General features: G+C 40.2%; 3 protein-coding genes across 4 annotated transcripts; 1 reads left to right on the top strand and 2 right to left on the bottom strand.

Moving 5' to 3' along the window:
• Positions 1-13,602: 13,602 nt before the first annotated feature.
• LOC131248452 (uncharacterized) lies at positions 13,603-15,215 on the bottom strand. Its single transcript, XM_058248730.1, has 2 exons — positions 14,132-15,215; positions 13,603-13,991 (listed from the first exon to the last, which is right to left on the bottom strand). Exons 1-2 carry the CDS (start codon positions 15,213-15,215, stop codon positions 13,603-13,605), a joined length of 1,473 nt encoding a protein of 490 aa, XP_058104713.1.
• Positions 15,216-27,890: 12,675 nt separating this feature from the next.
• On the bottom strand, positions 27,891-53,901 carry LOC131254710 (protein FAR1-RELATED SEQUENCE 5-like). The gene is made up of 5 exons (XM_058255413.1): positions 53,791-53,901; positions 31,401-33,553; positions 31,221-31,299; positions 31,035-31,099; positions 27,891-28,163 (listed from the first exon to the last, which is right to left on the bottom strand). Exons 2-4 carry the CDS (start codon positions 33,533-33,535, stop codon positions 31,052-31,054), a joined length of 2,262 nt encoding a protein of 753 aa, XP_058111396.1. The 5' UTR covers positions 33,536-33,553; positions 53,791-53,901; the 3' UTR covers positions 27,891-28,163; positions 31,035-31,051.
• On the top strand, positions 42,608-44,649 carry LOC131254713 (uncharacterized). Of its 2 annotated transcripts, none has more exons than XR_009175819.1 (3): positions 42,608-43,909; positions 44,049-44,179; positions 44,302-44,491. XR_009175819.1 is itself a non-coding variant. In XM_058255428.1 (3 exons), exons 1-3 carry the CDS (start codon positions 43,897-43,899, stop codon positions 44,632-44,634), a joined length of 477 nt encoding a protein of 158 aa, XP_058111411.1. In that variant the 5' UTR covers positions 43,649-43,896; the 3' UTR covers positions 44,635-44,649. The 2 variants fall into 2 exon arrangements, 1 of the variants encoding a protein (XP_058111411.1); XM_058255428.1 differs by having other exon boundaries at positions 43,649-43,909; positions 44,302-44,649.
• Positions 53,902-72,089: the final 18,188 nt, after the last annotated feature.

Below are 72,089 nucleotides of genomic sequence, written 5' to 3'. Positions count from 1 at the left end.
GATGAAGATATGATGCGAGGCAGAGATAAGAGAAGAGGACAATGAGCTACACGTTTGAAGATTGAAGACATGGTGGAGATTGTTGTATTTGATGTTTTAAATCTAATGAGATTCTATGCAAATTTTTCTCGCAACTGCGAAAGTGCGGAATTTGTTTCCGATTTCATTTATGATTCTTTCCGATTTTATTTGAGATTCTTTCTAAAACTATATATATGGGTGTAAACAGGATTGGGAGAAATTATTCTTAGGCTTTCTAAAGAGATTCCAAGGGTTTTTTAAAGGGTTTTAGAGTTTGTAAAGGGTATAGCAAGGGTGAGATTCGATGTTGTTCGAATCGGATAAATCCTTTCTCTTTATAATTTCTATTTTCATAGTAAAGATCTGTGGGTTTGTGCCGTGGTTTTTTTTCAAAAGAGTTTTCCACATTAAATTTGTGTTCTTTTGTGTTTACTTGGTTGGTGCTCTTGGATTGCTATCTTAGATCCATTTACATGTGATTCTACAGTCCAAAACCTAACAAGCCCCACACAGATCTCACCATTCATGGCTAGAGACGGCAGGGATTGCGTCCTATAAATTAATTCGGCCTAAAGAACCAAGAGCCCGTTTAGTCACACCCTCCCTCGCCAATCGCCATAGATGGAAACGGCGACCTCAGTGGTGATGAGTTGACATCACCAAGTTCTGTGGGCCCGACCATGATGTATTTAATATATCCAAACTGTCTGTCCATTTAGAGAGATCGATGTAGTCCATGACCCCAAAAATAAGGCAGATCCAAAGCTTAAGTGAACCACACGTGGGGAATGAACGTCTGCCATGGAAAGCTTCTCAGGGGCCACAGAAGTTTTCGATCAAGCTGATTTTCCTTCCCCTTTTATCCAGGTGTGTGTGACCTCATGAACAGGTCGGATGGGAAATAAACATCATGGTAGCCCCGGGAAGTTTTCAACAGTGCGCATCAGTCTTTGTCCCCACTGCTTTTGTGGTGTGGTCCATTTGAGCTTTGGATCTGCCTCATTTTTTGACTTATTCCTTAAAATGATATCTACAAATGGATGGACGGTGCTGATATAACACGTAGATCATATTGGGGTCCACAGCTGTAGATAAACGGACGTGGAATGGGTACTATCGGGCAGCGGTTCTGATCATTTTAGGATATTGCCCTAAAACTGAGATAGATCCAAGTCACAAGTGGACCACACAATGGAGATTAAAATCCCAAAACTAAGATAGATCCAAATCACAAGCGGACCACACAAATCTCACTGTTGAAAACTTCTTTGGGGCTACAGAAGTTTTGAATTGAGCAGAAATTTACCTTCTCCTTTCATCCCGGTCTACGTGACTTTATGAACAGGTTGAATGGCAAATAAACACAAGTGAACCCTAAGAAAGTTTCAACGGTGGACGTCTTTATCATGATACTTTCCTGTGGTGTGGTCTGCTTGAGCCTTAGATCTGCCTCAATTTTGGTCCTACATCGTAAATTGCTATGGCTAAATGAATGGACAGCATGGATAGAAACGCATTAATCACGGTGGCCACTCAGATCCCCTTGGCCTTCCGAGCTCAGGAAGAAATCGGATTGAATGTATGTGGGTTATCCACGCCGTCCATCCTTTTTTCCAGCTCATTTTAGTGGTTGAATCCAACATAGAAGTATGCCTAAATCTCAAGTGGACCACACCAAAGGAAACAGTGGGAATAACGACTTCCACCGTTGAAACCTTGCTACGGCCCACAGTGATGTTTCTTTGTCATCCAACCTGTTCAAAAGATCACACAGACATGGATAAAGGGAAAACACAAATATCACCTTGATCCAAAATTTCTCTAGGCCCCAAGAAATTTTCAACGGTAGAATTTCAATTCACAATGTTTCCCGTGGTGAGGTCCACTTGAGATTTGGATATACTTTATTTTTGGGCTTAAGCCCTCAAATTCTCTATTAAAATGGACGGACAGAGTAGATAAAATATGTAAATCACGGTGGACCCCACAGTTTACTCAGTACGTTTAGCACGCCCACCCAATAATCCTACGCTAGATGAAACCAAGGGAACTGAAGAAGGGGCATCCATGTTACGTCATTTCTACTCTCGTTCCACGTAAACTAAATAACCATTTGGCTTCATTTGGCACCCTGGATTAGAAATCTCATTGATTTGTAATACCCTGAATTTGGAATCCACCCGTTGTGTTTTCAGAATCATCCTTAATGTTTGACACAATAACTGTAATAAGCACATTGAAATAAATACTTTGGCTGAAAATGATGAAATTCTAAGCTCCGGATGGGTCACAAGATTAAGATTACAGCTGAGTTACTAACCAACCAACTATTTTTAACCGTTAATTTATATGGACAATATTTGGACTGCTCGTATCATTCTATTGAAGTAATCTTAGTGATGCAGTTTATAATCTGATTGTTTTAGGATATCATCAGTGGGCTATGTGTCGAATAGATTAATAGCCTATGACACATGGAACTCTCTTAAAAATCCAAGCAGAAGGGAGGGATCTCTCTCTCTCTCTCTCTCTCTCTCTCTCTCTCTCTAGCTTGGTAGTTTGCCACCGCCTGTCCAAGATTGAGCCCTGGGTTTTGATGGCGGACTTGAAATTCCAGCCTTCCTCCGTTCAGGGCCTATCCCAAAGAGAATCCAGTACCTCATGGTCGTAAATATCTGAATAAGACAAATTGGCCAGCAAATCATTTTTTCGCTCTCCCGCTGCACTTTCCAAGCCCAAACCTTTGTTTTCACCATTCTACTCGATGAACAAGTTGGCCCAAAAAACAGGCTCGAAACCCCCTTTTGTACAAGTGCATCCAAACGGGCCTCAAGACAAACAAACAAACAAAATCCTATATTTTGCAGCCAGTTTCGAGCAGCCGTCCTACACAACTCAAGAGGTCCCACCAAACACCCTCCATGGCCCAAATTAAGGACGAGATTATCATAGGATGTGACAATCTGTAGAATTGTGTACATCTCGCTACAGAATCTTAAAACAGCAATTGTAAACCACCTTCAACAATTCAACCGAAAAATTGACACTTCCCATCTTTGTAACAGAACTTATAAGCAGCGTAAATGTAGCTGATTTAGAGTCCCACACAGAAATCTGAGAGTAATAAAATGACAGAGAGCAAATTGAAATTATTCAGCGTGTGCCAAGAAAACTAGAATATTTGATGAGTTATAGGGCTCGAAAGTAGCCGAGAGGAAGGCCTAAATGGACTTTGATACAGGTGTTGAGAAGGGATACAATGACCTTTTCACTTACCCAAGATAGGGCCTTGGTGATTTTCCATGGAACAGGATTCTAAAGACGGCCCAAATATCAGAGACACGCCGATGACAACAACAATCCATTATCCCGAAATTGTAGTGTATGGACATATGAAAAAAGAACTGATCATATTATCCAACAAGTAAGAAATGAAAAGTGATCACCTACAGGGGCGATAACATGCTAACTTGTCATGCAGGCGCATCTTTTCCCGCAAACATGCCACTTGTGTAGGATATCTGTACCATGGAAACAGGAACATCACTATTCTCAAAAATCAAGCTGAACTGCTTACCATATGGGCCACACCTGTACATAGACTCGTACCACCTTGCCCATTGATTCCAATAGTGTGGCCAACCTGATGAGCGGACCTACCTGATTTATGTGACAGGTGATCGTCATAGTGGGGCATACTGTTTGCACAGCGTGGATGCATGCGGGTGGGAAAGGTAGGCCTGCATGACAAATTAGCATGCTGTAGCCTATGCACGATCAGTTCTCATAAGAGATTAGCGAACTGAAACATACCTAGCCAATAAACCAAGGAAGAAAGGCTGCTCCTAGCAAACAAACAGAGCTCATTTCAAACTGCATCCTCAAAGTCAAACACAAACCAAGTGAATTGAAAAAACAGGCAACTTAGATTCATACACTGAGTTCGAGTGTTATAATTTAAACATAAGACTCTCAGTTAGAATTTTCTCCATTTCTGCACTTTTTTTTTCCTTTTGATGACGACATGGTGTCCCCGCCTCATTTTGGGGCAAGACTATTCCCTGTGGATGCAGGCAATCACCCGCAAACCAAGTGCATCAGGTAATCCTGGGGCGGGGAATCGAACTAGCATCTATGGGGAGCACACCCACGACGCTTGCCGTTCGCCCAAACGCCATTTCTGCATACTCTTCTTCCTGCCATGTACAAAATTATCCATGAAAGAAACAGAAATGAACTTCTGGTTTTCTTCCTACTCTTAGTTAAAGAGAGATGAAGGTTCAAGTAATGTCCGGGTGTAGTTCGGCTTCAAGTTCAAACCACTGCTTTGGATGAAGGTGACTTCAATCATCAATATGGTCTGACCATTAGATCCAGCCCCTCTTCATGGGAAACCATGAATAAATCACATTGATCGGATGACCTAGTCATTGAACTAAGGCCTTTTTTTTTCTTTTACCAAGCACCATTTTCCAACCAACAGATGGAATGGTTATAATCCTCTGATCAAAATGATTCTTTGGAGACCTTTGAAAAAAGAAAAATAAAGATTCTTGACAGAATATCAAGCCTGGGTGAGTACCAATGAAGGGATGATAGGATCTCTTCTTATCCAAACTGTCCATTTTGTAGGCATGATTGGATACAAAGGATTCTTCATTCAGCATGATTTTCAATGGTCACCCAGGAATAGCGGGCTGTACATCTAACGGACAACCACCCACATGTGCGTACTTGAACATAATTCAAACAGAAATATAATACTTTGATCTGTCTTTGTTCTTTGTGGAGGTATAGACTACTAATACATCATTTTAACTTTCTTTGTAATTTTATAGCCTATCAATATCAATACATAATTAAATGTAAAACCCATAAAAAGAAAAACAACAAACACTCAACAAAGAAATTAGAGATTATTTTTTTTCACCCAATAATAATTACTAATTGTTTTTTTTTTAAATTATAATTACAAAATGTTATCAAGACATCTCTTCCTTACTTCCCTTTCCAACTACTACTTTCGACCAGACTACTAGCACTAATGATCTGACTTCTGACCTGACAAATGGTATTTTCTACTAAACCCGTAATTGGAGCTTATATAACAATCTTCAAACTAGGAGATCCTTTTCTATCCAGGACAGAAAACTATCCATCACACCCCCATCAAACACATCGCAACATGTGCCATAACCACCAAAAACCATACATCCAGTTACAATGGGGACAGGTGCATTCCTCCAAGGCAATAAGAAAGCAAAATTTCCATCAAGCCATGTCCACCATACATGTAGCCATGTGTACTATGATATTGACTTTCCAACAAATGGTCCCTACGGCCCCTAATATGGACGAAGCATAAACGTGTCTGATGCTAAAGAATCTAATATTGTTCCTCGTCTAACAACATGGACATCATTCAGGTTTTCATCTCCTAATCTCTATAAAAGGAACAATGGCATCACAAGTTCCAAACAGAAAGAAGAGGAATGCCGAGAAAAAGAGGCATTGAGAGAAACAATTGATTCTGTTGGTACTTTTAGTGTTACAGAGATGTGAGTCTTAGCTGCTTGTTTCAGGGTGGTATCTAGTAGTGGCTAATTCCCTTCTCAGTGAAAATTTCTTAATTGTAAATAGTTTCCTGATCTAATTAAGATGTAGGGCTTCAAAAATTCTCTAGAAGAAAAAAAAAAAAAAGATTGCACCAGCACGGTGTGCAGTGAGAGTTGGTGTGAACACATCTCCCCATCAAATAATGGTGGGCAGGAATCTTGACACACATTTCAAGAAAGCGATTGAAAATACCCATCTCAAAATGCTTGCCAGATTCCTGCCAACCATCATTTAATATGGGAGATAATGTGCAAACCGACTTTTGGTGCTGATTGTGCCCATCAAAGTAGCACCCACTACTATTTTTAGTATGTGGTTATTATGATGAGGATGTGTTGATCTGAGAATAATAAATTTCATTATTTTGTGTATTTTCTTGTGAGAACTTGCAGGAGGAAACCCCTCAAGAACCCGCATAAAGAGATCTAGATCCATTGCTAACCATTCTGCATAAAGGCATGATCATTTGCAAGTCAGAATTTAAAAGAAAAGGGTAAAAAAAAAAAAAAACAGCAATAGCTACAGAAGCTTTTCTAAGCCCACAAGCATCTCTATACACCATGTGCAAAAATCCAAGCCATGCATCAAGTGGGACCCACCATGTCAATGAACTGGCCCAAAATCAGGCCGGTCATTTCATCAGGCAGAGGCATACATGTATGAACAATTGATGGTTCAAAAAGAATTTCCAACAGTAGACATCCAACTTAAATGTGTGAAGTGGACCAGCCTGATTTCTGGTCCAGGTTGTCCCACATGGTAGCCACCTGATGCACAGCCCAGATGTCCCACAAGCGTGCAAGGTTGGCCACATTAAAAAATGGGTGTGGACTTAGCAAAACTCTAGCCACAAAGGGATGTTATATCCAACATTGAGTTATTAGTCTCATTTGCACTAGTCCGATTAGAGGAGTTGCTCGAGTGGAAGTATTTATCCATTCAAGACTGTGCAGCCAATGTGACCATAGCCGTTGGACCTTGATCTATTGCCTAGGCTGTTATCTCTGACCTTAATACCCCTGGGTTACAATGCATGAAAGAAAAATGAGTAATGTACCCCTCAAAGGTCACCAAGGAAATAGGACACTAGGACTCTTGATTTATGGTTTACAAGTCATGAATTATTTGATGGTTTGATTTGTGTATGAGATTCAGTACTTTAACAGTAACTGAATGGTTCATGCCCTATCCATTAGACAGTTGCCTGAGCAACTAGTGGGGTTGGTTGCTAGCCTATTTCAGACATTTTGACTACCTTCATTCAAAACTAAGAACATAAATGGTAATTATAAAACTGGTGTTCAGATGTCAATGACTGTGGTAGAACCTGTAATGTTTTGGATACTGGGCAGCAAACCTACCATTTCGTGAGACTTCAGAAACATTGCATGGAATGGAAGTTGACATGCCTGTCTTAAAAAAGGTTTTAAGAGGCGGGCACTATGTTGCTTGGGCTGAGATCCACAATCTGCTCAGGTTTAGGTTTTTAGTTTGCACAAGTGTAACCCATGATTCTGGTGATCCACACCAGTGATATAATTGGCCCCACCATGGATGACCAATGCACTGACATTCCCCCAGTACTGGAATCCAAGCCATCAAAATTTTGATATCTTTTTGTTTGAATGTCGAGTGTTGTTTTCTTGACTATCTATTACTTGGTCACCAATTGAAGGGTTGGGATTTAACCAACTAGGAGATTTTCGGAGAACAGGCCATCTATGGTGGACCAATCATATCAATAGTATAGATCATCTGTATCATAACCCCAGTATAAACTGAAAACCTGATAAGGCTGTACATATAATCAGGCTGAGCATTATATAAAACATCTACTTCTTGTGACAGGGATGTGCAGAGACAAGAAGCTTACCATGGTGCTGGTGTCTGAGAATTGCATTATTAGAGTCGGCTCCAACATAACTAAAAAGCGATTAGCTGAGAAAGGATGATTTGTGGGAAGCAGTGTATGCTGAATAGGGAGGGAAGCAACCAAATAACCCAAGTGAGACTCTTAAGTTTTTTTTTTTTTTTTTTTTTGAAAGGCAATAGAAATTTTATTTCAGAAAGGGAGTGCAAAAGGTGCTAAAGATACAAAAAGAACCCCAGCCCAATTAAGAAATATAATCTGCCCAAATATTCAGATTGGAAGCCCACTCTTTAACATAGAACAAAGCCCTCCCTACAAATTAAGAAATTGGGGCATCTTATCTCTAAAGCAGCAGTTGTTTCTCTCAACCCAAATAGACCAAAGGATAGCCAATAAAGACAGCCCCTAAAGCTTCTATCCATCTCTTCTGGTACCACCTCTGTGTCATGCAAGAAAGAGGCCCTCAATAGTGCCCGACATCACCCAGACGGTCCTGAACACCCCAAAAAAGCTCATCCAAATGTATTTAGCAAACGGCCAATGAACAAACAAGTGTTTTACTGATTCTGCATCACTGAAACGCAAGGAGCAAGTATGGGGATGCACATCACCATCTTCTGAATATTGTCAAAAATGATCAACTGATTCCTGCTCACCAACCATGCAAAAACTGCTATCTTTGGAGGAGCGTCATAGCTCCAAACGAAGCCGGAAGGACAAACCCTCAACGCAGCATCAGAGGTGAGGAATCTATAAAAAGATTGGACAGAAAACTTGCCTGACTTCTCTAGACTCCATGCCTAGGAATCTTTCATCTTCAGCACCAAGCAAATTCCATGAAGCTTATCCACAGCCTTTGAGAATTCTTCCAACTCTTTAGAGAAATTTCTTTTACAAGTAGGAGACCTCACTGTGTTCACACCCATAATCAAGAAACATCCAACCGCATAAAACTTGACATCCAAAGATATCCGCACCAATCTAAGGATCTCGACACAAAGAGACCTGTCGGCTAGCCAAAAATCATCCCAAAAGAGCTCATTTCCCCGTTTTATACTGCAAAACACACCCCCTTCTTAAAGCTCTCCTTCACTCCTTCATTGGCCTTCCAAACATCGAAGGCTCTATCAAGAGAGGAGTCCTTTAGCCACCAACCCCCTCGCTCAAACCCATATTTAGAAGCAACCACCGTTCTCCAAAGACTCTATTCCTCCAACCCAAACCTCCATATAACCATTTACCCAAAAGCGCCTTATTGATATCCTGCAATCACCTAATCCCCGCGCCCCCTTCCCGACTCGGCCTACACAGCACATCCCACTATGAAAAGTCACTCCTTAACTTATCCAAATGCTCTACCACCGCCTTCGGGCACTTAAACAAAGACATAAAGTAGATCGGCATATTTACACAGCAACTTTAATTAAGGTAAGCCTCCCCCTAAAGATAATTATCTACTCTTGCACAAGGATAACTTGGCTTCCACTTTTTCAATAACCCTATCCCAATGATAGTTTGGCAGCTTGCCTATGTCAAGAGGAAGGCCAGGATAAGTGGCAGGGAAAGAGCCAATACCACACCCAAAAATCCCCACCAAATGCCCCACCTCCTCCTTGGCCATCCCAATCCCCAAAATTTCACTCTTCAAGAAATTGACTCTCACCCCTATGAAACCACTTCAAAATATTTAATGATCTTTCTTATGCTATCCACCATGCCCTCCTCCGCTTCACTAAAAACTATCATATCATCTGCAAGCTGCAAGTGAGAGATCCGAGGTCCTCCCTTCCCCACCTCAAAACCCTTAAAGAGACTGACTCCCTGAACCGCACCACATCCCTGCCCACCCACCCATCCACTCCCATAACTCCTGAAAGAAAGCCCTGGGAAAACCATCCGACCCAAGCACTTTATCTTGACCAAGACCAAACACCGCATCTTTAATTTCGCTTTCAAGGATCGGCCTTTCCAACACACCAACCTCGCTTGAGGATAGACAACCGAATTGCAAGTTATCTAAGCACAGTCCTGCCTAACCCCCATTGGTTAAAAAATCCTTGTAGAAGTTGACGATCGCCTCATAAGTTTGCTCCTTGCCTTCAAGATGAATATCATTCACCTTCACACTTTGTATTCGATTTGCTCTAGCACACGCATTAGCAATCTCAGGACTAAGTCTCAGGTCGACTGCCTAACCCCCATTGGTTAAAAGATCCTTGTAGAATTTGACGATCACCTCGTAAGTTTGCTCCTTGCCTTCAAAATGAATATCATTCACCTCCACACTTTGTATTCGATTTGCTCTAGCACACGCATTAGCAATCTCAGGACTAAGTCTCAGGTCGACACCCAAGCATGTCAGTCTCAGACAAGAGATTGCGGGCATATTTCCGCGGTGATAAAACAATTCCAAACTTGGATCTAACCACTTCAATACCAAGAAAGTAGCCAAGTGTACCCAAATCTTCAATAGAAAATCACGTTTGAAGAAAGGATTTGAGAGCAGTAATGCCCTTGGCATCATCACCGACTAATACGATATCATCTACATAGACCAGTAAAACCATAGTACCCACAATACGACAACAGATGAAGAGAGAGTGATCCGAATGGCTGCGAACAAAGAGGAAGTCCAACAATGCACGGCTAAACTTGTCAAACCAAGCACGAGGTGATTCCTTAAGACCATAGATAGCCTTCTTGAGGAGACAAACCAGAAGTGAGCCGCTAGTTAGGGGGAATCCTGATGGTTTATCCATATACACTTCCTCAGCAAGGTTACCATGAAGAAATGCGTTCTTCACATCTAGCTGGAATAACGGCCAAGATAGATTTGCAGCTAACGAGATGATCACACAAATTGAATTAAGCTTAGCCACAGGAGAGACACGCCATAAGTTTTAGTGTAGCCCTTGGCGACTAATCGACCTTTACACCGGTCAATTAATCCATTTGGAAGGTACTTAATAATATAAACCCATCGGCACCCAGTTGTTTGCTTACCCTTAGGGGGAACTAGCTCTCATAGATCATTCTATTCAAGAGCCCGCATTTCTTCCATCATAACTTGCTTCCAGTCAGGACTACTGAGGGCCTCCTTGAGAGTGTGAGGAATAGATGAAGATGAGATCGAGGTACCAATGGCCATGAATGTAGAAGACAAACACTAAAAGGAAACGTAATGATGGATACAATGGCGAGTACATGAGCGATTAGATTTACGTAAAGCAATAGCGAGATCATAAGAAGATGAAGGGATAGTACATGGATCTCCATTGGAAGTGGATGGAATGGTGGAAGGCTGATTGGTAGGGGATTTCAGCCATCATTGGTACACACGCAATGGCTTGACAAGTTGAGAAAGATGTGAGTCTTCATCAAGAGAGGGAACTGGAAGAGGTATAGGTGGATTTAACACAATCTCCCCCTGATTGGTAAGATGAATGTGTAATGAATGTCATTCAAATGAGAAGTAGGGAACATCCTCAAAGAAAATGACATCCGTTGACACATACTTTTTGTGAGTCAAGGGGTTACAACATTTATGCCCCTTCTAGGATCGTGAATATCCCAAAAGGAAAAAAAAATATCAGACCAAGGACTTGTCATTACTGCCATCAAGTTTATGAACAAAACACGTACAACAAAAAACTCTGGGAGACGAGAAAAGCCTTATCATGAGGATGTAGAAGTTCAAAGGAAGACTTATTATGTAAAATCCTAGAAGGAATGCGATTAATAAAAAAGATAGCAGTAAGTAGAGCATAATCCCAAAAACGTTTTGGAACATTCATACCAAGCAGGAGCGCACGAATAACTTCGAGAAGATGACGATTCTTCCTTTCAGCAACTCCATTTTGTTGAAGGGTCCTTGGACAAGAAGTCTAAGACAAAATACTATTATCTTGCAAATTTGTCAAGAAAGCTTTCGACATATATTCACCCCCATTATCAGAACAAAGAACTTTCATCAAGCATTGAATTTGATTAACAACTTCATTGTAAAAGGCCCTGAACATATTAAAAACTTTTTTTTTTAAAAGTAACGAACAATATATTAGAAAAAGAAAGAGGGTACAAATGGCCTGCTGAGATAGCAGAAACGAAACACCGGAAAGGAAATTACAAGCCTAACAGAAGAAAGTTAAAATCTCTAAGGAGAGGAGCATTAGAGGCCCAATCGATAAGGAGATGCTTCGTTCTCGATCCCACTTTAGCGGTTGAAGCTTGCACATTGTTGAAACACTTATCATTCCTCTCCATCCAAACTGCCCACCAGATAGCCATGATAGCCATTTTCCAAATCTTAGAAGTGATTCTACCCAGCTTAAAACCGTGTCAGTAAGTGAGAAAAGAGGAGGCAGATGTTGGCACGCAACCGACAACATCAAAACGAGAGAGAAAATCATTGCGGATCTGGGAGACAAACGGGCAGTGGACAAGCAGGTGGTCCACCGATTCATCGCTGGCCATGCAACAAAGACATGTTGGAGAGCTGCATTCCTTTTTTCATAAGATTGTCTACGGTAAGGATCCAGTTTCTAGAAGCAAGCCAAGCAAAGTAAATGAATTTAGGGGGGGATAGGGTATTTCCAGATAAACGGAGAGATGGAGGAGGTGGGGAGGGATGTGGGGATGAGATTATTGTAGAGGGACTTCACCGAGAACTGGGAGGTAATATCTTTTGACCAGAGAATTTTATCCGGCTTAGATTGGGCAGGAGAAACCGTGGATAAGCAGAGGTAGAGATCTGCGATGAGAGGGACCTCCCAATCGTGAAGATGTCTGCGGCAGGTAATGTCCCAAACCACCCCAGACTCCGAATAGGTGAAAAACTGATTGACAAGACAATCTTTCTTAACTGCAAGGCAATAAATGCCAGGAAAAGTATCCTTTAAGCATCTATCCCCGATCCATCTGTCCTCCCAAAACCAAATAGACGACCCATTGCCCAATTGATAAACAACATTATCAATTACCAGTTGCTTGCAGCGAATGATTCCTTTCCAAATGCGTGTAGGCGAAGGAGTCCCTTGTCCACCAGCCTCCCGAGGACGACCCATATTTCCCTTTAATGATCAGATTCCACAGAGCATGCGGCTCCGATCCGAGCCTCCACGTCCATTTACCTAGGAGGGCCTTGTTCATCACCTTCAAGTTTTTAATGCTAGCACCTCCATCGCGAAAGTGCCTGCAGACCTCTTCCCAATCGAGGAGGTGGAATTTCTTCTAGTGTTACTTGCCGCTCCACAAGAAATCCCTCCTCAGCTTGTCGATCCGACACAAAACAGCAGAGGGGCAGGGGAAAAGGGACATGAAGTAAATGGGGACGTTTGACAAAGCGGTTTTTATAAGAGTGAGTCTACCCCCCATAGACAAGAACCTGCACTTCCATCTGGCCAGAGACTTTTGAAATTTTTCGACCACCTTGTCCCACATCGAAATCCCAATACTAGGGGAAGGCCCACAAAGAAAGTCGGAAAAGAGGCAATAGAGCAGCCTAGGATCAATGCAAAGGAATTTAGCTCCAGGTCTGAGACATTGATACCGAAGACCTTGGACTTAGCCATGTTGATACGTAAACCTAATACTGCCTCGAATCATCTGAAGGTTGTGTGAAGGTTTTTGATGGCTTCAGGATCCGCTTCGCAAGTAATCAACATGTCATCTGCGAATTGAATATGAGAAATTTGTAAGGCAACCCCTAGCCTCGAAATACCCTTGAACAGGCTAGCCTCTTGGCCCTTGAGCAGCAACTGCGATAGAACAGAAGAGGGGAGAGAGGATTGCCCTGACGAAGACCTCTCGAACTAAGCAAGAAACCTTTCGGGGTTCCGTTCAGCAGAATCGAGAAGTGAGGTGATTCAACACACGACTTCATCCACGTCCTCCATTTGTGACCAAAACCCATCCGAAGAAGCATATAGTGGAGGAAACCCCAGTCCACATGATCGTAGGCCTTTTCAATGTCAAGCTTACAAAAAACCGATTTGATCCCGGCCCTATGACAGGCATGAAGAACTTCGTTAGCAATCAGTGCACCATCGATGATCTGCCTGCCTTTGATAAAGGCGTTTTGATATTTGGAAATCAGTCTATCCATCACAGAAGCGAGGCGTAAAGATAAAGAGTTTTGCCAGAATTTTATACGGACTGCCAATGAGGCTAATAGGCCTGAAATCCGAGAAAGAAGAAGCCCCTGGAACTTTGGGAATAAGGGCAATAAACGACGCACCAATGCCTTTAGAGAGTTTCCCCCTTGCATGAAATTCATTGAGGAAGTTCATGATATCCGGGTGAACAGTATCCCAGAAGACGTGAAAGAAGCTCATAGGGAAACCATCAGGCCCCGAGGATTTCTCTCCGCCCATCGAATGAATAGTCGATTTCACCTCATCAACCGTAAAGGGGATCTCCAAGCGCTCTGCCTCCGAGCTGAGGAGCGAGCGGAAATGGATAGCATCCAGATGAGGTCTGGACCACCCTTCAGAAGAAAAGAGGGATCAAAAATGGCAAACCGCGGCATCCGAAATTTCTTCTTTATCATCAATCTGTCTCCCTTCCACTGATATACTGTGAATCGCTTTCGCCCGAGCCCTCATGTTAGCAATACTGTGGAAATACTTGGTGTTCTTATCTCCCTCTGAAATCCATTTGGAACGCGATTTGATTTTCCAAGAGAGTTCATCTCCAGGCATCTAGATGAGATGGATTGAATGATTTGAATACGCCTGGTTAACATCTCCAGGGAGGGATCATTGCCTTCCAACCCAGAGTCGATCAGATTAAGCTCTTCGAACAGAGTCTCCATTTCGGTTTCTCTCTTCCGAAGCACCTCCTTCTTCCAAACCTTTAGGTTTTCCTTAAGCAAGCAGAACTTATTCATAAAACTGTAGCCAGCAAAACTTTCTGAAGGGAAGGAGGACCACCACTCCACAATTTTTTGGTGGAAGCCGTCGATGCGAAGCCAAGCCGGATTGAATTTGAAGGGTTTAAGGCCCCAGTCATCATCAATAACCAAGAGAAGGATGGGGCAATGATCCGATGTCGTTCGAGGGAGGGTCGTCTGAGACAGAGAAGGAAACTCCTCAATCCATTCTAAGGAAACCAGAAATCTGTCGAGTCTGAATTGAATCTGGGATCTGCGCCCATTAGACCAGGTAAATTTAGCACCAAAGAGGGGGAGATCGACCAGTTCCTGGGCTTGAATCCAGTCATTGAAATAATGCATGGTGCTAGAAGAGCGTCGACGACGAGAGTGCTTGTGAGGAAAGCGAATGACATTAAAATCGCCCACAAAGCAACAGGGCCCTGTGAAAGACTGTCTAATGACATTCAGTTCTTCCCAAAAATTAGGCCGTAAGGAGTCGTCTGTAGGGCCATAAACTGAAATGACAATACAGCGAAAAGAGGAATACTTATCTTGAAGGAGGGCTGCTTTAGAAAAGGCCCCTGAAAGAGTTGGGAGGTCCCACTTGGAAGATTTCCAAGCGATAAGGATACCACCTGAGGACCCCGAAGCGTCTAGAGATACGAAATCAGCATCTTGATCGCCCCAAAGCGAGTCCAGGAGCTGCTTAGAGAACTTCGGGACTTTAGTTTCCTGAAGACACAGAACATCCGGTTGCTTTCTCCTGATAGACCCTTTGATCAGGCTCCGCTTTTGTCTAGAGCCTAATCCTCGAACATTCCAGGAGAGAACAATCATTGGGGCACCAAGCTGCCCCGAGAACCCTTCCTACCACGCCTGATGGAAGACATAGACGCAGTAGCCGGCAACAATTTGAGGCGGAGAAGCTCTCTATTACCAACGGAGCGGGAGACGTGTTTAGCTGGGAGCTTCTGTGTAGGAAGGGGCCTGCCCCTGTTTTCAGTGAAGTGGAAGAGGGCAGTATAGTCTTCTTCCCTGTTTCCGAAGGAAAGGCCCAAAGAACGGCCCACATTCCCTACTGCATCTCTGATCCATTTCTTATCATGGATCTCCTTGTAGATTTCTTCTCTACTTTTCCTTTCCATGGAGATGTTGGAATTCTGACCCTGGTGCCGCTGAGGGAGATCTGAACACATCTGGAGAGGCTCTGCGTGAATGACCTCTGTAGGGGTCTCTTCTTGGAACAGAGTTAAGGGGCCAAGATCAGCTCAGTCCCTAGAAACAAAAGCAGAATTGATAGGAGAGGACGGGATGGATGAGGCAGATTCAGAAAGAAGAGATTCTGACATATCCTCACGAGAGATATCGTCGCCCAGGAGAGAGGGAGAGGGGTCGTGAGATGTAGGAATAGAGTTTGGGAATTGAAGGCGGTCGGGTCTGACGGGTTGAGAAAGCGGGTCCACGACCAATAGAGGGCTGGGATTGAGCGGCACAGGATCGGATAGCTGAAATGGACCCCATTTAGACGGAGAGATGGTGAACCACGAAGAACAAGGACCCGTAGGTATGGACCCTACATCAACAAGTGACGTCAGCCTTGGGGATGACGCACAAACATCCAACGTGGCACCTTTACAGCTCTCGAAAAGACGATTCGCCTCCACGCGTCGAATAGCCGTGCCTTCGCCTACTTCGTCATAACTCGAGGGCGGCCGATGATGGGAAGTAGGGCCAAGTGTCAACACCCCAGCCATTTGGCCGTCTAACGGGTCTCCATCCCGATGAGAACCAGACGAGACGTGGACACGCGTCGACATATCCGCCATCCCGAATCGAGTGGTGCTTGCAACAGGGATTTCGTCTGCGAAACGGGACCCGGACGCTGAGGAGAGACTGCCACGTGTCGTCTGAAAAGGCCAAACGCCGTCGAAGAAAGCAGGCACAGCAGAGGTACTGACACCCCCTCGATTCCGTGGTCTGCTGGTGCATGCAGTATGAGCTCCTTCCCAGCTTGATTCCTGCAAGTTCAATAATGGCGGCCTCGCTGGCGCCTTGGCCCTCCACACATCTCCCCAACAAGGCTGCGCCTGTTGAAATGATTCCTTCTGGACCGGAAGGAGAATAATCCGATCATCGATCTTGACACAAATATGTGACGGAAGAGGGAGACCTTTCTTTCTTCTAACCCAGGCACGGATGACACTGAGTTCCGACCCGAGTTTGGTCTTAGGATCGAGCTCGAGAAGGAAGCCAACTCGAGATGCCGCTTTAATGAAAAATTCATCGTACCAGCACTCGAGGGGAATATCCCAAATAAGGATCCAAATGTTCTCCTTGCCAAACATGGAAAACTCCTCCCACGGGAGAGCTCTACTGATGGGGCCGTCAGCACAGAGATGCTCCTTGTCAAACATATTAAAAACTTCATGTTTGAATTTCATAAGATTAATCCATGTCATGGAAGAATGATCATCAACGAAAGAGACAAAGTATTTGCAACCTAGAATGGAGTCAACAGGCCTGGGGCCCCAAACATCAAAGTGAATCAATTCAAAAGGTTTAGACTTCCTCGTAGTCAAGCTGGGAGGAAACACAATTCTATGATGCTTAGAAAACTCACAGGTATCACAACATAATGGTTTAATAGTATAAATAGAAGGAAAAATAAGTCTAAGTCTTGACAAAGATGGATACCCAAAACAACAATGCCATCTAGACACAGATTTCCTATCTAATGACAAAGCACCAATAGGACTAGCGAGGGTATCATCGACAAAGTAAATCCCGCCATGTTCACTACCCCCACCAATCGTTTGCTCCGCCTAGAGATCCTGAAATACACAATGAGAATGAAAAAATACTATGGAACAATGCAATGATTTAGTAAAAGAACTAACAAACAACAGATTCAATGGAAAGGAAGGAACATGAAGAACAGAAGATGGTTGCATGGTAGGAGAAAGGGTAATGGATCCATTCCCAGAGATGGGAAAGTGATTGCCATCGGCAACTGTAACAAAACTAGAATGACTAGCAGGTTGATAAGATTGGAGCAGATAAAGCTTACCAGTCATGTGAGATGTAACTCCAAAGTCGATGACCCAAGAAGGAAATGAGAACGCATGGAGTGCAGTACTTGACTAGGCTAAGCTAGCACTGGAAGAAGAGATTGGGTCATATGAGTGGTGGCGCATCAAGGCATCGTATGCTTCTTGAGAGAGGGTAATTGAATCACCTAAAGCTGACACCTCATGAGGCAATGCAGTTACCACGACCGCCTCAGTCAGGGACTCAACCTCTGGATCTACCACCATAACTAGGAGCACAAGTGGAACTTGAAGCCCAAGAAGTAAAGCTCAAAAGGCAATTACTAGCTATGAATGTAGATCCATCATCAACACGATTGACGAGTACAACTGAGGATGGGTCAATAACCCTCTGAACAAGAGAGTAGACAACTAAAAAAGGGGGGAAGGGCTCCATAGCTATGATTTGGTAACAAGTATTGCATGATTTGAGTCTCCTCACGTTGTTTTCGGATGAGTTCATGATCTTGACTACAATGAGATGGGAGAGGATGGTACATATCCAGCTCATCCCACATACCATGTAAAACAGTAAAGTACTCCTTCAGGCTTCTAGATTCTTGTTGAAACTTAGATATGTCCGAAATCAACTTGTACACCCTAGATATATTACAATTTTCAGAATACATGTCTCAGATAGTATCCCATATCTTTTGAACCGATGTTAAAAACATAACAGTATTGCTATCGGTGCTCTCCATATTGTTTAGAAGCCAAACCATGACCCGGTAATTTTTTTTAGTCCAGGTTTTAAATCCTTCATCAGTTGAATCTAGAGGATCATCCAAGATATAAGAAAGGAGCTCCCTTCCTCCCAAGAAAAGCTTGACGGATTGGGCCCATTACAAGTAATTGTTCCCATTTAACTTGACAGTTGTGATCAACAATGCATAAGCATTGAAAAGCCCCATAAGGGCTCCGGTAGAAAACCTATCTTCCATACTTGGTCGAAAGAAAAGATGGAGAATGACCAGATATATATGAACCACAAGAGGAATCCAAATCACACGAAAATGGCAAATACACCCAACTTTTACTGTATAGCCAACAGGCCTCACAACTCGAAAATCAGAACTTCCATGTACCAAACCCGAAAACTTAAAGGAAGAGACAGAAACATGCCTAATGTTGGACAGCAACCCTCAGCTAAGCTCTCACCAAAAAAAAAAAAAAAAGAAACAGAGAGAGAGAGAGAGAGAGAGAGAGAGAGAGAGAGAGAGAGAGAGAGAGATACATCATAACCATACCCCCAATCTTCCCCAAAAACTACGAAAAAACCATTCCCCTTGCAAACAACTCTTAGGGGTAGCTAATAACGGTCATATCGACCAACCCCCTTTTGATCTTCCTCAGAAAAACTCATCTAATTAAAAGAAATCTCAGAAAAAACTCACAATGGGCCATTTCCAAAAAATACCTTGGGGGCTTCGAAACTCGCCTTAACCTAGCTCAAAAAATTCCATAAAAATCACCATAATCCTTCTGAAATCAAGATCTACCAAACCATACACTTCATTTGCTACATGGCCATACAAATAGTACAAACGCTGACGTCAATCATATGGAGGCTGGCATTAGCAAGATGCAACAACTATAAACAAAAGGCAAGTTGAATCCAAGCTCTGATACCAAGCTAGGTTAGGTTTGAGAAGAAATCAATAGGATGGGTGGAAAGGAAGGTGCAGAAAGAGAGAGGAAAATAATGGTTAGGGCAATGGGTTGTGTACACTCCTCTACACAACCCTCATATGATTGATAAATATGTACATATGGTGCTCCAGAAGAGCATACAAAACATATACACACATGCACTCAAATAAAGACACATACAGTACACAATTACGTATACATATATATCTCAAAAATTATGAGCACTAATTTTTGTAATCTTTTGGTTTCTAAATGTGTAATGTTGTCTTTTTAACATCCCTTAAAGTTTCATTGAAAAATTCAACTAATTTCCCAATGTTTCCCAACAACAGCGATACATTATGTGATACAACCAATATATCTCATGCGATAACCAATATGTTTCCATGTCCCAAGGGTGTGATACGGTACGTGATAACGATACAGGAAACATTAGGTCCGCATGTGTGGGGGGATAAGTCGTCCACAACACATGAACATAAAAGCATATGGAGCACATGTGATATACTCCTCACATGTGTCGCCTGAGAGACAAGCTATGCCACATGTAGTGCTAAGATCAGGAGTGCTTGAAATGTCGAAAATAGTTTGCTAAAGAAAGGGACGGGTGTTAGCCTCTCTGCCTTGGTCGTCCTCTCTCCTGACTAGAGCATTAAATCCTCCTGGCAGCACTATAAAGGTGACACCGCCCTCTAGCATAACAGTGGGATAGGTGTCACCCATCCCGACCTCATTGCTAAACGCAAGGTCCCCCGCAAGCCTCCCACCTTCAACACCCATCCACCTTGAGACCTAACTAACCATTATAGTCGCTGCTCATGACACCACATGTCAGGCCCTCCACTCTCTCAGAGGTTGCCACATGACGCTCAAACCTCGTCTCTCTCATCTACCATTGAGCCACACGTCGACACCTCGGATACCACGCATACACCCTCTTCCAGCTGAAGCATCTCCTTCATACAAGTGTTCCAAAAGAAGCTACCTTGCTCCGGAACACTACCTTAACTCAGGCACGCCACCACCTACAACTCTTCCTCCAAACGCCCCCTTTCTCTGACCACCTACACCTCCAATCTAATGTCTCCTACAATCATTGAGATCGTGGCCAAATCCTCAACCACCTTCTTCCTCCTCAGCAGTAGCCTAGTCGAGCTTAAGTTCTCCCAGGAAGTCATTGCATCATTTGTAAGAAGAACCTCACCCATGCACAATCCCGTCTCTAGCAAAACCTCTATGCTCCAAAGCTCCAATGGCAACCCTATAAAAGCGAACCAAACCTCCTCCCTGCCAAAGGTCGACCTAGCATCCCACCTCTCCAACGCCACCACCGGACAAATAGAAATCCAGAAAGCAGAATCATCAAGGGACCTCAAGATTTACTCTTCCCTGTCCAATCCTCCACTCTTGACGAGCCACTCCTCTGGCTCAACCTCTAAACATCCCTCCCAAACGTGATATATCCCATGATATATTTGTTATCCTAGCTAGGTGACATGAAACCCAACTTTAATATCCATTTTTCGTGGTATCATGCAATATATCGCGAGACACACACACACACACACACACACACACACACACACACACATATACATATCACACGATATTGCGATATTGTGTGACATATCCACTCCTCCTCCTTAATGTATCTTACAATTATATTGACACTGAGTGCGATATTGAAAGGGATAAAAGGAAACAGGTTGTTTTGCCTGAATCCTTTTTTCAAAAAACATTGAAAAAATAGTTTTTTTTTTTGGCCAAAAAAAATAAAAATAAAAACCTCTCTAGTACATTATAAGGTGATTTTGACCAGTCCACTCTAGTTTGTTGGAAGAAAATTTTTGAAGTTCTCCAAAAACGAGATTAGAAGCTTCTTGGGGCCATATTCTAAAACATGCATAGTTTTTAGTTTTGATTCAACTTTTTTTCCGTTTTTATATGTTGTAAATAGCGTCAAATGGTAAGAAATTCATGATTCTTCGTGTTTCGGATAAAAAATTATAGATACGGAACTTCAATTTCGAGATTTGGAGGAGATTATCTAAGTTGCAGAAAATTGGGGAAAAATCAAATTTTCTCCATTTTTTTCCAAATTGGTTGCAATTTAAGTGTCCAAATATGAAATCAAACATGAATCGAACATAATCTACACATTCTTGGCAATTTATGGATTTTTCGAGAAAAAAAATTATTTTTCAATTAAAAATGTCTTTAAAAAAAAAATCGAAATCCACGGGTATATTTCTAGCTTTTTACTTCTTTTGCTTTTGAATATAATGCTCGTGCTTTCATACATGTCTTCTTATATTTATAAATTCTATGAATTGACTTTGAATAAAGTTGTATCAATTCAGTCAAACAATGCATAGATTAGGACCATATAAAAATGAAACTTATTATATGCATTTGTTTTTTGTGATTTTTTTTATTTCTAGGTTTGTATTGGCGCCTTTCTTAACAATCCCTGAAGTTTCATTAAAAAATTCGATCAATTTCCCATTGTTTCCCCATATTTCCCAACAACAACGATATATTATGCGATACAACTAATATATCCCATGCAATAACCAATGTATATCTATATCCCAAGGGTGCGATACATCACACGATAACAATACGAAAAACATTGCCTAATAGTAGCTACCAAACTCCATTGACGGGCATTGGAGGCTCCCTCCACCAATTGGCTAACATGAACCACCACATCAACCCCTCCCTTCTTCCACACCCTAACCCTGCTTCCTTCCAAGGGAACTTATGGATTCCCTCCCTACCCCCTTCAACAATTCCCTCTGCTGCCCCACTCACCCCTACCTCTCTTGATTTTTTCTCTACTTTCCAAGATCCCTAATCTGATCTCCATCACTTCCTTCCCCCGCTCTCTCCCCCCTCCTTCGATGGATCCCCCTTAAGAGTGTCTCTAAAGAACACCTTGCCCGCCATACTCCCCCCTCCCGAGATAACCTCTACCTTGGGATTTGATCATCCAAGAGCCAATTTAGCCCTTTCATCGACCCCTTCCCTTTTCCCACCTACTTCCCTATTGGCAACCTCCGGCCAGAACTTGGCCCTCTGAACAAACAATTTCTTTCTTTCATATTGCAATCCTTTGTGTTAGCCACCACCATATCCACCTCTGCCGAGCTAAACAAGCAAAACCCCTTCTCTCGGATGGCCTATTGAAAGTCAGAATTGCAAATCATTTATCTTCCCGAAATGTCCAAACACCCAAAAGAAGTGGTGTTCAAACCAATCCTACGGGAATCCGTTCACGAAAATGGTCGGCAACTCCTAGAGGGGTTGTTTCTTTAAGTCTGAAACCCTTTTTCCTTGTAGACACCTATTGTTGGTTTGTTCCCCTTCCTCCACCCATCTCCAAGCGAGCCCCTTAGTTGACTGTCATCTTTCCTTGACACAATGAAAATCTTCTTGCAAACAGAAACATTTAATGCAAGCCCACGGCCCACTTAGACCTGTCCAGGCCTGTTGTAAGGCCTAACAAGACATAGGCCCATAGCCCACCATAGGTCCAACATGTGCTAATTTTTTGGATGATTATTTACAGATTTTGGGGCATTAATTAAGGGTTATAATTTACTATTTTTGGGAGGGGGCGCTAATTTAAAGATATGATTGAAAATGTATTTGATATGATTGAAGATATGGGTTGATTTCATAGATTAATTATTTTTCATGTTTACTTTTCATCAGGCTTTTGACATATAAAGAAATATTAGATTAGCTTGTAATAAATTGTGATTGATTCTCTTAATTGTAAAGATTTCAATTAAGGATTCGTTTAGAATCTATAAAAGAAGGGGTGGTGGTATATTTAGTCATTCAAATAATAAATCCCCAAAGATACACCTCTTTCTTGTTTAACTTCTATAAGAGAAAAATGTTAATATCAATAAAAGTTCTCTACCTCTCTAATCCATTGTTCTTGTGAGGTTTTTTTTTTTTGTTTTAAATTTCTTTGTTTGCAATTTGGGTATCCAGATCTTATTGACTCGATAACTGGGTTGCACAATTTTAGTATCAAAGCAGGTCATCTTTGGGGATTTTTCGACTCTATGTCACACCTCCTAAATCCTAACGGCATCGAAAGAGGTGGCACGGGAAGAGTTCGCGCAAGTAGCTCAATTGATCTACATACTCGCAGAGCGGGTAAATCAACTCATGCATATAGAAGGTAACCTCGCTAATCACATGGGGGAGCTCTGGCGTGGGGGGAATCCGTAGAGCGAAGTTAGAGCATGTGGACACATAGGAAAAGGTCTCTACCAAAGTCTCAGCTTATGAAGACACTAATTATCGAATCCTTTAATTGTTGGAACATGATAGAGAACCCAGAATTGAAGTAGAAATTCCGGAAACGATGAAGAGATACATGGAGTCAAAGGAAAGGTTGACATCTAAAGTGATTGATGCCATTAACGTTGGACCTACACTTGAATTCACCAATGGATCAATTGATTGATCCAATGATAGTGACGGTCACAATGATAGACATGCAAGTAGGTCTTGACCCTCAAATTGAAGCACATTTGCAAAAGATGACAATGGCATGAAAAACGGGGCAAATGTTGCAAGATACACGAAGAACTTTAAAGTTACAAAAAACAAGTTGGCACCCACAAAAGCGCAAGCAAAAGAGAGGTCATCTACAGTAGGCTCCAACAAAGGTTGTACCAAGCCAACACTTAGGATTGCACTACCGGCTTTCACCAAAGAAGAAGAAGATTCATTGTAGAGGTAGTACAATTTCAAATGTTAAGATTGGTTTCCAACTTGAGGGCGAGTTCTTTCAAAGCCAGGGAGAATTGATGCAAGCCCACAACTCACTTAGATCCAACCAAGCCCATTGTAGGGCCCAGCAAGACATAAGCCCATAGCCCATCAAAGGCCCAACATGTGCTGATTTTTGGGATGATTATTGACAAATTTAGGGGCTCAAATCAAGGATTATAATTTACTATTTTTGAGATTTTTTTTTTTTTTTTTTTTTTTGGGGGAGGGGGGGTAATTTAAAGATATGATTAAAAATATTGGCTAATTTTAGAGATTAATTATTTTCCATGTTTTCTTTTTATTAGGCTTTTGCCATATGAAAAATTATTACATTAGTTTGTACTAAATCGTGATTAATTCTCTTAATTGTAGAGATTTCAATTAAGGATTCCTTTAGAATCTATAAATGTAGAGATTTCAATTAGGCATTCCTTTAGAATCTATAAATGGAGGCGTGGTTGATGCAGGACAATTAACCAATTGCTCTAAAAGCTCGAACTATTAGAGTATGGCGAATTAATCCATTTATCTTATAGCCCAGGCCCCACATCTCATGGGCTATGACCTCGGCCGAACCACCCTCGTGGGCCCCAAATCACATGGGCCGCCCACCCCGAATGTGTCCCTGCATCCCACCAGCTACCCCACTCGAGCCCGGTGTGAAATGCGCATTAATCACCTCTGGTGAGGAGTCTCGAACACGAGACCTCCACCGTGGGCCCCAAATCACATGGGTCACCCACCCCGAGTGTGTCCCCGTATCCCACGGGCTACCCCACTCAAGCCCAGTGTGAAAATGCCCCTGCATTAGTGGTGGTATAGTTAGTCATTCGAATAATTTTCTAAGTGTGGTGCTTCTTTAAATTTTGTAAGAGAAAAAAATTTTGATATCAATAGAAGTTTTCTTCCTCTGTACTCCATTGTTCTTGTGGGTATTTTTTTTTTTTTCTTTGCAATTTGGATATCAAGATCTCATTAACTCAATAACCTGGTTACACCAACATCTCTTAGAGCACGCTACTGACAAAACCTTGATCTACCCTTTGCATAGTTCCGGCTCCTCAATCATTTTCTTTCTCCTCAAAAATTAGTCACAAAATATGTGATAAACACATCTAAAAATTTTGTTTTAAGTTGCAAAATAAAAAGTTGATGAATCATTACAGATCAGATTTTTCAAACCAAATGATCTGAGAACGAACCATCCACTCCATTGTACCAGGTCTGTTTTGGAAGTACCAACCTGTATACTGCCAGGTAACTAAGCTAATGTTGTATTTGATTTATTCCATCTCCTTTTTTCAAATGCAATCCCAAACTATAATTTTCCAGCAAAAGAAACTGATAGCCCAAGTTTTAATTTGATATTTGATATTCAATTTAGTTGACAAGATTCTACTAACTGTTGGAAAATGTTTTCTTTATTTCTAAGCTTACTTTAATTAGAGTAAGTGTTAGAAATATTCCAACATAAGATCGGGGCAAGGGCAATTAAGAGGCAACCGGAGAAGAGGAGGTACGTTGTGAATATGATGACGTTGAGATGGATGTGTGGGAAGACTAGAAATGATAAAATTAGGGGCCGTTGGGCATCTCTACTAATAAGAGCTTATTTGCTTATTCTAAAAAAACAAGCCCTTATTTTGGAAATAGACTGTTTGGTAAAGCTCTAATTTTAGAACTTATTTTTTTAATAACTAGCAAAAAAGCTCTTAAAAAATAAGTGATGGGGAGGCCACTTTTTCTTTAAGAGCTTATTTGGCTTAAGCGGGTTACATTTTTTTATTAATTTTTGGACAAGTTTATCCTTAAACTTTTGAAGTAATTCCTATCTTACCCTCTTCTCTTCTCTTTACAATCTCTAAGGTGGGCCCACATGATGAACAAGCCATATTGAAGCTGGGGCTCCACATGATGAAATGGTCTACATCAAAGTGGGCCCACATAATGCACGATCACATCAAAGGTGGGCCCCATATGATGGATGCCCCACAACAAAGTATGGCCCCACATGATGGATGACCCACATCAAAGGTGGGACCCACATGATGGATGGTGGACATAGAAGGTGGGACCATATGATGGAAGGTTGACATCAAAGGTGGGCCCACATGATGAACAACCCTTATTGAAGGTTGGGCCCTACATGATAGATGGGCCACAACAAAATGTGGCCCCGCATGGACTATCCACATCAAGTGGGCCCCACATGATGTACAGTCCATAGCAAAGGTGGAACCCACATGATGGATGGTGGACATCAATGGTGGGCCTACATGATGAATGACCCATATTGAAGGTGCCCCCACATGATAAATGGTCCACATCAAGGTGGGCCCACATAATGCACGGTTCACACAAAGGTGGGCCCCACATGATGGATGGCCCACATCAAAGTGTAGACTAGCATGATGGGCCATCCATGTTAAGTGGGCCCCACTTGATGGGCAGTCCACATCAAAGGTGAGATCCACATGATGGATGATGGACATCAAAGGTGGGCCCACGTGATAGACGGTTGACATCAAAGGTGGGCCCACATGATGAATGACCCATACTGAAGGTGGGGCCCCACATAATGAATGGTCCACATCAAGGTGGCCCACATAATGGACAGAGTGGGCCTCACATGATGGATGGCCCACATCAAAGTGTGGCCCCTCGTGATGGACTGTCCACATCAATTGGGCCCCACCTAATGGATGGTCCACATCTAAGGTCTCGCATGAAGGATGCCCCATATCCAAAGTGGCCCAATATGATGGAAGATCCACATAGAAGGTGCACCCCACATGAAGGATGGTGGACATCAAAAGTGGGCCCCATATGATGGACATCCTACTTCGAAGGTGGGGCCCACACGATGGACACATCTAATGTGGATTCCACATCATTGAGTAGTGGACATTGAGGGGCCCCACAAAGAATAATTAGCATTGATGGCGGGCCCTACATGATGGATGACCTACATCAAGGTCAGCCCCATACAATGGACGGTCCACATCAAGGGTCAACCAAAACAAACGTCCGGATTGCTCTTATAATGGAGTTGTTGTAATCTTTAAAAATGATGTCAACTACTCCTAAAAAAGCTCTTATTTGAATGTTTTACCAAATATTCATATTTCAAATAAGAGCTTTTTATGGTTTTGAAAATGTGATTTACCAAACAAGCTTATTTAAAACGGGCTGAAACAAAAAGAGCTTATTAGATTAGTTCTTATTTGAAAAGCTCTTATTAGATTAGAGCGGAGATGCCAAACAAGGAGGTCATTCAAAGTAACTTGAGAGTAAGTCCCCATTGGAGATAAAATGTTGGGGAGCTGATTGAGATAGTTTGACCATGTGCTAAGAAAACCAAAGACGGCCCTACAAAAGGAAGAAATTTTGATGAGGGTTGAAGGGCCTGAATGGAGTATGAGTGGAAAACATGGAAGGACTTGGATAAAGGCAGTGACTGGTGAGAAAGGATATGAAGAGCTTTCTACTGACAGAATATTACAACTTTTGGTGAAATAGAATTTGTTAAGCCAACCCCAAATAGCTGGGACAAGTCTATGATGGTGGTGATGAATAGAAAATTCGAAGATTCCAAGACTCCTATGCTAAGGGGGCAGGCATAGGAATACATCTATTTCCAATTTTTAACTCACATCACAACACTATTTTTACTCACCTCACATTATTTTTGAAGCCCATGTGTGAGAAACGATCTCGATCTATTTTATTTTTTTATTTTTTTATTTTTTTTTGATGAAGAATCAATCCCAATCTGATATTGCAAAATACCAGAGCACATGCTGGATTTAGCATGAAAAAAGAAAGAAAGAAAGAAAGAAAAATTAATGCTTATATGTTTGGTGGAACAGACTCTTGCATTGATATTAACAGACATCAACCAATTCCAACACCTATACAATGTCAGAGAACATGATCCCTCATAAAAAACAGAAAATTTAAGAAATCAGTACACCGAAGATAAAACTAAATTCAGCAGAACTGTGCATTAAAATCCCTTTCCATATTAGTCTGAAAAGATACTGTTACATCTTAAATAGAACCTGTCCATGGGAATAGACCAATTTCAAACAAATAGCGACAACTCTTGCATCATGAATGACTTCTGCTGCCATCTCAATACAAATAATACCAGCAAGACGATTTTTCTAGCAATTCTGGGAGATAAGCATAAGATAATATGCTCTCAAAACGGCAGGCTACACAAAGGTCAGGATCATCATTACACTGCAATCTGCAATCCCACAAACAGGAACAACCAAATGCAATATGAGAGAATATTTCTCAATTTTAAACCAAAAGAGAAGGATTCAGAAAGTATTTACTAAAAACAACATAAATACAATAATTCCTAAATAAATTTTCAGACCCAAGCCAAGAGACTACAGCATTTTTTTATTTTTTATTTTCTTGAAAGGTAAATCTAATAACTTTTCATACATTATGAAAGAAACTTTAGCAAATCTAATGTGTTAAAAGCAAAAAAAAAAAAAAAAAAAGAACTCCTCAATTGATAGAACAATGATAGCTAAAATAAGAACCTCAAAACCTGATTGTTCGCTGGTGAAGCTCATGACCTCTTTGGAGATGGAGGGCTTGCTTGTCTCCAACATCACACAAGTGAGTCGACTCATACTCAATCACACAATTGAGGCTATTCTTAGCCATCACATTAGTGGTCTGGAAATAAACTGTGGGGGAAGAAGAGCAATGCTCAGATGGGAGAAAATTGCACTGATCACATGGCTCGCATTTCAAATCACCATGATTTTTTTGGTATGGCCTTTTTACATGGTGGCCCACCAGAACAACGGCTCTGATTCTCCTAAACACCTGCTGCATGTCTGGTAGAGTTGCTGGATATGAGCAAGCCTCCAACTCCAAAGATGATCATGAACCTCAGAAGCTGATGCCATATGTATATTCGCAACAAATCACCAAACCATTTCCTGAGAAATACAGATGCTAAGACTTAAGAGAAGTGCATACAAACAAGCAACCATAGGGATGTATCGAATTTCCTCAAACTTAGTTGTGAGCATTTGAAGAATTCTTGGCCAGCCATCCATCAGACTTAGAGGAGGGCGGGTCCTGCTGCCGGATGGGCAGCGTGGATACTTCAGGGTTCAATTTCATTTTACATTGTTGCAGAGAGGCAATTGAGTAGTTCTCAGCCTGGGGTTGAACTTTCCCCTAGTTTTTGACAATGGGCATGTGTGGCTTTTTTGTTTGAAAAACGGAATTGATATGAGCATCATGCAATAATTGGATTTCGAGTACGTAAAGCATTAAAAACAATTTCGTGGTGCAACTTTTAGCATGCATATCATCATTACTTCTCTTATCTTTTCTCCCAGCAATTTGCAAATGGCTTTTAAATGGAAGATAGGCAAAAGTTGTACAACTGAATGTTCACCGGACATTAGCATTCCTGTTCCACTGGGCCTTTAGAACTGGACAAGGCAGAGACCATCTAAATGCTTTGTTTTAATAAACGAATCAGATGCAATTTTTAGCATGGGCTTACAATGCAAGAGCACAGATTATTTTCCTGTTCAAGTATCACATTTCCACTGAGCAATTATATGATCCTTAAGACAAGGGCATATATAGTATCCTTGATCTCTCTCTATATAAGCGAAGCTCATAGCTTTGTGAAACAGAGCATCCATTGACAGGTCAAACCACAGATGGATTGATGCAATCACCCCACATCCCACACATGCACACTCCGCACATGTGTACAAGAAAAGCACCACTTTCCCTTTTTAGCTCATCACTACTTTCCTTTTCTTTCAAATCTCTACATTAGGAAATTTCTTTTTTCTTTCATTTCTTTATATTAGGCAAGAAGTAATTTTAGATCTTTCTTACTTGAGGACTTTCTTATTTAGTGCCTTCTTAATTACAATGCTTCTTTATTTAGATGGTTTCATATTTTCTCCGATCCTGGCTAGCTAGGAATTCTATGTTAGATTCCATAGCTTTTATTGCAGATTGTAGGGACTGATTATAAATAAGGCCTATGGCCTATGGCCTATGTAATAAGACAAGTTGATTGATATTTTTTGAGTAATTCTCGTAATTCTCTATGGTAGTTGTGGAAGAGGGGGAAGTGATCTCTAGTTCAAGACTAGAGGACTGTTGAGCTTGCTCACAGTCTTGCATTCGCGGTCTCTAGCATCCGGCTAGAGGATTGTTGGGTTCTTTCCCACAATCTCTTTCTTCTTTTCTTTGATCTATTTGCTTCTTCGGGGTTTGCATTATGGACCAAGTCCCAAAATCTCCACAAATTACACACCACTCTTTGACAGGTGACCTGAAGAGAGAGAGAGAGAGAGAGAGAGAGAGAGAGAGAGAGAGAGAGAGAGAGAAGCTGCAACAATCTGCATTAAACAGAAATGTCAAATTAGAAATCCAGGATCCTGCAATTGGAGAGATTTTTGGAGCATGGTCGATCCACTATGAGGGCCATCAAATCAATGATCTTGGATCCTGGATCCCACTTGTGCAAACTCAGCCTAAGGTACGATACATGTCCTCAGCACAAGAATGATATAATTCCTCTTGTCCATAAGCACCATTTATGTCCTGAAGCCTGCTAATTAGAAGGCCTTCTTCATAGAAAATCAGACTTTAGGGCGACTGTAGCCAGTGGCCATATATACGCAATATGCATGCTGGAAACAAAAGGACTAATGGAGTAAACTGCGAAGTGAACAATTCAACTCTAATCGAAACAAAACACAATGCAAGATAACTCTTTAAAAAAAATAAAAATAAATAAAGAATAAAAACTGCCTATCAAAAGAAGGCAACTTCAATTGTATCAAAATACACATCTTTCAAGCCAAAGGCTCCAAAATCTTTTCCGTAGAAATTCATAAGCCACCACAGATTGGGTTATATTTTTCCAGAACAACAATATATACCATAATTAATTTCATCATAGAAATCCCATAACTGCAGACGAATATTTTCCTTATAAATTCACATCGTGGAAGAGAGGGTCAATTACTAGCTACCTCTCAAAACGTTAACACCATTGCAACATTGAAGGATTTCCCAAGTTCTACAGTGAACACAATTTTCAGACGGGCATTACCTGATTGTGTGGCATGATCAATGTGGGTAGGTATCTCTATCTCGGTAGCTAGTTCCATGGGCAACCTGCAATTGAAAATAAATAAATAAATAATAAGTGATTATTTTTCAACTGAACATGCTTAACTGGGCAATAATTAGCAGTGTTGAAAGCTATATATACAGAGATTTTTTGGATTGCAAATACCTGTGCGTAACTGTCAGGGTCAAGAGAAAAGAGACCAGTAGGTTCGTACATATCAAGGGAAGTATTTGTGGCAACACCCCTAGTTTAGAAAACCATCCCAACATCAGATTATATATTTGTATCAATGATTTTTCTAGTGTTTACTGCTAATAGACAAAGGAAAACAAATAGTTTACTCACAAAATTCTGTCAGGGAATCCAAGTTGGTCCCCACCAAGTCCACCATGCAACCGCTGATTCTCGAGAATGCTCCTGGGAGGAGGATGCCCCCTTGCTATCCTACGTCGGGGATCATGCAGATTTATGCCATTCGTCATATTAACATTCCCTTCACAAATAGGATCTTCGTGAACGTTAGCACTGACTAGATTGCTAGGCTGTTGGACTGCCCAATCATCCTTTTTGGCAGCAACAACGTCTTCAAAGGCCTTGCGTAGGGCACGCATTGCCACAGTGTATATATTTTTAGTTGTTGCCCCTTCAGCTCCATATTTAAAGGCTTGACGGCAAATATCATCATATCGCAAGGTCCGAGATTCTTGACAACCACCTTGCATCTCAATCTCGTCTTCATCAGATGCAACTCTACTCATGGCATTTCTTGTCCACCGCTTCACAATGAAATGAGGTGGGAGCAACATGACATTTTTAATAGAAAAGACTCTCAATATATGCCTGCAAAGAATGCCTGAATACTCGAACATCTGACAACTGCAATTTGCTCTTACTTCCAAAACATTGAAAGTAACAGTGTAGGCAGTCTTCCCAACCCCAAATTCCACCACCCTATATGAGCTAATTGGCCCCTCTTCCTTAATAAGTTCTGCAATATGACGAAGACTTTGGAACAATTGCTCTTGAAATTCCAAGAACAGTGCTCTTGTATAAATTTCTGCTGCTTGGGTTTCCATAGGCAATCCTGTCTTCATAGGTTTAATGTCACTTATTTTAAGATCCTCTTCAAGTTCCTTTGCATACCGACTCTCTATAGCTTTCTCATACTGAGTAATAAATTCTTGCAAGGAGGTATGTGGACTAACGTACCCATCGAAATATGAGTTTATACTTCCAATTTGTAGGTTACTAGACATATTTGAAATTGACGTGTCCTGTAAGTACACTTGGACCCACTGTTCGCGGTTTCTGTTCAACGACTGAAGCCATTCATTCTCCTTAAGTTCATATTTATCAACAAGTGACCACCAACATTGTTCAAACTCATCAGTTAACTCACTTAGGCTGATGCATTTGAAGAAATCCACAGTGAAATCTTTATGCTTATCATCTACATGACCTAGCCGCTCCTTGAATTCTCTTAAGATGTGCCACTTGCAGAAGCGGTGAATGGTTCTTGGAAATACCTTTGCAATAGCTGATCCTATGACTGGATCTTGGTCGGTAACAAGTGCAACAGGATGCCGTCCTGACATTGCTTCAAGCCAGGTATTAAATAACCAAACAAGTGATTCTTCACTTTCATCCAGTATTAAAGCACAACCAAATAGGACTGGTTGTTTATGATGGTTCACCCCGATGAATGGAGCAAATGGCATCCCATATCGATTTGTCCTATATGTAGTATCGAATGTAACCACATCGCCAAAATGATTGTAAGACATCCTCGACCTGGCATCAACCCAAAAGAAATTGGTCATACGGTATTCATCATCAAGTTGCACAGCATAAAAAAAGGAAGGATTCTTCGCTTGTGTACGCTTGAAATAGTCCAGAAGATATTGACCATCTCTTCCAAGGGTCCTCCTTCGTAGACTAGGAACGTAGTTCGGGTTTTTCACAGCATTAGATATGCGCTTACGTGATCGAAGGAGAGGAACTTTTCTTGGGGCCTCCAACTCATGGTTATGCTCCTTCACAAATTTTATGACAACCCATTTCCCTGATTCTATCTTCTTGGCCTTAATCATTGCCTTGCAGCCTTTCCTTGTATGTGCCCGCTTGCTTGTGTGCTTCTTCCGACGGAAACCCTCTTTGGAACAAACAAACTGCAGACCAATAGTTGTCCCATCCCGCATCGAGCGGCGCCTCAAATTTGCACGGACACCAAAACCAACCCGCATAGCATATCCATAATAGAATGTCTTCACGGCCTCCTCGGAATCAAGTTCCATACCCTCGTATGGTTCTGTTGGCTCTATGGGCTCGGGTGCCACTGTTACCGGAAGATTTTCTACCAGGTCATCGGCCTCACGCACAGGAGCGTTGACATCCACCGTCACGCGGCATTCTACGGGACTCTTTCCTAACCCTGTACGAGATTCTTTCAATGCATTTCTTCGTCTTGTATTGCGTTCCATGTTGCAGTTTAGTAGCACCTACAAACATTCAAACTGGGGTTGGAATATAGCAAAAATCCAATGCATGGGACAAGGCTATCATTAACAAACATATTCATATTAGGCCGAGTTTCCTATTCGTTCCAAATAGGGAACTTCTCTGTTTGGAACTTTGTTTGTAGATGTATTCATAACAAATAGGGAACTCAGCCTCCATTCATATATAATACAACCAAAAGAAAAACCAAAAATAAAAATAAAAAATCATTGTGCATAGCAACATACATGCCAACAGCATGCAAGTTCCACTTATGCCCTCACACACCTCTATATGACTGCGCACAGTCCTAAGCCCCTCAGGCGGGCCTTCTCCCTCCCTCACACACCTCTATACAACTGCGCACAGTCCTAAGCTCATCAGGTGGGCCTTCTCCCTCCCTCCCTCCTTCACACACCTCTACACGACTGCACACAGTCCTAAGCTCATCAGGTGGGCATTCCCCCCCCCCCCCCCCCCCACCCGGCGAGTAGATCTGATTTTTTTACCCTTTTTTTTTTCTCAGAGTGCTGCTTGAGAGACCGTTTGACTCTCTCTGAATAGATCTGATTTTTTTTACTATGTTTTTTTTTTTTTTCCTCAAAGGGCTGCGCGAGAGAGGGTTTTGAAGAAAATAAAGGCTGCACAAGACAGGTGTAGGGCCCTGATGGACTGAGCTCCTGAAAACACAAAGCAGTGTGGGGCCTGCTGCGATGCCCATCTGACATCCACTCCATCTATCAGTTCTACTAGATGAGTTTAGGATGTATGCCTAAAAATGACGTCGATCCAATACTCAAATGGGCCACACCACAAGAAACAGTAGGGATTTAACGGTCACCATTGAAACCCTATTGGGGCATGCAAAAGTTTTGCGGCCCATTTGGCATCTCTTATCTAATCCAATAAGAGATACTCTAATAAGCTCTTTTTGTTCTAGCTCTTGTTTTACAATAAGCTTGATTGGTAAAATCACTTTTTCATAACCAAAAAAAGCTCTTATTTTTGAAATAAGCATGTTTGGTAAAACGTTCAAATTAGAACTTTTTTTATGGGTAGTCAATATCATTTTTAAAAATTACAATAACTCCATTATAAAAGCTATCCAGACCATTGTTTTGGTGGATCTCACCATGGATGGATTGTGCCCCAAAGGGCAAAGAATGGATGGCTATTATTCTTCATGTTTTAAGAAATCTGGGCATTGCCCCACTAGATCAATGGTCTTGATCAATGAACCATGGGCCATGCCAGCGTAGAATCGAGACACTAGGGCAGTACATGTCCCTTATTTCAAAAATGCCGAAATCTGCAATGTTCAGCTTCGCAACTCCTAAATGAATCACACCTGGTAATCTAGCCATCCTTTATGGCCATGTGTTTGTTGAATTTGGACTGTTGACTTTTTTTCAGTTCAATTGTCCCCTATTTGATGTTACCAATCAGACAAGTGGGACCATCCTTATAGTATTAATCCTTGGGTTATGAACCATCAGCAATGGGTTTGATGATTTGCATTATCGGGGATTGGAAAACATGTATGCCACAGGTACAGTGACTATGCGCATGTGTATTGATGGTCATGCTCTGCCAGCATATCTATGCTTTGCTCATGCTTCTTTCCATTTGAAGGAATCATCTATGTGCTGCTAATTCTCATTGTGTTCTTGCAAGTTATAAACCCATAAGATTTGTTACTTGTAGAGAGGATATTGAGCATGGATAGCATAGGGCGCTTACATTTTCAATATGATTGGGTGGGCCCATTGTCTCATAATCCCGAACATTGGTATGATGCATCACATCATAGATGGACAAAAACCTAAAAGAAGCCTTGATAGGAGTTGTGGCCTACAATTGACAGTTCAAAAGAGGAAAGCAACGGACCACGTTCAATTGGAAAAGGATCCCGAGATCGGTGGCTAGGATTGTATAATTTGACAGGCTTTTGGTCATGGCCCGATCCTCTGTAGGATATACAATAAACTCAGGTGGGCCATACACGACCCAACACCTAGGCCTGACCCCTCCTCTTCTTCTCTATTAGGGTTTGCAAAAAAAAAAAAAACCATCACCCCCACCCATGGCGGCCGACTGACGGCCATGGCAGCAACAAGCTTGAAGCACAGAGAGAGAGAGAGAGAGAGAGAGAGAGAGAGAGAGAGAGAACAATGACATCATATGAGATAGTGAGAAGGGGAAGACGAACCGCACTTTGCACCAAAAGTGCAGGTGGGAGGGACAATGCAATGGGAGTGATGGCGGGAGAGAGAGGAGAAGCCACGAGAGAGGGAGAGAGATTGCAAAGCGGATAAAAATGGGGTGGTTTTGAAATTTTTGAAAGCTTTAAAAGCCCTAAAACCCCACCCGCTCAAGCCAAATAAGAACTTAAACTTTTAAATTTTTTTTGTAAAAAGTACTCTCCTTTACTTACCGTTTAAGAGCTTTTTTGCTAGTTTCTTTAAAAATAAATAAATAAGTGGTAAAATTAGAGCTTTACCAAACAATCTAAAATCAAAATAAGACTTATTTTTTTAGCAATAAACCAAATAAGCTCTGATTAGTATCGATGCCAAACGGCCCCTTGAAGTAGGCTGATATTTGCATTTGCTCTTCATCATGGTGAGAATCACCCTATGGACATTTGCTCTTCATCATGGTGAGAATCACCCTATGGACATTTTGTATAGGAAATAAAAAGGTCATGGCCCGGGAGAGTTTCAATGGTGGGCGCTTACCTCACCATTGTTTAAAATAGTGTGGCCCACTCGTGGCTTGGATTTGCCTCATTTTTGGTCTCCCATCCTAACATGAGCTAGCAAAATTGATGGACGAAGCGGAGTTCACATGGACATCACAGAGGACACCATAGAGCTTTGGATCATAAGGTCTCACCCATATGACACACATAACTCTTTACGGAGTTATGTGATACTCAGGCTACGTACGATGCTTGATACTTAGACACTTAGAAATTGCACCTGTGGCATTTATTATCATAAATAAAACCGACAAAATTGTGCAGCCCATTGTTGCCAAATCATAGGGCCAAGATCAAACAATCCTAACCTTTGTTTCATGGACACTTGTTTGTGGAAATAGGACCATTGGAATTATTCACGTTTAATTGTCCAATAAATTTCCACCAATCCAATAATGAGATAATCAAGTAAGCTTCATTTTCATTTCATGATACATCTACACTTACCATAATTTGGATATATTAATTTGGCTACTTGTATGCCGCGTGTACAATATCTAAGTAATTTATTAGCGTCTGCGTATCATCATCACACTCCGCCCCTCCCATCCAATCCCGCCATGATAGATTTTTAGTTTCCCTGGAATGGCCAGAGTACTTTCCTAGTCCCCCAGCATGGCCTTCCTCGTCCTATTTTTTATCATTGCCCCATTCTCCTACAATCTGTGGAGAGAGAGCTGGGGACCAAAGCCATTTAGATTCAAAACATCTTAGTTCCATTCCAACGGTTTCTCTAAACTTATCTCCTCTTGGTGGAATTCCTTTCAGGTCTCAGGCAGCTCAAGATTCATCCTAAGTCATAAACGAAAATTGCTCAAACCGAACATGATAAAATGGAGAATGGAGACTCCAAGTGGATCTCGATGCTACTACTACTAACTCCATTTCTACCATTCAATCTTTTGATATTCAAGAGAGAGATAAGAAGACCATTCTTGAACCTCCCTGGAGACTTGAGTGGATCTCGATGCTACTCTCCTCTCTCCTGGTGTAGCTACTTCCTATGGGCTCTAGCCCGTAGCCTCCTGTCTCAAGTTGTATAGTTCTATTTCTTTTCTTCCTTTCTTGTTGCTTAGTTTTTAAGTTTTTGCTTTCTTTGTTGTTTTTTTTTTTTTGTTTTTGCCCATCTTGGGCCTCTGTGTTCTGTTTTGTTTCTCTTTTAATTGCATCCTTCAAAAAAAAAAAAACATCACACTCTGCCAATGTATCAAAGTTGTTCTCCTTGTTTCAATACTCAGGCAGCGCACAATAGTTGATACACACATAGAAATTTAGGGCCCATCGAGATGTGCGCAAGACATTCAATCGGTCCATTATATGTGATATAATGCCCTCCTAAGGTCCTAAACAACCTACAGATTAATTGATCAAGTTGCACTTGTTTCTAAAATAGGACCATTGGATATTCTTAATCTCTTATCCATGGGCCTGACTGATTAATCTCTAGTGTACATTTCAATGGTGTGGCCTGACTGAAAGATTAAGATCGGCCTGATTTTTCGAGGCCAGGAAGAAGATGGGATGGATGCACATGATAGATGGATTGGATGCATTGTTTGAATTATCTCTGATATTATTGTTATCTCTAGCTTGGCGATACCGATAACACTGGTAGCGATACCGATAAAATCGGTAGTTTTAGAAATTCCAAACATCAGCAATGTATCGCCAACATATCGATATCGCCAATATTTTCGATTGTGTAAATTCCAGGCGTCACTTGTATTGCCAATGTATAGATATCGCCAATTTATCGCCAATATTTTTGACTGTGTAATGACGATTGTATCACAAGTGTATCGGCGATATTTCAATAATATCACCAATGGAGAGATATCATAGAAAGTTTGTTTATTAAAAAAAAAAAATCTATTTCAAATTTTTTTTATGAGCACGTTATTGTATGTAGTTTTCAATTTGTCGTTGCTAATATTGATAATATCTCAATATTATTGTTATCACAACATGCTCAATATCAAGGCCACAATCTTTCATTTTCTTTCCATTTGTTGATGATTTCTCGGCAAAATATTGCGAGTTGCTGATATTTTGCAATATCGATGGATGATTGGATGGTTATATGAGATCAATGGGATGATTAGACCGTTTCTTATGATGACACATGCTATTAAGCCCCCATTAAATGGAAACTTATTGTGTATACATTCTTTTTGCAAATTTTTTATTTCTAAATATGCAAATATGTGTATTTTAGCATCTCCTGAAGTTTCCCTGAAAATTCTACCATTTCCCCATGTTTTCCAACAATTTTGGTTATCAACAATATCGATATTGTTTCTGTATCCCCAACCAGCGAAACTTGTAGCAATACCGATACTTTGAACACCGGATGCACTTGACACTAGATTAGCCATTGGCACCTTTTCGTGCAAATAGGTTAGTCTCTTATCCTTTTTTTAAAGAGAGAGACCTTGGTCACTTGTTTGTTAAAATAGGACCATTCGATACTATTAATCTATTATCACTAGGTGCTTGTTTGTTGAAATTTGACTATCCATTCATAGAATGCCTTTTAATCATCAACTAAGTATAGTGTGCCGCATACAAACCATCACACAATTCAAATATCACTTTATTTGTCCAATTGTTAGATGATCAAATTACTAGTTGTTCAATGTCAGGTTAACATGTCAAACAGGAGATTTCGGGCTCAGATATTTCGGAATCAGATTAACTTTAATGTCATAGCTACAACCAATATTTTAAATAGCGTGTAGCGTGTTTGGTATTGTTCAGTGCTCTATAGTGTAGCGTAAGCCACATAGTGTGTAACGTAAGCTACATGATACTTCTATTTTTTTTATTTTATAATCGGAAAAATATGATGAATGGTAAGAAAAAATCAAAAAATAACATTTAAGTATTTAACTATAGAAACAATGTAATGCAGGGGCATTCTCACACCGGGTTCGAGTGCGGTGACCCGTGGGATGCAGGGGCACAGTAGGGGTGGGCGGCCCGTGAGAGGCGGGTGGCTTGTGTGAGGCGGGTGGGTCGTGTGAGGCGATACCCATGTGATGTGGGGCCCACAAGGGGGGTTCGGTAGAGGTCCTAACCCATGCGATGTGGGGCCTGGGCTATGAGATAAAGGGATTAATTCGTCATGCTCTATCAGTTTGAGCTTTTAGAGCAAGTGGTTAATTGTCTTGCATCAAAGTGTTATCAGAGCAGACAGTCTCATGTTCGAGACTCCTCACCAACCACATGGCAACACTTAAAACCCACCATTGTGGAGTGGTGGCCCGCATGATGGATTAGACAGGTTAAATCCATACCGTACACACACCGTGGTGGGCCCCATGTGGGGTCGCGCCATAGAAAACAATGCACAGCCACCCAAACACCTTCGAAGAAGCATGAGTTGCATGCATGCCATACACACACCACAGCATACCACTTAAAACATTTAAAAAAAAAATTATGTAGTAACCCCTATCCTACGACATTGCTTAGTAACATGCCGTACACACACCAAAGCAGGCATCTAAATTTTAAAAAAATTAAAAATTAAAAATTAAAAAAAGGAAAGAAAGATGAGGAATACGAAGAACGAGAAGGAAACAAAAAAATTAAAAAAATTTAAAAATAAAATATTGGATAACAACCCCTATCCTCCATCTATCAAGCTTGAGAAGAGATTTAATTAATAAGAAAAACCGGATTTTTGAGCTTCATAGCCACACGGATGGGTAAAGGGGAAAATTTGATTTTCTCCTTCGTCTGAGCTCTAATGATGTTGAAAATATAGCAAATGGACCTTCTTGCAAGGTCGACTGATCAGCCAAAATCTTCCCTTCAATGGGGCTTCGTGGATCAAGAGAATCGAAGAAAGGGATTTAGGCATAGGGGTGCTTGTGTTGACTAGGGTTTTGAAAACCCTCCTCGAAAGCCCCTTCTTTTAAGTTTTGTTAAAGAATGAGTTCTATTAAATGATATGGCATAAGTCCACAATTATACACGTGGAGGCCCATTATTAGATGGTTACGATCATCCGATATGGTTATAAGTATAAAATTCTCCATCTCCCACTATTTTGATGGTTTGGATAGCTCAACATCATTGCCACATGTGGAAGAATAGTCACCATCATTTTACATAGAAACTAGAAGTTACAGTTTAAGAAAATGTATTTTTAAAACATATATGTGTGTGTGTGCGCGCGCGCGCGCTCTACATACACTACATGCTATGTAGCTTGTAGCGTATCTCTACATACACTTGTAGCATGCGCTACGACCCTTGTGGCGTACAAAATGTGTTATGCGCTACTCAGCGTTATAGCTACACTAAGCTACAGACACTATTTGAAACACTAGCTACAGTAGCCTCAACTGGCGCATTAGTGAAGAACCACAACATCTACAAAATTGGGCAGGCACTGTTGTCATGTGCGATCGCATATGCGCATATATTTGGCCCGATCACATATGCGGCGGTGGCATATGCGATCCCTGCACATATGCGATCGCATATGCCACATGTGCCACATATGCGATCGCATACTGGCCAACGGTCAGATTTCTAACCTTTTTTTTTTTTTAATCCGGATTTTTACTCTATATTATATATATATATATATATATATATATATATATATATATATATATATATATATATATATGCATTCTAAGCATTCCTACTTACAAAAAAAGCTCAAACTCTCTCTCTATTCTCTATTTCTCTTACTACATCCTCTCTTACTAAGCACTTTACATTTTACAATCTACATTCTACGTTCCATCCACTCCTCTCCATCCATATTCCATTTCCATATTTCTTTTCTTTCAACTTTCAAGAATCAAGAGGGTACAACAAGAATCAAGATTCAAGAATCCAAGATACATGATACATGATACATCATTCATACCATCCATATTCAAGATTCAAGATTCAATATCAAGAGTCAAGAGACTCCTCACTCCTCTAATCCTCTCCAATCTCCATCCACTAAGTTTTCTAAGTTCTAAGTTTCTAATTCTAAGTTTCTAACAACTTCTTTCTATCATTTTATATATATATATATATATATATATTGTTTGTTAATTGATTTGTTAGTTGTTACATACTTTGTTAATTGTTAGTTGTTACATACTTTGTTAATTGTTAGTTGTTACAACTTACAAGTGACAAGTTACAACTTACATTACAAGACTACAAGTTACATCTTACAAGTACAAGTTACAACTTACAACAAGTTACAACAAGATTTCAAGATTACAAGTACAAGACTACAAGTTACAACAAGATTTGAAGTTGGGAACCTCTTTTAGATTTGTTAGTTGTTACATTTGTAATTTTACTTTTATTTGTGTGTAAATCTCTCTCTCTCTCTCTCTCTCTCTCTCTCTCTCTCTCTCTCTCCTTTTCTCTTTCTACAAGTGTAAGTGTGTAACTCAACTCTCTCTCTTTTTCTCATTTTCTTTTCCCTCTTATTCTCCCTTTCTACAAGTGTAAGTGTATAAGTGTAACTCAACTCTCTCTCTCCCTCTTCTTCTCCCTTTCTAGTTTCTACAAGTGTAAGTGTGTAAGTGTGTGTGTAAGTGTAAGTGTGTAACTCTCTCTCTCTCTCTCTCTCTCTCTCTCTCTCTCTCTCTCTCTACTCTTTAGTCTTTACTCTTACTTACTCTCTTAGTCTCTTAGATCTACTTCTTTCTTACTTCTTAGTTCTTCTTCTCATACTTCTTAGTCTCTTACTTTACTTTTCTTTTTATTTGTAGTTTACTTTCTAGTTTCTAGTTAGTAGCTAGCTAGTTACTTTTTAGTACTAATAATACACACACACTACCACTATCCACCATCATAATGTCTTCTTCCCAATCTTCCTCTTTGAAGCCCAAGTCAAATGACCCGAGTTGGAAGTATGGGCACTACCGTAGTGCTACCGAAAATACTCACATAGTATGTGAGTTATGTGGGTTTGTGAGTTCCAGTAGCATTGTAAGGCACAAGCAACACCTTGCACATTTACCGAGGTCAAATGCAAAAGCATGCGACAAAATTACTCCAGAAATCCGAAAGGAGATCGTGGAGTAGATGGAAAAACAATCAAGAAAGAAATGCGATAGTGCCCTACGTCATGAAGAATATATGGAACAAGATGCATATGAAGATATAAATGTAGTTAATCTAAATGAAACTAGTCCCACTCCCCCTACTTCAACAGGCCAGTCTAAACCACAAGTACAACCATCGAAAAGAGCCCGAGGGCATGGGCCCATAAATAGATGGTGTAGACCACACCCCGAGAATGTGGTCGACCAAAGTGGTAAAGGGAAAGGGCCGGCTCAAACAACTTTAGAGAACCGGTATAAACAAAAAGATAGGAAAACCACAATTCAATATATTGCTAAGTGGTTTTACCAAACCGGCATTGCTTTCAACGCCGTTAAATCGAAAAGCTTCAAGGTAATGATTGAGGCTGTAGGTCAATTTGGACCTGGGCTTAAACCTCCTTCATATCATGAAATGAGGGAGACATGCCTAAAAACTGAAGTTGAATATACACAATCCTTCATAGCTGAATATAGGGAATCATGGAAAATATATGGTTGTTCAATAATGGCCGATGGATGGACCGATAGATCCGGTCAGTCTCTCATTAACTTTTTGGTAAATTGTCCAGCTAGGACAATGTTCTTGAAGTCAGTGGATGCGTCGGGCCATTCACACACAGGAGAATATTTGTTTAACTTACTAGATAGTGTAGTTGAAGAAATGGGAGAGGACTACGTTGTACAAGTAATTACAAATAACGCAGCCTCGTATGTAATGGTCGGTCTTCTTATGGAGAAGAGGCGACGTTTATTTTGGACCCCCTGTGCGACCCATTGTATTGATCTTATGTTAGAAGATATAGGTAGATTATTTATAAACGTGATTGCAAGGGCTAGAAGAATCACGGTCTTTATGTACAAACACGGCATTCTTCTCAGTCGAATGAGAAAACACATTGAGGGTAACTTGCTACGTCCAGCAGTCACCCGTTTCGCTACAGCCTTTTTAACACTACAAAGGCTACATGCAAAGAAATCAGAACTTAGAAGATTTATAGTGTTGGCCGGTTTTACAAGTGAGCCTTGGTCAAAGAAGGCTGACGGGAAACAGGTTCAACAAACAATTCTTTCTCAAAGTTTTTGGACTCAGGTGGTAAAGGCACTAAAATCATCCAAGCCCTTAGTCTCTATGTTGCGATTGGTGGACGAGGATGAGAAGCCTGCAATAGGCTACATATATGATGCGATGGAGAGGGCGAAAAATAAGATCATGAACCATTTTAACTATAGAGACTGTGATTACAGGCCAATTTTAGATGTTATAGATAGAAGATGGGACAGCCAAATGTCATCCCCATTGTATTCGGCTGCTTACATCCTTAACCCATCCTGTTTATTCGCTTCTGCTGATCCAGCAGAAGCACTAACTATGCATATGGTTGGATTTATTGATGTCTTGGAAAGAATGATTCCAGATAGAGGAGAATAGGACAAGATCTCAACTTTGCTGGACTTCTACACAAAAAGTGAAGGGATATTCTCAAGGGATATCGTAATAAGACATCGGACAATGAAATTACCCAGTAAGTACTTCTATGAATGAATGTTACTATGTTAGTGTAGGCATGTCAACAGTAAACTGAACTCTTACAAAAAGTTTTTCTACAAAGTGCCTCTAATAGATCTAACGATTCTAACCTATACTAAAACTGTTTTTCTTAGCTGACTGGTGGGCTGCCTATGGAGTGGACCCGAACAGGAAGGATCCAGCTCTAAAGAAGCTGGCTATGAAGATTCTTGGACTCACGTGTTCTGTCAGTGGTTGCGAGCGCAATTGGAGCACGTTCGAGTCGGTAAGTAAAAGTTTAGACTGTTTAGTAATTGTTTTGTTTTTTTGTAAACTTTAATTTTTTAGTGGCCTGAGCTAAATTAATTACCTAAATAGCTAATGCCAAATGCGCTTTCTTTCTTGCAGATTCATACCAAAAAAAGGAATCGCCTTGAGCAAAAAAAGCTCAACGACTTGGTTTTCATTCAATACAATCAAAAATTGCGAGAACGATTCCAAAGTAGGAAAGAAAAGCCCGGCTTCTTTGACCCCATCTGCTTAGATGAGTTGGATGCAGATAACGAGTGGCTTGTAGAGACGGAGGACCCGGTATTTGCTGGAGAGGATCTGATATGGGCACAAGTTGAAGATGTCGCATATGAATCGACACCTAGTGAAGGTAGTAGTACCACTCGAAGGCAAAGGACGGGGGGAAGCCGAGGGGCGAGTAGTAGCCGTCAACCCGTTGATGAGATTTGAGGAGATTGAAGAAGAAGAAGGTGATAATAATAATCAAATTGAAGATCATCCACCATTGAATGTTGATGAAGTATTAGTACGTACAGATGATGAAGAAACGGAAGAAAAAGAAGTATATGTGGAAGAAGGAGATGACTCAAATGATGATGATGGTGGTGGTGGTGGTGGTGGTGGACTTGGTGGTGATGTGCCACAATGGATGCTAGATCAATGTATATCATGATTATTGATTAATGATTAGATAAATAATAAATACATAACTTCTTAATATTGTTTAATGGTTGTCTTGTCTCATAAGTCTAAGTGTGTCGATGTTGTCGATTGTTTGTTGATAACTTGATATTGAATCATTGATAACTTGATATATTATGTATTGTATTTGTATCACTATCATGTACATGTAGTGTTGAATGTTGAATATAGATATTTCATATTTCATATTTCATATTTGTTATTGTTATTTGTTAAATGTATGTAACTACTAGTACTAACTAAAATGTTAATTGTTAACGTTAAGATCATTTAAAAAGTTAACTATGTTGTAATTTGTAAATTACTAAATTGTAAATGTATGATGCATGTATCATGTATGGAGTATGGTTTTATTTTTTTTACTTAAATTAAATGTATTTCATGTCCCAATGACATAGAATAATTTGTTTTGATTTTTCTGATTATTTTTTTTTTTGAATTTTTTCTGATTTTTCTGATTTTTTTTATTTTTTTGAAAAAATGCAAAAATATATATATATATGCAACCGCATATGCGATTGTGCGATCGCATATGCGCACAAGCATATGCAATCGCACAGGAACGCATATGCTATTTGACAACATTGTGAGCAGGCACTCAAGCCGGAGATGTAATTAATAATGAACTAGGATCAAAATGATGTAATTGCATTCAAATGCATATAGAGGCTTTCTTTCGCCTACAAAGCATGATACAAAAGAAGTGTAAACAATTTGGAGTGTCTTTAGAAAAAGAATTAGTAAAGTTTCTATATACAAATAGCCATCATGTCAAGAACCATGTTATCCAACACCATTGCAACCATTCCATAGAAACAATTAGTCATTACTTCAACATGGTACTTAACACAATCATTGGGCTACACTGTGAACTTCTATAACCACCCGAGAATAGGGTGCCTCCCAAAAAAGTGAATAGTACACGGTTTTTCTCGTACTTTCAAGTTAGTAGGTATTTTCCAATTTATTTCCCCTTTAAAAAAAAAATAATTAAATAACCTATAGCTATAGTTTCCTCTTTTAGGGTTGTGTTGGAGCTATAAACGGCGCATATTCCAGAAATAATCACTTTAAAAGAGCAAGCCAAGTGGCGTAATCAAAATAGATTTATTTCTGGGAAGGAAGGATCAGCAATGGGTTTATGGATATTGGCAAATGCTCTCACACAAAATCATAAATTGATTATCCAAAAGGTAATAACTCAAGTCAACCCATACAAAACTATTAATTGGTTAATATGTATATTACAATTTAATAACTTGTAGTCTATGCTCACGTAGGCAAATACTATTTAGTTAATGCTGGTTTCCAAACATGCCTAGTTTCTTAGCACCTTTTCATGGAGTTCAGTATCATCTAAAAGAATTCAGTCAGAGTTGTGAGCTTACAACGAAGAAAGGATTGTTTAATTTTCATCATTTGTCATTGGGGAACGCCATAGGACGTGCGTTTGAAATGTTGAAGCTATGATTTCTTATATTGAAGACAACCCTAACTTATCCAATAAATACACAAGTCAAGATAGTTTTTGCATGTTGCATCTTACATAATCATATTATGAACGAGAGTCGTGATCCAAAGCGTGATTTAGATATTGTCAATGAAAGCAATAACGAGGAAGATGAAGATTGCGTGGAGGGGTGAAGGTTGCAAGGAGGAAGTTTAAAATAGGAAGGGAGAAAACGAGGTGGAATAGAAAATGAATCTGTGAGAGCTAGAAGAGAAACAGAAATGGAAAACGTTTAGAATAGGGCTTACAACCAGTGTTTGAATATCGATATTGCGTTATGTATCACAACCTTGGGATACAAATACGTATCGGTTATCGCATGGGATACATCATTTGTATTGGATAATTTATCGCACTTTTTGGGAAACATAGGGAAACATTGGGAAATTGGTTGAATTTTTCAATGAAACTTCAGGGATTTTAGAAAAGACCTTAATACACACATTTAAATCATAACATCTCAAAAAAGAAGTACACATAATAGGTTTCCTTTGTGTAAGGTCCTAAGCTATGCGTTGTCTAACTAAACTAATGCAACTATAATCAAATTGAATGCATAACATTTAGAGTCTATGTAATGATCATTTCATCAAACACTCCTAAATACTTCAAAATTAGTCCCAATTGACAGCTAGTTAAAAGGAAATTTCAAAAAATATATTTTTTAATAATTCTTTTATTAATTTTTATTTAAAAAATTATTTTCATTTTTCAAAATTTGACAAGGTCTTAATAAATCAGTAGATCGGCCCTCATACATACTTCATTTCATGTTTGGAGTGCAACATTGCAAGTAATTTGGGAAATTTCGAATTTTTCCAATTTTCCCCAAATCTAACCACCTACACTCAAATTTCAAAATTAGAATGTATATGATGATCATTTCATCAAATACTCCTAAATACTTCAAAATTAGTCACAATTGACAACTAGTTGAAGGAAAATTTTGAAAAAAAAAATGGAGAACATGAAGAACCAATGGATATTGAAATCAAAGTTCCAACTCTATGATTTTTCATGCAAAACATGAATAACCAGTGGATTTATAACCATTTGACACAGATTTAACATAATTTGGAAAAATAAAAGGATCAGAAATTGAAAATCCTCATCGGATCGAACATGTGGGATATATCGGCACTACCTGTGCGTTTGATATCGCATGGGTGGGATACAAGATATATTGTGGGATATATTGGCCGATATCATCGATATTTAAAACATTGCTTGCAACATCCATGTAAGCACACTGAACCTGGATAGAATGTCAATTGATTGTTCTCCGAAAAATGTTTCTTTAAGAATGTCAATGCTAACTGTATTGTGTGAACTTATTATTACTTGACATATAAATGCATTTCGTGTTTTATGTAATATTCCTAGCACCATTTATATCTTGCTTCTTTATAACTTATCTTACTTGCAAATTTGAAATTTTGTAAGGCATGTCGCAAAATTCAAAAGCAAACAACAACGGCCAAAAGGTACAGATCAATTGGACTTCATATATGAATGAATGCATGGTAAACCTACTGGTTAATGAAGTACATTTGGGGAAAAAGTCAGACCATTGTTTTAGAGAAGCTACAATGAATGAAGTTGAAACGACGGTGGAAGAGACATTTTGTGTACATGTGACAGTTGAGAGTTACAGAAACTGTTTATGGACTTTGACGAAAAATTACAACTTAATCACAATTTCAATGAACAAAAGTGGCTTCGGTTGGGATGAAGAACGAAAATGTGTGACTAGCATTCTTTTAATAATAAAAAAATTGTGTGTGACTACTGATGCAGAAGTTTGGGCTGATTCCATTAAGCTTAATAAAAAGAATATCTCGTGTTTAATACATTTTTTCATAGAATAGTTATGAAGAATATCTCATTTTTAAACTTCGTTGTCATTAAAAATAAAAATAAAATAAAAAATAAAAAATTGAAGCCCAAAAATAAGCCATTTTCACTGTTCAAGGAGTTTGAGATAATATGAGGAAACAATTATGCTACGAGAAACACATCATGCACACCAGCCGAAACTAACGAAGAAGAGATCCGACCATATCATCCTATGGATGACATCCCATTATCCCCATATCTATCTGACGCATATCCACCATTTACACCCATGCATGATGCATTTTCGTATGGGACCCATCCTCAACCTCAATACTCCGGGTAAGTGGGCATCCAAATGTAGGAGCCTCGGCTCCAAGGCCAATGATGAAGAAGAAAAAAGTGACTCCTATAGTGGGTGCGATGCATAAATTGGATCGCCTTTGTGATTCAATAATAGATGATACATCTGCTTTAAAACTGACATGTCGAAAAAAGTGTGGGAGTTGGAGAATATGGCAACTATCGATGATGAAATGATGTGGAGGGCCAATAAATACCTACGAGATGACTGCATTTAGCCGTAGTGTTCCTTAAAGTTGGCGCTAGCCTTAAATATACATGGTTGGAAAAAATGATTCCCCAATAAATATTTTTATGGATGTATTTTATGGTTTGTATTTGGACCCTGGTTATTAAAATGTATGTTTAGACCTATTATTATAATTATTATTTGCTTGTTGCTTATATTAAGTAGTTGCTCCACATTACAAGTATTTTGAATCTATGAGCCCGATTTTGTGGTCCACATTACAAGCAATTTGATTTAGCCTACAAATCAGCTCAAAGATTCATCTAGATGGGCTCAACCCAATTGCATGTCTTATGTCAAGATTTTTCTTTTGTGATTTGAAGATTTTGGAGTGATTCCTTACTACAAGCTGTGTTTGGAGTGAACACACAATTTCTTACCTCTAAACACTTTAAATGCTATCCAAACACTTTTTTAAAAAAAAAAAGAAGAAGAAGAAGACGTTTACCCATAAATGACTAAGAACTTGTATCCAAACAAGCAACAAACAAATAACTTACACCTGCAAGTCGCTTTCAAGTGAAAGTCACAACTTAAAAGTTACAAGCATCAAACAACCCCTATTTTCTCGGATGCGGGTTGCATGGCGACCCCAACTCCACATAGCTACAAAGTGTCAGGACTCTATGGGGGGCCCACCCTGATGTATGTGTTTTATCCACACCGTCCATCCGTTTAATCGTTTTGCCAACTCAAATTAGAGCATAAGCCTAAAATTGAGGCATATCCAAAGCTCAAGTGGACCACACCACAGGAAACAACAAGGATTGAACATTTACCTTTGAAAACTTCTTACAGGCCACAAACGTTTTGGATTAAGCTGATAAGCAAGGCATTCAGCTAGTTACAGTGTCGATGTCAACTCTTTATAGAGGTGGGCATTTTGGACCCGATCCGGTGGATCTGACCCAACTCAGTACCGTTCCGAACAGAACCGACGGCTTAGATCGACCTGATCGAGTCTGTCAACCCATATCCGATCGTATTTCGGGTCGGGTCCGGATAGAGGTTGATCCGGACCGATCCGACCCGGATACCCGAACCGAAAGGATCCGGCCCGAACCGACCAAACCCGACCCGAAGCCTAAGGAGGATTTTAATAGAGGATATCCGATCATTATTGTTTTCCTGTAGTGTGGTCCACCTGAGATTTTTATTCCTCTAATATTTTGAATCAAGCCTTAAAATGATCTGTAAAAATGGATGAACGGCATCGATGAAATACATACATCACAGTGGGGCCACAAATCACCGAACAGGGAGTAGCCAATCCGTTCCCGCTGAAACTCATCCTCTCAGAAGTCGGACGTGGACCACGTGGTCCGTCAGTACCACACGCCAGCTACTGCACTAGCCTCAAGCTAGCTAGCTAGTTCCATGCGAGGGGACAGATTGGCTGCTCCCCTGGTCAGTGCTCTGTGGGCCCCACCATGATGTATGTGTTTCATCCATTCTATTCATACATTTTTACAGATCATTTTATGGATTCATAAAAAAAAATGATAGGTATGTAAATCTTAGGTGGACCACACCACAGGAAAACAGTAATAATTGGATATCCATCATTAAAATCCTCCTAAGGTCCACTGTACTGTTTATTTGACATCCAATCTGTTGATTAGGTCATAAAGACCCAGATGAAGGGAAAAAATAAATATCAGCTAGATCCAAAACTTTATGGCCCCCAAAACGTTTTTAATGGTCAACGTTTATTCAACACTGTTTCCTGTAATGTGATCCACTTGAGATTGAGATATATCTCATTTTTTTTTCATATCATAAAATGATCTATAAAAATAGATGGAAGGCATGGATGAAACACATACATCATGGTGGGGCCCACACAGAGCACCGACCAACAACCAATGGCTGGTGGCATCGTGGCAGGGGGAGTAGCCAATCCGTTTCCGTGTGAGGACGAGACTAACGCTCCTCGAGCTCCAAGTTGTACGAACGGTTCAAAGGAGATTAAAGTTATATGGGCCCCACAATGATGTATTTATTATATCTACACCGTTCATGTATTTTTAAAGATCATCATAGAGTATTATCTAAAAAATGAATAATATCCAAAGATCATCTGGACCACACCACAAGTAGCAGCAACGAATGATTTTCACCATTAAATATTTCATGTGGTCCACTTAATAGTTAGATCTATCTTATTTTTCATCTCAAGCCTTATGACTAGCTCGCCAAAAGGATGGATGGTTTAGATATAACACATACCCCATAATGAGACCCACATAACTTGCTAAGGTCATTACAGCAAGTCCCCACTCACTATATATATATATATATATATATATAAAGTCACCACTCACTATGCTTTTGTGCAGTGCACATTAATATATATGTTCGGTAAAAACACGAATATGGTAACAGATAGTTTTTTTCAGAGCCATGTGGGGCCTACCTTGATGTATATGTTTTATCTAAGCCGTTCATCCATTTTGAAATATCATTTTAGGCCTTAAGCATAAAAAGGAGATATATTAAAGGCTGCAGTGAACCACACTACATGAAATAGTTGGATTAAATTCCTACGATCCGAACCCGATCCAACTAGGCTCCCTGACCGAGTCGGACTCGGTTCGGGTTAGGCTAACCATGTATCGGATCGGCCCGAGTTAGATAACCCGGACTCAGTTCCGGATCGGATCGAGTTCGGGCAAGGCCATTGAGTTTTCGGATCTGGTCGAATTGGAGTCAATCCGGGCTGATCCAGACCGATGCCCAGCTCCAGCTATTTACGAGATATAAGGAAGGAAATATCTTTCTCAAAAAGAGCAAGAGCTCGCTACAAGCTAGCTGAGGCTATCAGAGGCTATCAAGGAAGGAAGAAAGTTGCTAGCAATTAGCCCTTGCTTATAGTTAGGCAACTAGCCTATTGGTGTAAAGAGGAGGAAATGCAAGAGTGTTCTTCAGTCGTAACGTATAGGACTTTCCTATTATAACAGGTTGTTCAAAAGGATCTCCTGTTCTTCGATCAAATATTCTGTTTTTCCCAGATACTGATGTTCCACCTTGCAAATAGGACATATCTTGTCTAGGCAAAAAATTTGAAATGATATCTTTATTCCCATGTCTTCCATCACACATCAATAACTCAATCCCTCCCCCCCATAGGAAATTTTAGACAAGTTTCCTTTGCAATGGATACTTGAATGCCAAGTATGGCCCATAATAATCTTTCGAACTTCGATTTAATCAAGCAAAATGAAATTTATGAAATATAATTAAAAAGGAGGGAGGGAGGGTTATCCACCTTTGTATAATTTTTTCTTAGCTATTCCTCTTTTTTTTTGCTTTAGTCATGCCTATTCACTAATGCTCCCACATGATCCCATATCATATAACGACAAAAAATTTCTTCTCTTCTAATTACATGAGACAAATAGAAAGAAAGGAAAAAAGATCGAGTGAAATAACTAGTAATTGCTGGGATTACCATCAATCAGATGGTTTCTGTTGGGACTCTACCAATAAATAAGGGATCAATCTTGCTTATTGTTTGTACTCCTATTGAAAACCAAAGAATTTTTTTCCTACTTCTTTATTTATTCCCCCACCCACACTTCATTTCTTATCCATGTAGCGCTAATCCAGTACAAGTCTTTGTTCTCTATGTAGTGCCAATCTTCTCTGGGCTTGGCACGGAGATGGAGTGGGCAAATCTAGAAAAGCAGTTTGGAGACTCCTTGTGGTGACGAATTTTTGGCTTATTTGGAGGGATCAGAACAGTCGGTGTTTTCAAAACAAGGGATCTCTTATGGAAGAGGTCATAAGTGAAGAACATTGTTTTGGAACGGGCATCTTTTGTAAATGCAGCAAAGTTCGCTAACCTTTCTTCCTTTTTTAAGTCGTAATGTTGGGTTGTTTTCTTTTCCTGCAAATAAATATCACTGTGGCCCCTAGGAAGGTTTCAATGGTGGACACCATTATCCCCACTGTTTCATGTGGTGTGGTCCGCTTAAGTTTTGGATATGCTTCAATTTTGGGCCCATGTACTAAAATGAGTTTGCAAAACAGATGGACGGCGTGGATAAAATATATACATCATGGTGGGCCCCACAGAATCTTCACACCATGTAGCTACGTGGTGTTGGGGTCACCATGCAATCCCCATCCTAATTTCTCACACAGCATTATACTACCAAATAATACCCATTATTTCCAGAAGGTGTTTGTCTATGTTTTGTAGTCAAGTTTCCATTTCATGATGGCATTGCTGTTATATAAAAGCAACACTAGTTACAGGTTATGGGGATAGGTCATAGCCCTATTTTTAAAAACCATTCGCCGACTGATGAGTGGACGGGCCTGATTTCCATCTCCACTGTGGGGCCCGCCTCATGCATGGCAGCAACGCCGCACAAATTGCTACATGTGGCTGCGCAATAAGGCATCTCATGAGCTTTGCCGAACTCCGTATCGAATTGCAAGCTTGCAAAAGCGATCAATCATTTACACATCACAACCAATTCTACTTTCCAAGGAAAGCAAAATGCTATTTCTACGCCCGCCCCGCTTGATTTGCTCACCTCCAGTTTTCATTTTGAGAATCGAAAAACAGTACGAAAGTGTACTATTTCAATTCCCAAAAAGTGAAAATTGGGTATGAGAAAATCAATCAGGGTTTGGTGCAAATATCAATTTCTCTCCAGAAAATTGCAGTAGGTCCCGATTAAGCAAAGGACGGGCAATCCATGCCGAAAAATCCCTAAGAAAATTACTGAAAAGGGTAGTTGGATCGAAAGAAACCCTAGAAAAAAGGGAGGGGTGTGGATTTGGGTTTTTCTCGCGAATCGTGCAACTGTTTCAGAGATGAAATGAAGGGTGAAATAGTAATTTGAGGAGTAAGGATGTAAGTGTTGTGGTGCTGAATGTAAATAAGAGGAAAAGAAGGGGCTAATGATCTGAAAGCTGCATGTCGGAGTAGAGAAGAAAGAAATGAGATGAGGAGTACCTGTTCACGGTGAGACGAATCGAAAGAGAGTGCGTCGCGGTATTTTTTTTCAAAATGGGAGGGATTTGGAGGGAGGGAGAAAAGCAGACGGCGAAATACGAAGTCGATTGCAACTCTTTATAGAGGTGGGCATTTTGGACCCGATCCGGTGGATCTGACCCAACTCAGTACCGTTCCGAACAGAACCGACGGCTTAGATCGACCTGATCGAGTCTGTCAACCCATATCCGATCGTATTTCGGGTCGGGTCCGGATAGAGGTTGATCCGGACCGATCCGACCCGGATACCCGAACCGAAAGGATCCGGCCCGAACCGACCAAACCCGACCCGAAGCCTAAGGAGGATTTTAATAGAGGATATCCGATCATTATTGTTTTCCTGTAGTGTGGTCCACCTGAGATTTTTATTCCTCTAATATTTTGAATCAAGCCTTAAAATGATCTGTAAAAATGGATGAACGGCATCGATGAAATACATACATCACAGTGGGGCCACAAATCACCGAACAGGGAGTAGCCAATCCGTTCCCGCTGAAACTCATCCTCTCAGAAGTCGGACGTGGACCACGTGGTCCGTCAGTACCACACGCCAGCTACTGCACTAGCCTCAAGCTAGCTAGCTAGTTCCATGCGAGGGGACAGATTGGCTGCTCCCCTGGTCAGTGCTCTGTGGGCCCCACCATGATGTATGTGTTTCATCCATTCTATTCATACATTTTTACAGATCATTTTATGGATTCATAAAAAAAAATGATAGGTATGTAAATCTTAGGTGGACCACACCACAGGAAAACAGTAATAATTGGATATCCATCATTAAAATCCTCCTAAGGTCCACTGTACTGTTTATTTGACATCCAATCTGTTGATTAGGTCATAAAGACCCAGATGAAGGGAAAAAATAAATATCAGCTAGATCCAAAACTTTATGGCCCCCAAAACGTTTTTAATGGTCAACGTTTATTCAACACTGTTTCCTGTAATGTGATCCACTTGAGATTGAGATATATCTCATTTTTTTTTCATATCATAAAATGATCTATAAAAATAGATGGAAGGCATGGATGAAACACATACATCATGGTGGGGCCCACACAGAGCACCGACCAACAACCAATGGCTGGTGGCATCGTGGCAGGGGGAGTAGCCAATCCGTTTCCGTGTGAGGACGAGACTAACGCTCCTCGAGCTCCAAGTTGTACGAACGGTTCAAAGGAGATTAAAGTTATATGGGCCCCACAATGATGTATTTATTATATCTACACCGTTCATGTATTTTTAAAGATCATCATAGAGTATTATCTAAAAAATGAATAATATCCAAAGATCATCTGGACCACACCACAAGTAGCAGCAACGAATGATTTTCACCATTAAATATTTCATGTGGTCCACTTAATAGTTAGATCTATCTTATTTTTCATCTCAAGCCTTATGACTAGCTCGCCAAAAGGATGGATGGTTTAGATATAACACATACCCCATGATGAGACCCACATAACTTGCTAAGGTCATTACAGCAAGTCCCCACTCACTATATATATATATATATATATATATATATATATATATATATATATATATATATAAAGTCACCACTCACTATGCTTTTGTGCAGTGCACATTAATATATATGTTCGGTAAAAACACGAATATGGTAACAGATAGTTTTTTTCAGAGCCATGTGGGGCCTACCTTGATGTATATGTTTTATCTAAGCCGTTCATCCATTTTGAAATATCATTTTAGGCCTTAAGCATAAAAAGGAGATATATTAAAGGCTGCAGTGAACCACACTACATGAAATAGTTGGATTAAATTCCTACGATCCGAACCCGATCCAACTAGGCTCCCTGACCGAGTCGGACTCGGTTCGGGTTAGGCTAACCATGTATCGGATCGGCCCGAGTTAGATAACCCGGACTCAGTTCCGGATCGGATCGAGTTCGGGCAAGGCCATTGAGTTTTCGGATCTGGTCGAATTGGAGTCAATCCGGGCTGATCCAGACCGATGCCCAGCTCCAGCTATTTACGAGATATAAGGAAGGAAATATCTTTCTCAAAAAGAGCAAGAGCTCGCTACAAGCTAGCTGAGGCTATCAGAGGCTATCAAGGAAGGAAGAAAGTTGCTAGCAATTAGCCCTTGCTTATAGTTAGGCAACTAGCCTATTGGTGTAAAGAGGAGGAAATGCAAGAGTGTTCTTCAGTCGTAACGTATAGGACTTTCCTATTATAACAGGTTGTTCAAAAGGATCTCCTGTTCTTCGATCAAATATTCTGTTTTTCCCAGATACTGATGTTCCACCTTGCAAATAGGACATATCTTGTCTAGGCAAAAAATTTGAAATGATATCTTTATTCCCATGTCTTCCATCACACATCAATAACTCAATCCCTCCCCCCCATAGGAAATTTTAGACAAGTTTCCTTTGCAATGGATACTTGAATGCCAAGTATGGCCCATAATAATCTTTCGAACTTCGATTTAATCAAGCAAAATGAAATTTATGAAATATAATTAAAAAGGAGGGAGGGAGGGTTATCCACCTTTGTATAATTTTTTCTTAGCTATTCCTCTTTTTTTTTGCTTTAGTCATGCCTATTCACTAATGCTCCCACATGATCCCATATCATATAACGACAAAAAATTTCTTCTCTTCTAATTACATGAGACAAATAGAAAGAAAGGAAAAAAGATCGAGTGAAATAACTAGTAATTGCTGGGATTACCATCAATCAGATGGTTTCTGTTGGGACTCTACCAATAAATAAGGGATCAATCTTGCTTATTGTTTGTACTCCTATTGAAAACCAAAGAATTTTTTTCCTACTTCTTTATTTATTCCCCCACCCACACTTCATTTCTTATCCATGTAGCGCTAATCCAGTACAAGTCTTTGTTCTCTATGTAGTGCCAATCTTCTCTGGGCTTGGCACGGAGATGGAGTGGGCAAATCTAGAAAAGCAGTTTGGAGACTCCTTGTGATGACGAATTTTTGGCTTATTTGGAGGGATCAGAACAGTCGGTGTTTTCAAAACAAGGGATCTCTTATGGAAGAGGTCATAAGTGAAGAACATTGTTTTGGAACGGGCATCTTTTGTAAATGCAGCAAAGTTCGCTAACCTTTCTTCCTTTTTTAAGTCGTAATGTTGGGTTGTTTTCTTTTCCTGCAAATAAATATCACTGTGGCCCCTAGGAAGGTTTCAATGGTGGACACCATTATCCCCACTGTTTCATGTGGTGTGGTCCGCTTAAGTTTTGGATATGCTTCAATTTTGGGCCCATGTACTAAAATGAGTTTGCAAAACAGATGGACGGCGTGGATAAAATATATACATCATGGTGGGCCCCACAGAATCTTCACACCATGTAGCTACGTGGTGTTGGGGTCACCATGCAATCCCCATCCTAATTTCTCACACAGCATTATACTACCAAATAATACCCATTATTTCCAGAAGGTGTTTGTCTATGTTTTGTAGTCAAGTTTCCATTTCATGATGGCATTGCTGTTATATAAAAGCAACACTAGTTACAGGTTATGGGGATAGGTCATAGCCCTATTTTTAAAAACCATTCGCCGACTGATGAGTGGACGGGCCTGATTTCCATCTCCACTGTGGGGCCCGCCTCATGCATGGCAGCAACGCCGCACAAATTGCTACATGTGGCTGCGCAATAAGGCATCTCATGAGCTTTGCCGAACTCCGTATCGAATTGCAAGCTTGCAAAAGCGATCAATCATTTACACATCACAACCAATTCTACTTTCCAAGGAAAGCAAAATGCTATTTCTACGCCCGCCCCGCTTGATTTGCTCACCTCCAGTTTTCATTTTGAGAATCGAAAAACAGTACGAAAGTGTACTATTTCAATTCCCAAAAAGTGAAAATTGGGTATGAGAAAATCAATCAGGGTTTGGTGCAAATATCAATTTCTCTCCAGAAAATTGCAGTAGGTCCCGATTAAGCAAAGGACGGGCAATCCATGCCGAAAAATCCCTAAGAAAATTACTGAAAAGGGTAGTTGGATCGAAAGAAACCCTAGAAAAAAGGGAGGGGTGTGGATTTGGGTTTTTCTCGCGAATCGTGCAACTGTTTCAGAGATGAAATGAAGGGTGAAATAGTAATTTGAGGAGTAAGGATGTAAGTGTTGTGGTGCTGAATGTAAATAAGAGGAAAAGAAGGGGCTAATGATCTGAAAGCTGCATGTCGGAGTAGAGAAGAAAGAAATGAGATGAGGAGTACCTGTTCACGGTGAGACGAATCGAAAGAGAGTGCGTCGCGGTATTTTTTTTCAAAATGGGAGGGATTTGGAGGGAGGGAGAAAAGCAGACGGCGAAATACGAAGTCGATTGCTACCGTCGCGGCGGACAGAAGATCATCTCCACCACGCAAGTCTTCCTTCGAAAGAGAGGGGAAGGAGGTGGTTAAAGAGGAGCAGTAATATGCACCTCGGGAGAACAGGATGTTGTACTCTCTCCTGACCTTTGCACGCTGTTTTGTTTGGACGAACGGTGGTTAGAACGAACAAGAGGTGGGGCCCACCATGAGTACATGACAGGATAGAACCGATCATTGCAGATGATCCTATCATGATTCACGAAAGGATGGTTGAAAACCAGATTGGCAGATTGTTTTCTGTTTGAAAATCAGGTGGGGCCCACATGGTTCATGAACGATCCTTTCAATGTATGGTTCTTATAATGTAGCCTACGCATGATGGGGCCCACCACTTGGCCGTTTCACGTGTCCTGAAATTCTGAGGAGTATAATTTTGTGTGCTCCAGAGGTATGCCTGTCCTTTTCCTATTTTCGTATTATAATAAAAACGCCTTAGGGGAGCGGATTGCATGTGACCCCGGGCACACAGATATCTATGTGCCCGAGGCTGTGTGGGGTCCATAGAGATGTCAGTGAAAAATCCATTCCGTCCATCTGTTTTGAAATACCACAATAGTATGGATTTTAAAAATCAGGAAAATTCAAAACTCATGTGGGCCATAGCACACGAAAATGTAGAAATTGAACGCCTGGAGGTGACAGAAGTTTTGTATCAGGATGATATTTGTTCTTACAGTTTATCTGAGTGCTAATAATTCTATGAACGGTTTGGATGGCTTATAAAAATCAGATGAGACTCTGGCAAGGTTTCAACAGTAGACTTTGTTGTTCCCAGCGTGGCCCAATTGAGTTTTGGATCTTTCTGATTTTTATCATCCTGTACTATCATGATCTTTTTAAAAATTTGGACGGAGTAGATTTCTCATGGACATCTCCGTGGACCCACAGATACCGGGCACAGGGATACCTATGTGGCCAGGGTCACCGGTAATCCGCTCCCTCCCTTATGCCCATGCCACTGTGATATTGCTCGAAAAACCCTGCCGCATGAAGTAGCCATGGCGTTAGTCGGTCTGGCCATATCTTAAGTTTTTTAACCTTGGAGACACCTTTTTTTTTTTTTTTTTAAGGGATAAAAATATCCATCCAACAAAACTGCTCCTCATACAATGGGCTCTTATCTCCAAACGACAAAGCTTTTTAAAAAAAGCGGCATGGGTGCATTAATTTTAAACTATTTTCTCAAGTGTACTTAATTTATGATAAATTTTACCCTCAAACTTAGACATATGACATAAAATTAAAACTCATTACATGTAGACGAGTTAAATTTAACTCACAACAACCTAGTGGGCCCCCACCGAAGAAATAGATAGGTTCAAAACATGAGGCCCTAACCGCATAAGGGCCATTTGATCATTTTCTTCTTCCTTTCTTAGTTTTTTTCCTAATAGGAGGAAGGTGCAAAAGAAAGGATTGTGTTTTTTTGTTCATTTCCTCGTTCCTTCTTTCTTCTTTATTCTTGATTACCATTTATAGTTGTTTTTTTTATTTTTGATTTTTTAAATTTTTTTGGGAGTTTGTGAAAGGGAGGAAGATATAGAAAATATTGTAATGAAGATTTGTCTATAATGGAAGAATATTGTGATAGATTAATTTTACAAATGAATAATGTTGTAACGAATGAATGTAATAAATATTATAATAGATTATTATTGTAACTGATGAATTTTTGTAACGGAAGAATGTTGAAATGAAAGTATGTTATAATGGATCAATGTTGTATGGTGGATCGGCAATATTCATTATGGATCACCAATATTCAATGTGAATTGCCGATATTCAGTGTAGATCATTAATATTCATTGTAGATCGTCAATATTCAATGTGGATCACTAATATTTTCATTGTGGATCACCAATATTCATTGTGGATTGTCGATATTTATTGTGGATCATCAATATTCAGTGTGAATCAACGATATTCATTATGGATCGTCGTTATTCATTATGGATTGTCGTTATTCATTATAGATCGTGGATATTTTCATTATGGATTACAAATATTCACTATGTGTCACGCCCTAAATCCAATTTTCAACGCCCACTCGATGTAGACTAAATCCAGTTTCCAACACCCACTCGACGTAAACTAAATCCAGTGTTAAGAGCCTCTGTAGTACCTCAATTTTTACTCATAGATTACGTCAAGTTTTGAAAATAGAATCCCATTACGAGGATTTTTAAGATGATTTTTTTTAATGAGCATATCCGCATTGTACCACAAGCCAGGACACCTTCATTACAACTACTACAAAGAGTTTTCGAGTATAGTGCTGGAAAAAGAAATACAAAGCATAATTAAAACTCTAAAAGATCATCACATTCTCCAATTGCACTATTATTACCGTTTAACTTAACATACATGTTAAACACTGTTTTAAGTTTTTTATGAAGTTTAGTAAAGCACGTCTATGTGTGCGCAATGCATGTAACGGATATATTACATCAATATATCAATATCAAAGTAAGCAGAAATTATGGAAGTCAATCAAACAACTAGCCATACCAAGGCTATATGATATACTCTATGAAATAACGTGAACGATACATGTTATTACAATAGACATGATACTAGAATACAAGAGCACATACTAAATAATAAAAAATGATACATACTATCATGCACCGGTAAGATTCTCACACCCGAGGTACAACACATATTAGTCACATATTTAACATGTGAAATAAGATCCTGAATAGTCTCATACCTACTGGGGAACATGGTCTATGACATGCATGTCACTTAGATTGTATCCATTACTCTGAATGCATAAAATGTCAAGTATGATACAATGCATGAATGCCATATGCGATGCAACATGCCAATTCTGACGTCTAATTCATATCTCAGTACGATTCTCATTTGGACATCACCGGGGTCTTGTACACTTTTGACATTAGTTGTCGCCCCATTGCACGCATAACCAAGCAAATGAAGGAAACCTCACAACCTGTCTCATCAGTGGTATGCCAAAATCTACTCGGCTCATCAATAGCGAACCCATTTCAGATATGGTCAGACTCAACCTGGTATATAGCCCTCTTCACCCAGATGGATAATGTCACAAACCCTTCAAATTGACCCCAACACGGTAGGAGACGCAACCTACTGGTATATCTTGTGTGCTCGTGATTTCCACTCATTCTAGACATTAGAGCACCCCGTCATCTCGAGGTTTAAGGCATTTCACCCATAGACATCCTTAACGCCTAATATGTTGTAATAGAAACTCCAATGTCCATTGTCACAATTACCGACTGTAATAATCCCATGGCGGCCACTACCATGACGTCTCCACATTGTGCATGCAAATGCACTATGTAAATGCGTGAATGTAAGAGTTTATAATATAAGTCATGCAACCATGCCATGTAAATAGTGGCATAGAAGGCAACCCAATCTAATACGGGTCTCTTGAAAAGTCCAAATCATAGGGTCGTACGTACAACTCTACCGCACACAAGCAAACCAATACCCATAGCCTGAATACTGTTCACAACCCCAAGTGCAGTGTCGCGATGTAGTAATAACTCGGTGAGAACGAGGTCGAATCCACAGGAAATGGGGAACATGATTTATAACTAATTTAAATCTAACTTGGTTATATGGGTTTTTAATCCAATAATGAAAAAAATTGTTTTAATTGATAATGACAAAAGATTAAAGATCCAGGAATCCACCTATAACAATCTCAATATTCAATTTACTTGATTCAACGATTACTCGATTGGAATCGAAGTCTTATCATATCCAATCGGATGCTGGAGTATTTAAAACATAATGAAATTCTAAACTTTTCATTAGTTTAGTTCCCAAATATCCGTCTAATTACAATGATCGTAGGAAATTCAATTATCCGCCCATACACGGTGGTGAACAGCGACTTTTACAAATCACACAATTCTAAAGCCAATAAGATCATATCAAAAGCTTTTATAACATCTACTGTAATTTCAGTCACAGTAAATCATAAAAAACTATAAATTTCGATATTCAATGTGGATCGTCGATATTCAGCGTGGATCAGTATGGATCATCGATATTCAGTGTGAATTGTCGATATTCAGTGTAGATCAACAAGATTCATTGTGGATCGTCGATATTCAATGTGGATCGCTAATATTTTTATTGTGGATCGCCGATATTCATTGTGGATCGTCGAAATGTATTGTGGATCGTCAATATTCAGTATAAATCAATGGTATTCACTGTGGATCATCGTTATTCATTGTGGATCGTGGATATTTTCATTATGGATTGTAGATATTCACTACATGTCACTCCCTAAATCTAATTTTCAACACCCACTCGACATAGACTATATCCAGTTTCCAACGCCCACTCGACGTAGACCAAATCCAGGGTTGAGAGCCTCTGTAGTACCTCGATTTTGACTTATAGATTACACCAAGTTCAGAAAACAGAATCCCATTACGGGGATTTTTAAGATAATTTTTTTTAATGAGCATATCCATATTGTACTACAAACCAAGATACCTTCATTACAACTACTACAATGAGTTTTCAAGTATAATGCTGGAAAGAGAAATACAAAGCATGATTAAAACTCCAAAAGATCATCACGTTCTCCAGTTGCATTATTATTACTGTTTAACTTAACATGCATGTTAAACATCGTGCTAAGTTTTTTATGAAGTTTAGTAGCACACGTCTATGTGTGCACAATGCATGTAATGGATATATTACATCAATATATCAATATCAAGTAAGTAGAAATTATGGAAGTCAATCAAACAACTAGTCATACCAAGGCTATATGATATACGCTATGAAATAACGTGAATGAGGCATGTTATCACAACAGACATGATACTAAAATACAAGAGCATATACTAAATAATCGAATAATGATACATACTATCATGCACTAGTAGGATTCTCACACCCGAGGTACAACACATATTAGTCACATATCTAATATGTGAAGTAATTTCAAGATGATACTTTAGATCCCGAATAGTCCCATACCTACTGGGGAACATGGTCCATGACATGCATGTCACTTAGATTGTATTTATGCATCCATAATTCTAAACGGATAAAATGTCAAGTATGATGCAATGCATGAATGCCATATGCGATGCAACATGCCAATTCTGACATCTAATTCACATCTCAGTACGGTTCTCATTTGGACATTACCGGGGTCCTGTACAGTTTTGACATTAGTTGTCGCCCCATCACACGCATAACCAAGCAAGTGAAGGAAACCTCACAATCTATCTCATCAGTGGTATGCCAAAATGTACTCGGCTCATCAATAACGAATCAATTTCAGATATAGTCAGACTCAACCTGGTATGTAACCCTTTGCACCTAGGTGGATAAAGGTCACAAACCCTTCAAATTGACCCCAACATGGTGGGACACGTAACCTACCGGTATACTTTGTGTGCTCGTGATTTCCACTTGGTGTAGACATTGGAGCACCCCGTGATCTAGAGATTTAAAGCATTTCACCCACAGTCATCCTTAACGCCTAATATGTTGTAATAGAAATTTCAATCTCCATTATCACAATTATCGACTGTAATAATCCCATGGCAGCCACTACCATGACGTCTCTACATTGTGCATGCAATTGCATGAATGTAAAAGTTTATAATATGAGTCATGCAACCATGCCATGTAAATAGTGCATAGGAAAAGTCCAAATCACAAGGTCGTACGTACAACTTTACCGCACACAAGCAAACCAATACCCATAGCTTGAATATTGTTCACAACCCAAGTGTAGTGTCACAATGTAGTAATAACTCGATGAGAACGAGGTCGAATCCACAGGAAATGGGGAGCACGGTTTAGAACTAAACTAAATCTAACTTGGTTATCTGGGTTTTTAATCCAGTAATGATGAAAAATGTTTTAATTGATAATGACAAAAGATTAAAGATCCAGTAATCCACCTATAGTAATCTCAATATTCAATTTATTTGATTCAATGATTACTCGATTTGAATCAAAGTCTTATCCTATCAAATCGGATGCTGGAGTATTTAAAACATAATGAAATTCTGAACTTTTCATTAGTTTAGTTCCCAAATATCTGTCTAATTACAATGATCGTGGGGAATTCAATCATCTTCCTATATATGATGGTGAACAACGACTTTTACAAATCACACAATCCTAAAGCCAATAAGATCATATCAAAAGATTTCACAGCATCTACTGTAATTTTAGTCACAATAAATCATAGTAAACTATAAATATATATTTATTTAAACTAAAACTTAATAGAAGTTCAACATATACTTGAATCAAAGCAAACCAAACATCAAAATAAACTACATGTTTCATCCCTTAGCCTTAGCTAAGAGATTATCTTGAGAAAACTAACATCTTAAATGAAAAATAAAAATATCTACTAGAACCGTGAATAACTTGAAGTGGATGAACGTTGTCGGTGCTCCACTATAATGCCCTGAATTTCGAGGGTCAAGTAATACCCGACTCTCGAATTTTTGGGTGCTACTTATGCTTTACAGATTTAACTAATTTGGGTTTTATTTGATTGATGTACAAGCATTTGAAAATTTAAATGGATCACGCAACGTAAACTGAAATCAACCTAACTAAATTAGAGCATGACTAACAAAATGATGTGTATACACATAGTATATGAGACCGCGTCCCAACAAAACATATATAGTCCAAAAAATGTATAAAAATGTCTTTGCCCTATGGTCTCATTGCTGGCCTTAAAGCAACTACAGTGGCCCACCCAGGATCTGGAAATACAAAAGCTCATTCGAGTTTATGGACGCCTCGTCCAGCACGTCGGACTAAGTGATACCTGCATCTAAGATATGGTCTAGTTGGTATTTTAAAACACCGTCCCATAATGGGAGTGAGTAATAAACTCAATGGTTCCATTAACATCAAGTTACACAAGCTACTAAATCCACATGCATAATTAATAAAAAGCAATTTAAGCATATAGTCCCTAAGTATTTTTGTTAATGCACATGCATGCTATTATGATATGATGCATGCCCTCGCCATCCAACACACCCTCAAAGCGACTTCATCTATACGTTTGCATATGACCAACACTCCCTCAATGCGACCTCAACTGCTGAGTCACCAACAAACTAATGCAATGCGACAATGATCATGTTAGCCGAATGTTTAGTTATGTTTGATCGTCTAACAAAATTGGGGAAACCGAGGCAATCTTACGAAATCAAGACCCTAATTCGATCGCAAGGCCTAAGGCAGCCATAACGGCCTTGTGCCTACGATCCTCGATCTGTCTGGGTTCGTCATTTTTAGCTGAACACATACGAAAGGCGAGTTTGTAAACTGGGTTGCTCGTATAGCTAGGCAATGAGTCGAGTCAGACTGAGTTGGGGCTGACTCGACTTGATCCGATTTTGAAATAGGCCTGATTCGAACTTGATCCGACTTGATATAGAGTCTAGCATGCCTGACTTGATCCGAGTTCAGTCTGGCCTGGATTGATCCAGACTGAGTCTGATCCAGTTAGAAGTACCGAGTTAGGTCGAGTTGGCACCAAGTCAGATTGAGAGATGAGGGAGGGAGGGAGTGGAGAGGAGAGAGAGAGAAGAGGAGGAGGAGGAGGAGGGTGATGGTGGTGGGTGGTTGCCAAGCTTGGAAGAGGAAGACGAGGAGGTGGTTGTCAGGCTTGGAAGAGGAAGGGGGCGGGGGCGGGGGTGATGGTGGTGGGTGGTTGTCAAGCTTGGAAGACGAAGATGATGACAGAGGGTGGCTGCCGGGCTTGGAAGAGGAAGATGATGAAAGAGGTTAGGATCGGGTCGGGATAGGGTTAGAGAATCAAGTCAAGTCGGGTTTCAGATCGAGTTGAGTTTAATTGGATCGAGTTCCGGGTCGAGTAGGATTGAGTTATTGGGTAACTTGAACTCGACTCGGTTTGAGTTCAGATTGGGCGAAGCTTACTCGGTTTGAACCGACTCACACATTCGGTTTGAGTCGAGTTAGCCGGATCGGGTCGTCCCATGCCCACCTCTAGTTGCTCGCGGTTACTATGGGGAGGTTCGTCACCCCAGTAAAGGCTGACAGCTCGAGCATAGTGTCCCATACCACCATGCCTATCTCGCAAGACTTGTGGATTGTATCATATCAGTTGTAAGTGGGTGTTCCAGGGGCATGGGGTGTCTCAATTCAAACAAGCGTGATTCTACATGGTGAACGCACATGGTTGGCCTACTAGTTGACTAGTTCAGCCGACTCAAGCGAACTACGATGTAACTGACATTAGGTGCAAGCATCCCATGTAGTCCAATTACTGTCGGTTGTCCGTTTTCATCTTGGTTCGGTCGGATTGGCTCAGGCCAGTATGGCTACCCTTGTGAAATTTTCTAATTTGTTAGCCAACCCATCTGACCAATATTCTAAAATCCTATAACATGTCACAACAATTTTTTTTAGGAATAGGTAACCAAACTCATAAGTATTTCATGACATTCTAGCTATTTATTGTTCAAACTTTCTTAGATCCAACCGTGATATTTCTTTGTCATAACCTCTTCATAAGGCCATGTAGACATGAAAGAAAGGAATACAAAAATACCAGCTTGATCCAAAGCTTCTCTTGCTCCGTAGGTATTCAATCACGCTATTTTCCAAGTGGTGTAGCCTATTTGATCTTTGGATATTCTTCAATTTTAAACTCATGCCCTGAAATGAGACAGTAAAATGGATGGACAGTATGAGTGGATAAGACACATACATCACAGTGGTCCACGGAGTTTCTCTATAGGCAATCCACTTCCTCATTGGTGGACGTCCCCATCCCCACCGTTGCCTTTGGTGTGACCCACTTTAGTTTTGGATCTGCCTTAATTTTGGGTTATGAGTTGTCTACCGTGGGCCACCAGATTAATGGCCTGAATCACCGGACCATGAGAGAGAGAGAGAGAGAGAGAGAGTTTTGCTACACACCATGATGGTGCACATGTGGGGGATCCAAGTCACCTATTCTCTGGCCCCACGGAACATTCTTTAGCTGTCCACTGGCATGGTTTAGTGCTCTGATAGTTACTAAACTGGCCTTATTCTTAGTTCAGGGCAACAGTGGGGCCCACCTAATGGGCGGTTTGTATCTCACACACGTGCCATATTGTCACGTGTCGATACGTGCATGGGACTGGGCTCTCGTACGGTTGGTTGCGAGTAGCTGACAATAAAAAATGAGAGTATGCTGGCATACATGGCCCGATCAAGGATCAGGCTGAGCTTGGCTCAAAAGTCATATATATACCCGACCCCACCTAATACTCCGGCCGGTCCCTAGCTACGAATAAACAGGGTCTTGAGGAGCCGGCGTGATATATGGGTTTTATCCTCACCATCCATCCATTTGGCCATATCATTTTAGGGTTTAGGCCCCAAAATGATGAGATCCAAGGCTCAAGTGGACCCCAAAACGAGGATTCAACACCTTATCTTGAAAAATTCTTATGGGCCACAGTAGTTTTGGATCAAACCGATATTTGTATCTATTTAACCTTGTCAACAGGTTCAGTGGAAATTAACCATCATGGCCGGTTCTTGTGGTGTGGTACTCCTTTTATGGCTTGTACCCTAAGATGATATAACAAAATTGATGGACGGTGTGGATAAAACCCACATATAATGGTGACTCTCAAAGACCCTACCCAATCCACGTCCGACCTACTGTGCTAGGTCATATCAGGCTCAAGACTTGGGCCTGAAGAGTGGGCTACTATGGGCCAATCATGGCCCATCCCAAACCTGGCCCATTGCCACCCCCAACCATGATTCTATCAATTTCCTCTCCAACGTAGCAGTGGGTCGTTAGGCCCGTTGGTCAACTAACCGGCTTGTTTCTAAGGCTAGTTTGTATTAAGCTAAATGTGCACAGGTCAAACATGGGTTAAAAAATATATTAGGTAGAGTCATTGAGGGCCAAACCCAACCCAAAAACCCAGCCTACTCATATGGCTTATATATGATATAAGGTTAGAGGACCTAACCCGGCTCAAAACTGGAAACAAAGTAATAGAAGATATACATATACATGAGCTTTTATAAGCCCACACACATGCAAGCTTATGTACACATCACGCATGTGCCAGATTGGCTTGATAGGTCCAGGACTCAATCCATCTGTTAGAATGGCGCCACTATATTGATACTCTAGCCCAAGAATCAGGTTGATGCACTGGTCAGGTGGATCTGAAAAACTTGTATGAAGTTTTCGAACCCAACCAACTGTTTCCAACATTGTGGCCCACTTGCTGATTGGAGCAGATTTTATTTTTGGGCAAACATGGAGGTCATACCTAAAAACTTTTAAGTCTGGCCCCACCCATGTCTCTCAAGGTTCATCCCTAATAAATGTGGGCCCAGACCATTGTGTTGTGAGGATTTTCACATTTAATATGGACCATTGATTTATTGAGTAGACCATGTATTGGATGGCTACCCTTAGGTAGAGTTTGGGACCTTCGTGTATAACAGTGATGCTTTGGTGCTGTGAAGAACAGTAGCATTCCTTTAGATACTTTTGAAAGGTTGAATGTAGCCTCAGCTGGGCCCTTATCAACGGTTTACAAGATTTGAAGGATCTCTGCCTTTAATTGGATTGGACGTCCCATTCCTACTTTATTAACTCCTATGTCATGTGAAGCCTTCGGGGTATTTGTGATGAATCAAGACATGCTGGTGATGTATGATCCTGACCGTTGGTCTAATTGGTCCTACCATGGAAGGAGGATGTCCCAAAAATATACCAAATTCGGAAGCTCCAACCCTTTGATCAGTGACCTACAAATATACGGCGAAGAGAAAAAAGCAACGGTAGTTGGTGAAAACAGATCAAAGATTGGATAGCTAGGATCTGATAATATAGAAGAATTTTGGGTCACCCACATGCTGGGCCTGTCCATCAACGGTTTGGATCAATGAACTATGGCCCCCACTCGTCCAAAGTGGGTACAGGAAATAAGAGCAGATTTAGTCCAGCTTTAGATTTTCTTATTTTCTTAGTTCAAGACATTCACTGTGAAGGGTGAATTCATCCTTAATAATCAGAGATTTGCTAAGTTCACATCCATGTGAAATAAAGCTCATGTACATGCTAATATGTACCTATATGATATATACCTGTTTATACACTATTCGCCACAACTAGATCCAACAAGTAAGGATGCCGCCACATGTTGGCACACTTATATAAAATGTGCTGAGAAAAGGGATTGGGAAGATACTAAAAGCACTAAGAAATCTAAGATACTCAAAAAATGTCTAGATCGAATTCTTAGAGACAGTCACCCTCCCAATAACATGCGGCAAGTAAGCATAGACTGTACATATGCAAAACACTTAGAAAGCATGCATAACTCAACACATTGCGAAGGCATTGATAACTAATGATATATGGGCAGATTTAATTCACCACATGTACCTATAAAGATTGGAACATAGATTACAAAAACTGAGGGACCATATGCAAGGCTACTGCCTAACCTAAGTGTATAAATACAGCATAGAATAATGGGTTATGGGCCATCACCAATCCAATCAATTAAATCTTTTTTCACCTCAGCATTGTTGATCAATCTGCAAGTTCAAATTGATTAACGTAGCTTTATTTACCCTCCACTTCTATCCAACACATCGTTGTAGCAAGTCGGATTTAGTTTAGTAAATAATCAAAGGCATATTGTCAAATGCCCCTTGAATCGGTAAGTCCTTAATGATTTTCTCGGTCACATTCTATTGACTAAAAACCTTGAGTGCCATGACTGTCTCATCACCACTCAAGTCTGAAAGACTGTTAACAATCCATGGCCATGTCGTCCACTTAAACTGCCATTGGTCATTTTTTTACTTTATTTACTTTTATCTGTAGATTGTACCTCATCTACATTCATATTTGTAAAATTAGCACTTGGTCTTTAATTTTTCTTTTTCTCTCTTAATATTTATTTTATTAATGAACACAACCAAGTTATTATCTTTGCAATAAAAAGCCCGTCTTCAAGAAAAAAGGAACTCATTTCAATTGAAGGACTAATCATCTCCTTTATAAAACTCCTTATTCCTCATCAATCAATAGTTAAGTAGTTAGGTCAAGCTTCACAAATCTAGTCCTAATCTTGCTATTTGGTATTTGGGGTCACATAACATTTGGTTTAATTTGAGCCGAATATAACTCTAGTGTGCCTGACACATACATACACATAATTAAAATTAGGCCAGTTACACATGTGTGACCTTGTGTTTGAATTGAATACCAACAATACCAGCCAGATTGAATCCATCCATAAGATTGGTTCGACCTTCTACATGCATATCCAAAAATAAAATCTAGTTCAATGAGCATGTAGGCCTCAATATTGGAAACAGGTAGATGGGTTAGAAAACTTCAGCCAAGTTTCCCAGAGCCATGCGTTTGTTTTGCAAACTATGGCCTACCTGATTATTGGGGTAGGGCATCAATACAGTGGTGCTATTGATAGATGGACTAGATCTCAGATCTTGTTGTGTTATGCAGTCACATGTGTGAAATATACACAAGCTTTGTTGCTACACATGTGGCCTTAGCAAAGCTATAAGAATGAATTTCAGTTAAAAGAGAGACAACCCTTTGATGGGTAGAAACATCGATGCTCTTTGCGTACTTAGTTCTCAGGGGACAAATATCGTCTTTCACAATTTCTCACCAAGGAAGTTCTTAGAGATTTTCAGAACTGAGGTTTTCCTTGGGATATTATCTTTAAAATTTTTTTAAAACATTTATTATAAATTAATAAATAAATTAAAAATATAAATATATATGTTGAATACCAAAAACTTAGAAAGTCACTACATGTTCCTTATTCATGCCTCCATGGTAAACTCATTAGAGTTTCAACACCAGGTCATGGGTTCGAGTACCCATTGTAAATCTCACCATGGTGTGAGAAATTAAGATTTTTTGATACAAAAACTTAGTTTGGTAAGTATACATATATAATCCATCCATCAGGCATCCACTATAACAACTAAATATCATTTCACTATTTTACATTGGTTTATAATCCATTTAAACTAAGGGCCATTATTTGGATGGTTTAATTTAAGTTACATATCTCTTATACCTATTGATCTGTAATCCATCTAAAGTGGAACCTACCGTTTGGGCTGTTTATTTTTTAGTTATATATTTCCCATGAGGGATTGTTGGTGAGGGTGGCAATGGGTTGGATGGTCCAATGAGCCCAACTGACCTTTAGACTAGGCTTGGACCCTGATTTTTGGGATCAAGTAGGGGTTACATATGAGAAAGTTCACATACAAGGGGTTCATGCTCCTTCAACACAACACTTGAGAGTTCCACATGTACCATGTGGGGCCCACCCACGATGAGCCACACAAGCCAACTGCACAGTGGCTACGCCCAGCACTACTATCATGCTATTGCCTATCCAAAACTCAAGTGGGCCACACAATCGGAAAATGTGGAAACAGATGTTTACAGTTGAAATCTTCCCCATTGTGATATTTATATGACATCCAACCCTTCATAAGGTGAGTAGTGAGTACGCAGAGGTTGTTGGGAGAAACTAAACTTCTGCTTTCTCCGGTACTTGGGTTTAGTGCCAAGAAGATTTTTTTATAGTGTTCGTGGTATCCCGCTAGTACATGTGGTGTGGCCCACTTAAGTGTTTGATGGCCCTGATTTTTGGGATCAATTCTTATAATGATCTGTTGCAAACGATGAATGGAGTGGCTTTCATTGAAACACCACCAATGCGCTCACGTGTATTTATGTTGCAGGGGTGGGATGGGATCCCTGATCGTGGGTCCACTTTGATGTATGTGTCTTATATCCACACCGTCCGTACATTTGGAAAACTCATTTTAGGGCATGATCTCAA

The sequence above is a fragment of the Magnolia sinica genome, chromosome 1 (genome assembly GCF_029962835.1).
Source record: "Magnolia sinica isolate HGM2019 chromosome 1, MsV1, whole genome shotgun sequence".
Lineage (NCBI taxonomy): Eukaryota > Viridiplantae > Streptophyta > Magnoliopsida > Magnoliales > Magnoliaceae > Magnolia > Magnolia sinica.
The sequence above is the reverse complement of the archived record's forward strand: the minus strand, read 5'-3'. Positions and strand labels throughout refer to the sequence as shown.

What these genes read in the sequence shown, in the direction of transcription:
- LOC131248452 (XM_058248730.1), bottom strand. Translation starts at nt 15,215, where the DNA reads ATGATTGTTCTCTCCTGGAATGTTCGAGGATTAGGCTCTAGACAAAAG. An exon ending in GAGGGAGATAAGAACACCAA is followed by an intron (nt 13,992 to 14,131) that starts GTATTTCCACAG and finishes TTTCTTCTGAAG; the next exon opens with GGTGGTCCAGACCTCATCTG.
- LOC131254710 (XM_058255413.1), bottom strand. Translation starts at nt 33,535, where the DNA reads ATGGAACGCAATACAAGACGAAGAAATGCATTGAAAGAATCTCGTACA. An exon ending in GGATTCCCTGACAGAATTTT is followed by an intron (nt 31,300 to 31,400) that starts GTGAGTAAACTA and finishes TTTCTAAACTAG; the next exon opens with GGGTGTTGCCACAAATACTT. An exon ending in ACCCTGACAGTTACGCACAG is followed by an intron (nt 31,100 to 31,220) that starts GTATTTGCAATC and finishes TTTCAATTGCAG; the next exon opens with GTTGCCCATGGAACTAGCTA.
- LOC131254713 (XM_058255428.1), top strand. An exon ending in ATTGGAGCACGTTCGAGTCG is followed by an intron (nt 44,180 to 44,301) that starts GTAAGTAAAAGT and finishes TCTTTCTTGCAG; the next exon opens with ATTCATACCAAAAAAAGGAA.